Here is a 60,092-nt window from a genome sequence, read left to right as displayed (position 1 = left end):
AAGAGAACTAATGCTAGAATCTCCTTGTTTTGTAAAAATGAAAGTATTTGCTACTTAAGTTAAGTCTATTGTGGCACATTGAATCTCATTATAAAAGGCATAGCTAGTAATAAGGGCAAACTCAAAATCTTAACTACAGTACAATAAAAAATGCTTTAAAGTAATATAGTACTGTATTTGTCTTTTTTATTTTTATTTTTACTTTGAACACTGTTTAAAACATTGTTAATTCAAATTCAGATGTGTTCACACTTACAAGTAGTGCATGTACATTGCAGGATCAAACATAAGTGACAAGTCCTGTTAATAAAATATTGGAAAAACTATTATAGTTGATTAAACACTTAGAGAACAATAATCTACTAGCTGGTAAACAGTTTTGATCTAGGACTTGAGTCCTGGAGGTGTGAACTACAGTGCCTTCACTCTGAAGGAGGCATGGGAATATTTGCAATTTGGAGGGGCATCTCTGGCAAGACAGTGATAAGAGTGAATGATGGTGAAAGTGTTTCTTCTTTTGGGTCACTTTCCTCAATGGGAGATTACTGGTATGTTAAAAAATCAATTCTAAGTTATGACAGATTTAGGGAAATTATTCAAGAAAGAAAGAGGTGCACAGGTTCCCTAAAGGGAGAGTCTTTGATGCCAGTGAGGGGCTCTTGGTCCAAGGAATTTCACTTGCCCTATCTTTTCTTCAGTCAAACCTGAATACCTCTCATTACTCTAGGCACTATGTGATCCCTATGGCCTTAGCATTTCCCAACATGTAATAATAATAATAATAATAATAATAATAATAATAATGATACTCTGCTTTGCAAGCATGTGAGCATTTCACTGGACTAATGTGGAACAAGGCTGGTAAAGGGCTCTATAAAATCACTAAAATATATTAGGGTTATGAGCTTTCTTTAGTGCTTTAAATGCTAAGGGCTTGCCATGAAGATCACATCTAGTCTTAATATTTTTTCTTTTAGTAAAGAATGCTATTTAATAATGTATATACTATGTATGGAATGTATATGTGTAGATGTGTACATGATAAAGTATGGATGATATACAGTGGACCCCCGGTTAACGATATTTTTTCACTCCAGAAGTATGTTCAGGTGCCAGTACTGACCGAATTTGTTCCCATAAGGAATATTGTGAAGTAGATTAGTCCATTTCAGACCCCCAAACATACACGTACAAACGCACTTACATAATTACACTTACATAATTGGTCGCATTCGGAGGTAATCGTTATGCGGGGGTCCACTGTATTTAATTTTCTTAGTTTACTTTGATGCAAAATGTGTATTTGTAGATATGGAACTTGCAGCAGTATCTTTATAAAAATGCATTCATAAAAATTTGCCTATAAAAATGCGTTCATAAAAATTTGCCTGCTAATAATTATCAATTCACAAAAAAGCACACAACCAGTACAAAGTAAGTATTCACCACTGCTGCTCTGGTACTGAAATCTTAAATTTTCTTTAGTGTATAATGTAAGTACAGTGAGCCCCCCCCATTTAACAGACTAATATGGGGAAGGGGTATTCATTAATGCTCTCACTGTCCATCATGTAGATTTACATTAATAATGTCAGGACCTGTCGTGTAGATCTACTTGGTGAGTTCAGCTTACACAGATAAGCTGTGAGCTGTAAATTTTGGCCTAGATATGAGAGAATGGGTCTGTGGCTAGTTCACCATATAAATAAAAATTCTGCCCCACACAGTGCACGATGGGAAAAGCAGAACTCTGACCACGTGTTGAGTTTAAAACAGTGACGATGTTTTTAGAATGGTTTTAATGTTTTTTTGGAATCTTTTGATAGAAGACATACTGTTGAAATAAAGGTGATTTTGGTTGGTTCCAGGACTGAGCGTAGCTTGAAATTGGCCTCAAAATAGTAGAAATATTTGATTTTTGCTGATTTTCCTGAGGACTTGTAAGGCCCTCCCTACAGTCCTTGTTTATTTTATGGGATTTTACTTGGTCTGATTCAATTATTGGGATACCATAAACCATGACCAATCATTCCTGATTATATTTTGTTATTCAAGAAACAGGGTAAATCTTCACTTATTTGTGAATTCAAAATGGAAGGCAAGTGTAATATAGGAGAGGCCTGGGGACACGATTAATAACAGAAGAAATGTTGTTTAATGTCAGTTTTGTCTCAGAGCATTCTGGATCAATGGCAGTGTCATTGTCTCGGTTGAAGAATGAGCTTTTATTAATCAAACAATACCTGAGTTTTAGGTCAAATTCTTTTTCTCTCTGTCGTGTTTGGGAAATGGTTCTTCCTCAGCACACCTGCATATTGGCTTCTTTAAATCCCCTCAGGATTTGTTGATTCAATGTCTTTTGATCGTATCATTTATCAGCAAGCATGCTAAATTCATTTCCATTTTCACTGCCTGCTCTTTCAGAAAGCCCTACCTTCAACAGAGGTACAGACTATGACTTTTTTTTTTGACTGAAACTGATGCCAACCTTGAATTTCTTTGAATGCATGACTGAGTTATTTTGGTTTGTTGGTGCATTTTGTGAGCAGGTGAGCTAAACAGTCCATGATGGCAACAGGAAGAGCAGAAAGGGTATAGCTTTGTTTAATCAGGACTTGCTAAGAACATTGTTTCCCTTACTGAGCAGCCATAAATTAGCTCAAATGGGCTGGATCCTAATTGGCAACCTCTTACATAGTTGTGGACAATTTGAGGAAGCCCTTAAAGCTTACAATGTAGTGTTTTCCAAGACTCTTCCAAGCCACCATTTAAAGGTAGAGGAATTTACTTCATCCCATCATAGCATCTCCCACATTGTAGGGCTTCCACCGTGCAGATTTGTTAAGTTTTGTGAATCCCATAGTGAATCTATATCATGTACATAAGTACTGGAAGGACTGAGATCATCATATGTATAGGTGAATTCATGTATAGCAAGGGATTACCTTATCAGTAAAAATGCTTGGAAGGGACATTGGTGAATAATAGCCTTTATGGTGGTATAAACCTTGGTAATAAATACCGACAAGTTGGTTTAGAAAGACACGTAAGCAAACACTATAACATATTTATTAGAAAACGTTTCGGTCCTGGGACCTTGATCACTTCTAACATACAGAGGTAGAAAGACATTATATATATAGGCGGAGAGTGAGATGTGATGCACGTGACCTGAGGAATGTCATAAGAACATAAGAATGGAGGAACACTGCAGAAGGCCTACTGGCTCATGCGAGGCAGGTCCTTATCAAAACAACCTCTACCTATGATGAGGACGGGTAGACGATGAAATCATGTGACTCCTGTGTTGTTGGGTTAGTGTTGGTGGAAACTACAAAATTTCAAAAACATTGGCATACATGATACTTAAGCAACACCAACCCAACAACACAGGAGTCACATGATTTCATCGTCTACCCGTCCTCATCATAGGTAGAGGTTGTTTCGATAAGGACCTGCCTCGCATGAGCCAGTAGGCCTTCTGCAGTGTTCCTCCATTCTTATGTTCTTATGACATTCCTCAGGTCACGTGTGTCACATCTCACTCTCCACCTATATATATAATGTCTTTCTACCTCTGTATGTTAGAAGTGATCAAGGTCCCAGGACCGAAATGTTTTCTAATAAATATGTTATAGTGTTTGCTTACATGTCTTTCTAAACCAGCCTTTATGGTATCTTGAGCCATTAATGTTTAGTGTTTGGTCTGTCAAAATATTTAAGGGATTTGAATATGTTTCTAGTATGTTATAGAATGGCCCATTCTAAGACCTTTTTATTAATGTGACTTTTGCCATTTTTTTTTTTTTTTTTTTTTTTTTTTTTTTTTTTTTAAAAATTTTTGAAAGCAAGTCCGAACAGTCATTATATGTACGTATTTATTACTTTTCGCTGATGATACTGTGCTTATGGGAGATTCTAAAGAAAAATTGCATAGGTTAGTGGACGAATTTGGGAGTGTGTGTAAAGGTAGAAAGTTGAAAGTGAACATAGAAAAGATTTAGATAAAGAAAAATTGGATATCAAATTGGGGAGGAGTAGTATGGAAGAAGTGAATGTTTTCAGATATTTGGGAGTTGACGTGTCAGCAGATGGATTGATGAAGGATGAGGTTAATCATAGAATTGATGAAGGAAAAAAGGTGAGTGGTGCATTGAGGTATATGTGGAGGCAAAAAATATTATCTATGGAGGAAAAGAAGGTAATGTATTAAAGTATAGTAGTACCAACACTCTTATATGGGTGTGAAGCTTGGGTTGTAAATGATGCAGTGAGGAGGCGGTTGGAGGCAGTGGAGATGTCCTGTCTAAGGGCAATGTGTGGTGTAAATATTATGCAGAAAATTCGGAGTGTGGAAATTAGGAGAAGGTGTGGAGTTAATAAAAGTATTAATCAGAGGGCTGAAGAGGGTTTGTTGAGGTGGTTTGGTCATTTAGAGAGAATGGATCAAAGTAGAATGACATGGAGAGCGTATAAATCTATAGGGGAAGGATGGCGGGATAGGGGTCGTCCTCGAAAAGGTTGGAGGGAGGGGACCTGACGAGCTGTTGGAGTGTGAGCAGGGTAATATTTAATGAAGGGATTCAGGGAAACTGGTTATTTTATATAACTGGACTTGAGTCCTGTAAATGGGAAGTACAATGCCTGCACTCTAAAGGAGGGGTTTGAGATATTGGCGGTTTGGAGGGATATATTGTGTATTTTTATACATATATATGTACTTCTAAACTGTTGTATTCTGGGCACCTCTGCAAAAGCAGTGATTATGTGTGAGTGAGGTGAAAGTGTTGAATGATGATGAAAGTATTTTCTTTTTGGGGATTTTCTTTCTTTTTGGGTCACCCTGCCTCGGTGGGAGATAGCCGTCTTGTTGAAAGAAAAAAAAAATTATGGGCAATTGTGGATGATTGGAGCACGTACACTCCCAGGTCTAGAACATACACTCCTTCACATCTCAACTCCTCATTCCACTTGGGAAAGAGTCATGTACGTATATCTTATTTGTCATGTTTGACAAAGCTGCTCTGTTGGCTCATGGCAGTCTTAATTGGGGCTAAGGAACACTAAAGTTAATATTACAATTACTGTACAATCATTGGGGGAAGTGCCTTGGGAATGGGAGGTAATCAGGTTTGATCTAGGGAAGGGGAAGTCAAGTTCAATTCCTTGGATCAAGCATCCCTCATTAGTATCAAGGACCTTCCTTGGGGGACAGGGTATGATATCTAAGTAAATCCAATTCTGGAAACTTAAAATCTAGCACTTCAGTGCATATTCACACGTCTAGAATACTGTTTTATGTTAATGGAGCACACTAAATCCGTGAGGGTCATATAGTATTAGCTTTGAACCAAGGTAAGGTAGCACTAGTTTCTCAAGTCAAGAGCCCTTAACCAGAATCAAGGCATTCCTTATGAAGGGTGTGGAATATGTAAGTGAATTTGATGTTAATTTTATCAGTAGAACCCTTCTGTATCTGCAGTTCCCAGTACTAACATTTAAATTCTCTATATTTAAGATTGTTTAAACAGGAATGACCCCATGTAATAAATATCTCCCCAAAACAAATTTGAGATCTGTGTACATTGTAAATCTGAGATGTGTACATTTACTGGAATTTTTTCAGTCATACTGTTTTAGCACTGGCAGGTAGGGGCGTTAAAAAAATAGTTTTTCATAATGAATGTTTGATATAGTTGATGTAGTGCATGACACTTCACACAGTAAATTGAATTTTGCATTTTTTGTGCGTGTGCAATCATTACTATATTTATTATTGTTACCAATGTACCATTTTTATGATCAATAAATAATTCTCCTGATTTAGAATCTAATCAGTCTTACCTTGTATTTACAGTTGAAAACGAAAAAATATAGCACCAAATGATAGCGTTTTGCCTCCTCTGTAAAACATTTCAATAGAATCCAACAGGAGGTAGTGTCATAAATGCTCAAATTACCAGAAATTTGTAAAACTAAAATGTTGAAGATGGGACACAAACATAGCCCTGCTGCTGTGGTTACAAAAATCTACCTAGCACCATTTGGCTACATTTGCACTGCCTTTGCAATTTATGTTTTTTCACCCCCTTTTTCTTTTAATGATGTATTGTTTCATCCCTCCAGTGCTGCACGACCCTTAAGGATTTAGCACTTCGTTATGATAATACGTAATAATAGTTTTATCCCTTATACTACTTTGTTTATGAAACCATAAGCTGTCCAAGAGATATTAGGCTTCATTTATTCTATAGCTAAACAAAAATTTCTTTGGTACCGTATTACTTTTTATAAACACACTGGCCATCTCCCACAAAGGTAAGATAACAATGCACCGTCATTCATTCACTTGGTGTCCTGCCAGAAGCATACCGACATCACAATTACAAAAGCCCTCCAAACTGCATTACAGCCTCTCTCCACTTAGCGACGTACTCATTTACCGATGCCTTGGACTTACGATGGGCTCTCTTACCAGTATTTGTACCTGAATAATGTATATTAGAGCTGATTTCCTCTATTCTGTTTATTTCAATATACAGTACACTACTGTATAAACATTAAAAATATACCAGAAATGTTATAAATGGTGCAAAGGTGACATTAAAACAATATAAAAGATGGTTGACACAAATCCACTACCATTATAGTACACGTTCCTCACTTAGCGACGAATTCGTTTAACGACGTGGTCTTAGGAATGGAACTCCATTGTTAAGTGAGGAGAGCTGTACTAAAATAAAAAAAAAAATGCTACACCTATACAGGTCATACAATACTGTTGGCAAGTAATTTAAGTGTTCCATTGAATGCAAACATCAAATTTCCAAACACTACCAGAACCTTGTGGGTTTCTACCTGGAGGGTATTCCGGGGATCAACGCCCCCGCAGCCCGGTCTACGACCAAGCCTCCTGGTGGATCAGGGCATGATTACTCAGACTGTTACTACTGGCTTAGTTTTGACTGTAATAATAATTAACCACCACCTGTTTTTTGAAAACTTTTTCTGTTTCAGATAATTGTATTCAGCTGCATTGTCTCTGAAAGTAGTCATAATTGTTGAACTAGATCTTATACTGGATGAATAAAATAAAATTATTTTGAGTGAAATAAATTAATGTATTTTATTGAGGTATTCTTTACAAACAAAATATAAATACAGATCTTGAAGCTAAGTGGCAAATTTATTATTGAAAAAATCTAGCTCCTCAAATTAAAGTGTGAATAGTAAGTTTCATATAAAATTTCCATTAGCTTCCTTATCATTGGAGACTTTAAGGCCTTTCCATATCAAAATATATAAATTTAGCACATCATGCAGTCCATTCAAATATGCAATTGCCAATGAGTGCAACATTCCTATAATCTAAGTAATGTATACATTGCTAATGTTGTATTAATACAAATTCACAGTGGAAAGCCATAAAACAATTTTATTAGCAATTATGATATATGATGTTAAATCATTCATAATAATCCCACAACAGCACAAATAAAATGTTCTGGCAAAGTAATGCCAGGAAATTAACTCAAAACAATTTGGCTTTCATCATAGTAAATGAGTAGATACATTTTATACATGATACCAAACCATTTGATTCCATCCTTTCGTTACAAATTTACTTTTAGAGCATTTGCAACAACATGAAAGTAACAGCAAGTTGACTACATACAGTTATAACTGTTTATTTTGCTGATACAGTGGAGAATACTGGTTAGGTTTGGTGTACTATATTAAAGTTAACATATATTAAAAGCAGTATTAGTACTGCAAAAGATAAGCCTTATATTACATGACGCATTTCACCTTCATCACCGTCCCACACCAGTTTAGCTTTGACCGCCTTGCGAGTCACACCATAAAATTTCTGTGGCTTTAGTTTACGTTTGGTAGCAGTAAATTTCCAACCCATGTGGCGATGACAGCTTGAGCAATTAGCAATTGTCCAAGCATACCTGAAAGTAAATAAAAGTCCATTTATAGAGGGTAGACACTTTTGCAATTTGGCTACCTAACTTCTCCCCTTCTTTCACAGACCTACTAAGGGGTATATAAACTAAGAAGTACCTCTCAGTATATATAATGCACTGATAGTTTACTTCAATTCCTATTTTATGGATTAAAGTACATATTATTTATTTTAGTATCCAAGTGAATTCTACAGATTTAAACATAAGATTGCTAAGGCAAACTTAAAGAATCACACAAACTGAAAATTCTAATTTTGCTAACCCTGGAAACCATGAATGCTCAGTAGATGGCCGTCCATAGTATGTAAGGTTAGAAGCTTTACCAAGCGTCAACATCTCGTGCACATATCCACCAGGATTTACGAATGTTCCTTGAGGTCCTTCCACCGACATAGAAAAGATATCTGCAGTATCCCCAATCACTTCAGAGCACTGAGTACACGTTAGCATTTTACACTGAAAAACAAAAATTTATTAATTCTAACTGCCTTTTTCAGCAAAAATTAAAATAATTAAGATTTTTAAATAATTATTTTAAACAATGGAATATGCATGCAATAGATCTCAGTGCAAATAACACATTACAATCAATGGATGAGGAAGCATCCACCAAAAGATGGAAAAAGGAGTTAGTTGGAAAAAAAAAAACTACAAACTTGAAAAAGGTAATTAAAACTATTGTTATCACTGCTCTGAGATCCTCTTCAGTAGGTACACTAAATAGAACTAGAGTTAACTGAGAGGGAAGGTCTTTGTATACAAGAAGTTATACCATGTATGACATGTCTTCCTTGACATGTCAACCTTTTTTAGAAATGTATGTTTCACATTCTGCACTCTTGATGGTGTCAGCTGTCCAGTGTTTATTCATGATATTAAAATTTAGATTTTTTTTTCACTGTATGCAAATGATTATTTCAGCTAAGAACCAGTCAATACAGTGATGTGTGTATCTCACATATCTTTTGTGGTTATTCAGCCTAGTCTTTATATCAGTTTAACCTACATAGGCTAACCCACAATTTTTTCCACAGTACTTTACTTACAGTGCTCCTATATTTGGAGAACTTACCACACAAATTTGGACGTTAAACACCTCTACATTTAAAAGAAAGCATGGACACAAAAAGTGCTACACTAAGCTCTTATAAAGTTCCTCTGTATACAATGATTTTTGAGAAATGCAATTTAAAAAGTGCACAGAAAACAACAGAACATGCTATGAATGCTCTTCTATGCTTCATTCAATTTTGGAACTACTCTTTCAATAGTAGTTATGAAAACAGCACCACATAGAGGAGCTTATTAACAGCTTACTGTACCTTTAAAAGAATACATATGTAGGAAATTAAAAATGAACCAAGGAAATAGAAAAATGTACATACGAACAAAAAATAGGAATTGTTCGAAGTTTACAAACTTAAAACAAAGCAAAATTCTGCTGGGGAATACAGTTAAGCTTGAAGAAAGAAAGATATCTTACCTTAGAAAGGACAGAGAGAATGTACCTAAGGCGCTGAGTGGGAGTATTGAGACCCAGAAGGGCAAGGCGGTGACTATCATCCAGGGGAAGGTTGATAGCTGCCCAGTGTGACAAATCTTGAGGATCACATGGAAGCTGCAGTATACAAATCACAGAAGAACCTTTTAGAAGCATTGTTTAGCAGTGAAGGAAACTAGAGATAAAAACTATTGTCACAAATATGCTTAAATACTATATATATTGGCATTACACTTAAGGTAATGTAACTTAACAAATACATAAAGGGTTGATGGAAAGCAAATTCTTTGAGGGACATAATAAAAATAATCATGAAAGAAATCAGTTGCATAAATAGGAAAATTTAATAAGCAATACTGAGTCACAAAGCTTTAGTTCTGTTACTTACTTTGAGCATGTTAGGTTGAATCATGGTGCTTTTTTTTATTTCATTTATAACTCGCTGTGCCAAAAGCAGATCATCATACTGATTATACACCCATGATGGCCAGGGGGTTAGCCAAGCATTTCGTCCCCTTACCCGCCATGAATTCGGTGTTCGAACTGAAGCTGGTAGTGAAATAATAAACATGTTACAGTGGAAATAAAATGAGAAATAGTATTTCTCTCTTTATATGATCAAACAGTAAGATTTTTACTGATGCAAGCCTGAAGATGCTTCTACTTGTACCAACTTATCGTATTAGTGAGAAGTGGCAATAAAAGTTGGGCTATGACAATCATAAACAAATACTACTGATATATTGTCAGTAGACACTAAAGTGCAGTTAATGGAACTTTTATTGACATTTTGTGTGTGTTACAGACTGTGTTAAGGCTTTTTCAAGAGTGTCTTAAAAATCAGGTTCCTTTACTGCCATTTGGTGTCTTATCAACAAAACAAAAATAAGACTATAGCAACAGAAAAGTATGCATGTGTTTTCATTATGATCATCCCTACAGCAAGATTAACAAAATGTGTCTGAATGTGTCAGGCATTATTTTTTTTTTTTTTTTTTTTTTTTTTTTTCAACAAGTCGGCCATCTCCCAGGCATTATATTATACATAAATGTAAGTTTAAAGAAAAAATGAATTTCATCATGCCTTCCCTATACTGCATCTTCAAACCTTTTCATAATATACAAAAAGCATCATTGCTTTTATATAATTTCCATCATCCTTAAATGTGTGTACAGTAGGGCTCCCGCTTTACGGTGTTCCATTAATATGGACATTTCAAATTATGACCAAGACTCGTTATACGGCTCCCCCCACCTGACTTTCTAATATGGTCACCACAGGCCACCTGGTTTGTTTACATTCTCCATGAGCATGACTCCATTATGTCTGGAAACTTTTATATGTACTCTGATAATTATACTTAGGTGTACCTGTACCTAAATAAATTTACACACTGTGCTGGTGTGCAGGTACACATTAAAATAACTAAGAGTATTTCATTAGTTTTGAAGACACCATATTAATAATGATAATAACACAATAATCACTCTGAGGTGCATTAAATGTTGTATATTGTGTTAATATAGACATTTTCATTAATCCATCTATGATGTTTTTTCAAAATTATATCCCCTAAAGGAAGGTTCCTTGATGTTGGTGAGGGGCTCTTGATTTAGGGAATCGGATCTGTGCTCCAGTTCCCCGAATTAAGCCTGAATGCCTTCCACATCCCCCCCCCCAGGCGCTGTATAATCCTCCGGGTTTAGCGCTTCCCCCTTGATTATAATAATAATAATAATAATTCAAAATTATATAATAAACATGCTACATAACATATAAACATGATAAATATACCCCACAATAGAATAAATTAACATAATATGAGATGTTTTTCCAGTCGTCTTGTCAGTGTCGGAAAGAATAACGTTTTCTCTAGTTAAACACCAAACACTCGGAGCGTCATTCTTTCTAAAAATGGTGTTACACGAGAATGGGAGTGCTTCTCTTTATTTATTCTACTTTACTAATGTGGAGACAACTTGTACACAATGTAAGGTATTTGTACTCTGTAGCTCTGTTTTCTCCTAGGTAGTAGGTTGGCCTAGGTAGTAGGCTGGTAGACAGCAACTGCCCAGGGAGGTACTACCATCCTGCCAAGTGAGTGTAAAACGAAAGCCTGTAATTGTTTTACATGATGGTAGGATTGCTGGTGTCTTCTGTCTGTCTCATAAATATGCAAGATTTCAGGTATGCTTGCTACTTCTACTTGCACTTAGGTCACACTACACATATATGTACAAGCATATATATACACACACCCCTCTGGATTTCTTCTATTTTCTTTTTAGTTCTTGTTCTTGTTTATTTCCTCTTACGTCCATGGGGAAGTGGAACAGAATTCTTCCTCCGTAAGCTATGCGTGTTGTAAGAGGCGACTAAAATGCAGGGAGCAAGGGGCTAGTAACCCCTTCTCCTGTATATATTACTAAATGTAAAAAGAGAAACTTTTGTTTTTCCTTTTGGGCCACCCTGCCTCAGTGGAATATGGCGGGTATGTTGAAAGAAAGAAGCTCTGTTTTCTCTCATTTACTCGTTCTCTCTCTCTCTCTCTCTCTCTCTCTCGTTTATTCGTTTTTATCTCATTTACCTTTCACCCTACATTAAGACTACAAATATTTTAAGGTAAGTAATGAGTGTACTGTATATGCATTTTATCATTCTAGGGCGCTTTAAATGTTGCAGTATACTACGTGTGGGTGGGTTGGCCAGGAGGGCTACTGTACCTACCACACATGACTTTTTACAATAAATACTATTCACATCTCACCCTACATTAAGACTACAAATATTCTGGGGTAAGTAATTAGTGTACTGTGTGTGTATTTCACCTTTGTTTTTCAATTCCTAGTTCTACTGCTAACTTAATTTATGTTAGTGTAAACTTGTTATCTGGTATTTATATGCATTTTATAAGTGGAAAAAAATGGTGTTCTGCTTTCCGGCAATGTCTGCTTTCTGGTGGTAGCCTGGAACCTAACCTGCCGTATAAGTGGAGCCCTACTGTATATGACAGCTGTATTTAAAATTATATAAAAGAAAAAATACATTGATAATCAACTAGAGACTATGACAAAATACTCCTAGTGTAACTATGAAGATCCACACAATATAACACCTCTTATGTTCATTTTGCATTTCATCACTTTAGATTTCTGTAATCCCATATCTGAACACCTTCATATACAGTACTACAGCATACACTACCGTAATATGCATTTAGAAAGGTAATACTGAAGTTGTAAGTCTTAGATCAACAGTAAATAATACAAAGTTGACAAATAAGATGTGAGCACCACCTTGGAATCTTTATTGTGAGTCCTCTTGCTTACTGGGAGCTTTAGACTGATAAAGTTCCTGGTGGGTGAAAACTCTCCCATAGATACTCAGGTGTTGCACATGTATCTTATTCACAAATTATTAGCCTAACTCTAATAAGCATTCTTCTGTAATGAAAATACATTTTCATGGTGAGCTTTCTTGTCCAGCTACAGACTACTCAAACGAAGCTCAAGAAATCGTAATGACACGATTACAAATAAACCATACCCCCGGCCGGGATTGAACCCGCGGTCATAGAGTCTCAAAACTCCAGCCCGTCGCGTTAGCCACTAGACCAGCTAGCCACAATAAGATTCATCCAACTAGGTATATTTCTACACCATAGGAAAGTTAGCACAGGCACCTCTGTGACCACAAATGCAAGTTTTTACAGACGAATCTCCAGCTAGCGTGGCCGTGACGAACTCTAGCTCAAGTCCCTTCAACTTTCCTATGGTGTAGAAATATACCTAGTTGGATGAATCTTATTGTGGCTAGCTGGTCTAGTGGCTAACGCGACGGGCTGGAGTTTTGAGACTCTATGACCGCGGGTTCAATCCCGGCCGGGGGTATGGTTTACTCAAACGAAGCTTCCTCACAGATTTACCCCATGATGTTCATTCGTCAAATTTTCTTCTACATTTAGTCTCGCTCACTTTCTGGCATTGACTTCTGGCATAACAAATAAATTATTCCTCATTTCAACATTTGTTCTTATAATTTCACATCGCCCTTGTAAAATAACCACATAGTAACCTCCTGCCATTAGCAAGTTTTCCAAAGTTCAATTTTTAAATCATTTTGAGGTTTCCATTGATTCCAATGCAATGTGGTAAAAAATCTTTAAATGTTTTTTGTTGTGTACAGTACACAACAAAAAACATTTTCAAGTGGTTATAAAACATGCTGTATATATTTTCATCTAGTGCATCTGCATAAACTACACAAATCAGCAATGAAAATAGTAGGTGATCTTACACAATGACACAAACGAGAACCACAAACAGTTTTCCACCCAGCTGTACGAGATAGACTCTTAACAAGTAACTGTTATAAGGATGGTGTGATAAGCTATGTAGTGTATTTTTTCACTTCTCTCAAAATAAATCTTAAGTGTTCCTCTTACAGTATAAAAGACTAACATTCATTTTATATTTAGCCATACTTTTACAGTTTCTTATTAATGTGTAGTGGGACATTGCAGTACACGTTGGGCTACTGATGCCAGTAGAAACACAGGCCCAAAGTGCAGACACAAAAACATTTATATGTAACTGCTAACATGTCCTCTCTGCCCTCACTTTTCCTCCTCTATCCATTCTCTCACCCTTCTCTCTTTCACAGACTGGACCCTCAAATTCAGACACATACATGCAATGCTCCCCAAGGACACCAGCCTTGACCTTTGAATTTAAAATTTTAGATCCTGAAAAGCCCTCCAAGTAAGAACTTGTTGCAGACAGTAGTCCAAGTAGGAAGCATTCTGCAATTCCCAGTTTTTAACCTATTAAACACTGACATAACACACTGACAGGGTCACATGGCTCCAATAAAATGTAGCCCTTACATACAGCAAGAGCTTACTGTATATGACTTGAAATTTACTAATACAGTGGAACCTCAAAAATCGAACTGCTCCCAACACAACCAATTATGTAAGTGTATTTTTGTAAGTGCTTTTATAAGTGTATTTTTGAGGGTCTGAAATGGACTAATCTAATTTACATTATTCCTGATGGGAATAAATTCATTCGGTAAAGGCACTCGAACAGCCTTCTGGACCGAAAAAAGTTCGATATTTGAGGTTCCACTGTACTGTAATTTCGCTATTAGATTTAAAATTTATACTACTAGCAAAGTATAACTTATACTACTGTAGGTGTCAAAAGTCCATATTCTCTTCAATTTGAAAAAAAATAATTACCAGTCTTCCATTTCAGTATCTTTGCTAACTGTATTATCCACTAATGGCACTGTACTTTTTTCCACCTAGACCTTAAATTTTCAATAAAGCCACAGGTTACAATCCCCAATGACCTTTCAAGTATATGTGTAAACACATGCACATACAACTTGTACACATGAATGCCAGCACACACCAGCAATGTAATTCACAGCTTTTATTTCTTTCCCAATCATCAGTGCAGATCAAGCACTCTAATTTCTTACCTAAATCTCGGGTTTGTGCTACATGCACAGAAGCCTCCTGGGGGTGAGGTAATGTTAGTTTGTCTAAGGACTGCAGACGCATCATTTCAAATGGACTGCCCATGCGTATCTCAGGTAAAATCTGCACTCTTGCCACAATCAGTCTGGGTTTCAAAACAAATATATAGAAATAAGAAGTAGAGTTAATTTGACAGTTACATATGCATGAAAAACAAATACTGTACTCTTTTAATTCAAATGAAAACTGAGGGAAATACATATATAACAAATTTTCCTAATACACATAGGCTGCTCTACAGATCTTGCTTCTTGTGAATAGTACTAACCCAGTAGTCTCTCGGCGTGTTGACATAACCTTGAACCTTTGACGACCTTTGGCTTTGATTGACAATGTTCCTGTAAGTTCTTCCTCTGTGTATTCATAGATTTCTGCTGTTGTTCCATACCTGGCCATCTCTGAAGTTCCATCCTGGGAAATTCTGGAACAGACAATCACATACAAATTACACAACATATCAAGATTGTATGTTATGCTAAACACCTCACAGGCACTCAGACTAAAATCTTTAATTTCCAGTTTTATTATATGTTACTATTTTATAAAACCAAACATAGATTTTAACAGTGTAACTCTTTTCTTTAATCAGCCACTAATGTTCCTGATTTTATAGCTTTTTAGGATATTAACATGATAAAAATTTGAAGTTTTACACGTTAATTTTTTATGTGGCCAATGTTTATTTAAACTGTGAAAACCTAAACTATAAAAAAATAGCAACCAGCACCTGCCACTTAACTCTTAAACTGTCCAAACATAGACCTACGTTCACGTACATAGTGCTCTGAACGTAGATCTCCATTTTTTACATGCTTTCAAATGGAGAAAATTAAGGTCGGAGTGCAACGCATATGAACGTTGATCTACCTCTGTACAGTTTAAGGGTTAACATTAACCAATTAATCTTCAATTCAACATATGGCTTTTGCAATAGCCTTTGTCATCAGTCATGTTAATATAAGTATCTCATGCAATCTTTTTTTTAAATGTTTGTACATCTTTTTGGTGTTTTAGAGTTCAAATTTCATATCAATTATTACTGATGAATGATTTTTACAGGTGTAAACCAAGTCCCTATACAGTAATTACCTATTTGTAGCTACAGAAGCAGAGCTAAGCTTATGGCATCCCATCTAGGGGTGTGACAAATGGTGTCCCTTCTAGGAGTGTGACAAAGTATCTGTATCGGTGGTACTGACTAATTTTAATGGTGTCGATACCAGCTTAAAACTGAGTATCAGTATTGGTCAATTTTGATGATATCAGTGGGTATCTGCTAATTTTGATAATTTTAGGCCAATACCAATACTGAGTATTGGTATTGATAAAAAATTTGGCATCGTCTTATCCCTAGTCCCATATTCATTGATGTGTTCATCACATTTTTTTTAAATTTCCAATAACTGTAACATTTACAGCACTAAATATACTGTACCATGAATTTTCTCCTAGACAAAACAGTATTAATAAACTTACTTCGAATGAACAATGCCAAAAGTACGATCCTTAGCAATAACATTGCGAAGCATGGAAACATGTAGAGGATGGAAGATACTGAGAGGAAGTGTCTGAGTGGGCACTAACACCAGGTTCATCAAGGAACTGTGCAGCAATAATGGAATTGTCACGTAGTCATTCTCTTCCTGTACAGTGCGTCCTCTTAACTCTTCTGTCTCGCCGAGGTACTAAAATACAGTACAGTATATAAAAATTTACACAATACAAAAAATGTACTTCCTGAAAGATACTGTATATGAGAGAACAACATTATATCAAATTAGAGAACAGGCATATTTATTGCTAGTGCAAAATTTAAAATATATAAACTTGATATGCAACTGTACAAGTATTTTCTACAAACAATCAAGCAGCAGCATCAGATTAAGGTCTTGAAAAGTTCCTGTGCACACACTCGCAAAAGCACTTTTGCAAGCCATTGTGCATGCACTCTCTCTCAGTACAAAATGTCAAACATGTTCCGAGGGGTACTTTTGTTGGAAACCTAGGTTTTTTTTTTTTTTTCAACAAGTCGGCCGTCTCCCACCGAAGCAGGGTGACCCAAAGAGAAAGAAAATCCCCAAAAAGAAAATACTTTCATCATCATTCAGCACTTTCACCTCTCACACATAAATCACTGTTTTTGCAGAGGTGCCCAGAATACAACAGTTTAGAAGTACTATATACGTATAAAAATACACAATGTATCTCTCCAAACTGCCAATATCCCAAACCCCTCCTTTAGAGTGCAGGCATTGTACTTCCCATTTCCAGGACTCAAGTCCGGTTGTATAAAATAACCGGTTTCCCTAAATCCCTTCACTAAATATTACCCTGCTCACACTCCTAGGTATTACTACTAATAGGTGTTGTAAATGCAAGATTCAAGAAAAAATTTGAAGACAAAAACTTGTGTTAAAAGACAAAAGGAAAAGTCATTGATATTAATGAAATAAAACTGAAATTTGCTGCAAATCACTGTTTATGGGCAAGAAGGATATAAAATCTTTTATTTGTCAGGGACCTCTAGCAAAGCATTTGGTGAGCCCCAAGATGAGGTCCACAACAGTTTACAACATCTAGGTATCAAATATTTATGATAGGTGAGCAGCAGCAGTGGGTGTGTAAAGATAATCCAAAACACTTTGTTTACAAGATAACTGAAATGACATCTAAAGACCAAAAGCAAAAATTGTGGGGGTTATGGCTTTTTATTTAGATGTTTCATCCACCAGGGATATAAATTCATACAGACAAGAAACATGCAAAAACCAGACTGACATGTATATACAAATATGTGTGAACCTTATGTACATATGCATGTAGTAGCTGAAGAGGTGTAAAGTGGGTTGGAGAGGTTACCTGAAGCTATGTGACAGCAGTGTCAATTTTAGTGTGAATTAGTCTAGCCAATATTGCACTACCTTGCTGCACCTCGTCACTGACTGTGAAGAGCTGAGAAGATATTGCTTAAGCCCACACAAGATGCCACTCCCTGCATATACAGTAGGGCCCCGCTTTATGGCGTTCCACTAATACGGACATTTCAAATTGCGACCAAAACTCGCTATATGCCCCCCCCGCCTTTCTAATACAGCCACTACGCCCCACAAAGTTTGTTTACACGAGCACATCTCTCTATTACGTCTGGAAACTTTCCAAAATTTCAAGTGTTTTAAGGTTATTGCATATTTTATATGTACTCTGATAATTATACGTATGTATACCTGTACCTAAATATGCTTACACACTGTGCTGGCGTGGAGGTACACATTAAAATCACTAAGCCTCTCTACTTTTGAAGATGCTATAATAATAATTAATAATTAATAATTAATAATAATAATAATAATAATAATAGTCACTGACTTTTTTGGGTTATTCAAGTACAGGTAGTCACTTCTGACTACCTGTACCTGAATAAACCTACTTACCCTCAGATGCCATCATAAACAAGAGACATCAATAATGTAAACAAACAGACAAACACACCAGCTAACCCCTTTACAGTGAACTTTTGTACTCCTTCCATTCTTTTCTCTTCTTCCTCTTCCAAGTGCTGCTGTGCTTCCAACTATTTTGTACTATTGGGTGCACAATAAAGTACAAATTTATAGATGTAGTCTTAGAGATTGCTCAACACTGAGACACCGTGCTGCTGTTTCTATGACCATAGTTCTCATGCAGCATACAATACTGACTGGTGAGAGAGACCTGGTCATAAGTCCAAGCAGTTGTTAAACAGGTAGATTGTTAAGTGAGGAGTGCCTGTATACAAAACTCTGGGATCATACTCAATTACAGAAGTATTGGCTAAACTAATTCTCACTAAACCTGACACCCCTGTCTACAAATGACCTCACCTGTAGCCCCCTCACTTCACCTCATAGATGTCTCCTCAACCACTATATGTTCCCTCATATATACTGTCTTCTCGATAAAATGCCATAACTCACATACTTTGTCTTTCTTACATACTTATTTTTATACTGCTACCTTTTAACAATGGGGGTCATCTGCTAAAAATGACAAAGCATCAAACTCACTTCATGTCTAGAAGGTAATGTCCTGTCATACTGCTCACCACAGCCTTCATCCCCACTTCCGTTACTATCACCACCATCTGATTCCTCACGACTATCATATTCAGCCCAACTATCAGCATCTGAAAATTTAAATTACTTTTATGATATACATAGCAATCAAATCTCATAATTTGAACTTATTGTAATCAAAAATATTTCACAATATTACAAATACACTTTCCCACAAAGATAACCATAAAAAATAAAGTTAAAGTAAATAATTCAATAAAGGACAGTATTATCATAAAAATGCCTTAAGGGAAAAATTGTAGTCACCAGACAAGAAAAAAGATACACTTTATTCACATTCACTACATATGCTTTAACAGACTATTACACATATTAAACATTCATACAATGCTTGCAATGAACACAATTATGATAAGCGCACACTGGTACAAATAGTATGTAGATTTAATCTAGGATAACTAAAAGAAGTGAAACTTTGCTCAGTGACATTAGCTATACAACACAAGAACAGAACACCTAACTTGCCTACCAAAACCTGTAATCATGTACAGTGGACCCCCCGGCATACAATATTAATCCATTCCTGAGAGCTCATCGTATGCCAAAATTATCGTAAGGCGAATTAATTTTCCCCATAAGAAATAATGGAAATCAAATTAATCCGTGCAAGACACCACAAAGTATGAAAAAAAAAAAAATTTACCACATGAAATATTAATTTTAATACACACAAACTGACACTTACCTTTATTGAAGATCTGGTGATGATTGATGGGATGGGAGGAGGGGAGAGTGTGGAAGTTGTTAATGTTTAAAAGGGGAATCCCCTTCCATTAGGACTTTAGGAAGCACGTCCTTTTCCGGCATTACCTCCCTTCTTTTAATGCCACTAGGACCAGCTGACCGTGGTGCAGCAACAGCTGACTTTGGTGCAGCAGCACCTGACTGTGGTGCAGCAACAGATGACGGTGGTGTAGCAGCAGCTGACTGTGGTGCAGCAGCAGCCGACCGTGGTGCAACAGCAGCTCACCGTGCTTCGGCAACAGCTGACTAGTGCAGCAACAGCTGACCGTGGTGCAGCAACAGATGACGGTGGTGTAGCAGCAGTTGACTGTGGTGCAGCAGCAGCTGACCTTGGTGCAACAGCAGCTCACCGTGGTGCAACAGCAGCTCACCGTGGTTCAGCAACAGTTGACTGGTGCAGCAACAGTTGACTTTGGTTCAGCAGCAGCTGACCATGGTTCAGCAACAGCTGACCGTGGTTCAGCAACAGCTGACCGTGGTGCAGCAACAGCTGACCGTGGTGCAGCAACAGCTGACCGTGGTGCAGCAACAGCTGACCGTGGTGCAGCAACAGCTGATGGTGGTGCAGCAGCAGCTGATGGTGGTGCAGCAGCAGCTGACTGTGGTGCAGCAGCAGCTGACTGTGGTGCAGCAGCAGCTGACTGTGGTGCAGCAGCAGCTGACTGTGGTGCAGCAGCAGCTGACTGTGGTGCAGCAACAGCTGACTGTGGTGCAGCAACAGCTGACTGTGGTGCAGCAACAGCTGACTGTGGTGCAGCAACAGCTGACTGTGGTGCAGCAACAGCTGACTGTGGTGCAGCAACAGCTGACTGTGGTGCAGCAACAGCTGACTGTGGTGCAGCAACAGCTGACTGTGGTGCAGCAACAGCTGACTGTGGTACGATAGTACGTATTTCCCACCCTTTTTCCATGTGATCGCTTAAGAGATGGTATCTCCTGCTATCTGTTTTTCGTTTATCCACACCAATAACAGTCTCTCAACATCGAGTACTTGCGATCTCTGTTTCGAAAACAAACTTGCACCTTTTGCAAGAACAGCTTCCTTGATTGCTGTTTTGTTGGCCACAATAGTAGCGATGGTTGATTGGGGTTTGGTATACAACCTGGCCAGCTTCAAGATACGCACTCCAATTTCGTACTTAGCAATTATCTCTCTTCATTTCCACAGTAATTTTCACCTTTTTTACCGCACGGCTGGCACTAGAAGCTTTCTTGGGGCCCATGGTGACTTATTTTTCAGGTACAATCACTAAAAACGCTGTGATAATATGAAATGTACCGATTGTATGTGTGGATGCGACCGCACTGGCTGGCTTGTAAACACTGGCATGCACGGGGCAGCTGAGGACACACGTGGGACGCGTCCCGGACGAATCGCGTGGTGGGTTTTTTAACGTGTGGCGAGGCAAATTTTTTGCATTAAAATGTATCATATGCCGGATTTAACGTATGCCGATGCCATCGTATGCCAGGGGTCCACTGTACTATTTAATTCTTTGTTTACACACCGTTGCAACTACACCACCACAACTGACACATCCATCTTTTTTCTCCAAATATCTGTACACTGATATCACATTATCAATAATGTAACATCAGTGGGGTCAGTAAATTATTAATATAGTTTACTGACCCCATGCAACATAATATGTATTCATAAAAGTTTTTATTAATTTACTCATTTGTATCCATAATAAAATTAACCCTGATCTTAATCTGTATTGACATGTACAACAGCTAATACAAGTCTATAAATACAAATCTTTATTTCAAAATTACTGTACAATGCATACAATAATCTTAAGGCCCATAGGATGCATAGCATTCTGGGCAAAACTCAGGCTATACTATATTAAAAATTTAGTTCTATTTTTTTATTTTTTTTTTAAGGCACAGGTCGGCCATCACTAATCCGGCAATTAGTTATCCGGTTCCAACAGTAATCTGGCACTAATTTTGGCTAGCATAATTTCAAATTTCATGATTATACTGACTCAAATCATTATAGACTCAAATTTCATCATTATACTAAGAAATTGTGCAGATGGTTGTAAATTCACAGCAGCAAGGATATACCAACTATCTTACATATTCATCATACAAATCGTGAGAGACTAGAAATCCTGCCAGAGTGCAAAACATTTAACAGACTTCCTATTCACACACATCACAAGACGATACTTTCTCGTATGGTTGCTGTCTATTAAATACCAACCGCTCATTCATAACCCTAACAGAACTTGCTACAGTCATAATAATCACCTTCATCCACGAGCACTTCCTCCATTAGCACCAGCTCCTGTGGCTCTTCCTCCACCTGGTACACATCCACTACTTGGCCTTCTTCCTCCACTACTGCAGCCATGTCACCCACTCCCTCTGCTTCCATATCCTCCTCCGCATCATCTTCCACTTGCCTCTCCTCTCTGTCAGCCATAAACGTCTTCAGATACTGCTTATGACATAAATTCACGTCACTGGTCAACTCCTCCAAAACAAGAGTTAGATATTATTTGGTCGGTTACATCTTATTTCTAATTCCTTAGTTCTCTGTTAACTCAGCTTTCGATGAAGACAATTTATCATTTCTAATATACACAAAGTTAATTATTATAATGCTGGATAAGCTTGACTAGTAATCTTTTTTTTATATTAAGTTGGTTGTCAGTTTTGTAGTTAATGTGTAAAACGAACCAAAGAAAAGTAAACAATCAAAACTTTTAATGGAAGTGGATGAAAAAGTTTGGTGGGTTCGCAGCCTTGAGTAGCTCGAGCATAATCAAGCTATTGAAGATTTTCATCATAATAACGCTAGTCATATATGATATATTAATATGAGAATAAAATGACTTTGATTAAAATATTCACTCTGTTCCTGGGAGCCAGTAATCATATATATAACCACTGCGTAAGCCAGGAGAAGGGCATGACGTCATAAGGTTCACTGCTTCATCAATATTTCTGAAGCAATGATATGTCAACGTCCTGTCATTCATTGTTCACTGACTCAATATATTTTTATTGACAAATGAAGCATGAATGAAGTTAGTCAACAGGAGAAATATATAATGGAAATTGCATCTTAGAAACAAGGAAGCAGATTCGGTTTTCTTTTTTTTATAAAACATTAAATTGCCTACAGGCTCTAGAGTATGATGTGCTTTTTTATTTTTAAAAATAAGTATACCGTACGCTGATCAAAACTTAAACCTAACTATGCTTTAAGTATTACATATAACAAGACAGACTGCAGCATATGTTAGTGTACTTGTGACTGTAATGGATTACTGAAGCTATTATGATATCAATGATATTAATTATATGATAGGTCTAGATTTAATCAGCGTGTAAGCCTTATGATGACTAGTTTGCCCGAAATGGATTGCATAATTATTAGCTTCTGAGTCTGCAACCGAATCATTATATCATTATTATAAAAAGTTCACTATCTAAAACTAACTGTAACTTCTTTGAATGGCTCACAAGAGATAATATTTTTTATATTCTGGGTGAGCGTTAAACCCGTAGAAATATAGACTTCCTAGTGAAATGGGAGGTCACCAGGTTCGATCCGAGGAAGGGGAAATCAAGAGCAATTCCTAGATAATTATTGATATCCTGGGGAGCGCTAAACCCGTATGGATTATATATTATTATTATAATCTAGAAGCGCTAAGCCGCAAGGGTCAGGGATTGTACAGCGCCTGCTGGAGAGGGGGAGAGATTCAAGTCCCTAGGTTAAGAGCCCCTCACCAGCATCAAGGAATCTCCCTTGCCTCTCTGCTTGCCGCTACTAGTTTTACAAAGAAAAAGGCACAATACCGTGACTGAAATAATACAAAAATAACCCGTACATAGGAGAGAGGAAGCTCACGACGACGTTTCGGTCAGACTTGGACCATTTACAAAGTCACACTAACAGAAAATTGTATTGTAATAGTTTCGCCGGTACTGTCCCGGCCCGGGTCTTTTTCAGATGGTGACTCGGAGACTAACAGACAAAAGAGAAGCCAGTATATACAGGCCAGCTGGCAGGGACGAGACAAGGGAGGTGAGAGTAGTGGTAGAGGTAAGGCATTAAAGCTGCGTGAGCCCTATCATACTTAAAGTTATTTATGGATTCTGCCTCAACACTTCATTGTCTAGGTCGTTCCACTTAATATATAATATAATAATATATAATATCTTTATTTACTACAAGTATTTGTACATGGTATACAGGCCTATCAGACATCAATGACATACTTATATATAGAAAGCCCCTTGTTATGCCGAGCATTTCGGGCAAATTAGGTCAGTGTCCCAGGATGCGACCCACACCAGTCGACTAACACCCAGGTACCCATTTTACTGATGGGTGTAAAGAAACAGGCCCAATGTTTCTACCCAGGCTGACAACCCTGAGGCTAAGAAGCCTTTCCTAATATCACTGTTACTCATCTGTTTTTAACTTCCAGCCGTGACCTCATTATTATTATAATCATGGGGGAGCGCTGAACCCCTAGGATTAAACATCATTATTATTATAATCAAGGGGGAAGCACTAAACCCATAGGATTATACAGTGCTTGGGGGAGGGATGGAAGGTATTCAGGTTTAACTCAGGGAACTGGAGCACAGATCCAGTTCCCTAGATCAAGAGCCCCTCACCAGCATCGAGGAACCTTCCTTGAGGGGCTAGGATTAAACAACGCCTTTGGGGAAAGTGGGGGTGAAGGCATTCAGGCTTAGTTCAGGGAACTGGAGCATGGAGCCTTAACCTCATGTATCCGAGACCAACTTTCAGACACTTCCTGCCCACAGTCAATTCCTCATAAGTATTTTGTCCTTTGTAATCACGTCAGCTCAGGTGTGCACAGGTAGGGGATTCGTGCAAGAGTAAAATATAAATCAAAGTCGGTGCAATACCATAGGTTAGTTAAAGTCAAGTCTGTGTCAAAGGTGGGACCTTCAGTGAGGAGGGCCTTGAGCTGGAAAGTTCTATTATGGCTAATTACTATATTCACAAAAACACTCGATCCATAATGGTCATACAACACTTGAAGATTATTATCGTAATCAAAATCAAGTGTTAAACCCACAAGGGTCATACATCGCTGTACAGTATTGGAAGAACAGAAGGCAATCAGGTGTGATCAGACTAGAGGAGGGTAGCTCCAGTTCCTTGGATCAAGGGCCTTCTACCAATATTAAGACACTTCTTTGATCCTTGAGTCTGTAAGCATTGTTTACGCCAACAACGCATACCTTGATTATAAAAAATGAAGCGCTAAACCTACAAGGGTCATACAGCGCAATGCGTACCATGAGAATCTCTTTTCATAAGTGGATATATTTAGGGGGAAGCACTAAACCTGTAGGAGTCACAGAGTGCCTGGAGGAATAGGAAACAATCTGGTTCAAACCAAGGAGAGAGAGGACAAGTAAAATTCCCATAAAAATCTGCTCACTTGAGGGGTTTCATACATGGAACAAATTTAATCCCAACTGAAGCTATGTTATAATAATCATTATTATTATTATAATCAAAAAGAAGCGCTAAGCCATATAATATCATAAACCCTTAATTAAGGGTCATGCAGTGCTGTGGTGTAGCTCCAATTCCTTGACAGCTGTGTATAAAAGTTATACAGTATTATAATTAGGGAAAGCACCAAGAGTAAGGGTCATACAGCACAAGGAATGGAAGGTAATCTTTCGATGCACAGGTTAGGACAAATCAAATTCCTTGGACCAAGAGCCCCTCACAAACATGAATGGTATCTCACAGAAATATTCATGGAAAAGTATTAAATCCACACAGGGTCCATACATTTCAATTGGGGGGAAACACTAAACCTTAAGGGTCATACGATGCCTGGAGAATGAAAGGCATTCAGGTTCAAGAAAGGGGAGGGCAAGTTAGTTCCTTGGATCAATGCATCTTTCCTAAGGGAAGGGGTCAGTACAATGATTGATGAATGGGAGGTAATAAAGTTTGATCCCTTGAAGGATAACTTCAGTTCCTTAGATCAAGAGCCCTTCACAAGCAGTTGACTCTTTGGAGGATCAACTGCCAAGTCTCACAGAAATAGCTTTACTTAACAGCATTTTGCAGAATCATCATACTTTCACGAGGAAGTACTAAACCCCTAAGGGCTATACATTATTATAATCATGGGGAAGTGCTAAACCCATAGGATTATACAGCACCTGTGGGAGGGGTGGAAGGTATTCAGGCTTAATTCAGGGAACTGGAGCACAGATCCAATTCCCTAGATCAAGAGCCCCTCACAAGCATCAAGGAACCTCCCTTGAGGTGTAGGGGCTATACAGCAATTGAAGGATGGAAGGTAATCAGGTTTGATGCAGGGAAGAGGAGAATCACTTAATTTTTTGAAAATGATTAGACATTTATATTCGTGGGAGAAGCACTGGTTAGTGGTAGAAGTAATGCACATTTTGGAAAAAATAGTGCCTTTGGGAAAGCAAGTGTAAAATTAAAAAAAAAAAAGTACACTAATCTATGGTTTTCAAGCTGGAGAGACGGAGTTTCAAAAGAAGCAAAGTTCCTCGATTAAAAACACACTATAGTGTCCTCTTTAAAGGTCTCAAAGATCATTGTATTTGTGAGGAAGTGCTAAACCTGTAAGGGCTATACAAGAAGTGGAGATAATCAGATTTTATGAGGGAGGGGTAGCTACAGAAGAATTCTTGGGAACAAGACGTTCACTAGCATCAAGGTAGATTTAGGGGAAAGAACTAAACCCAAAGGGTTCATACAGCACCTTGGGAATGGGAAGCAATCAGGTTCCAACCATGGGGAGGACAAGTCCAACCCCTTGGATCAAGAGCCCCTCAACAGCATCAAGAAACCACCCTTGAGGGGCATTCCCATGAAAGCCCAAAAAGTCCCCTCTGTCAAAGGCAGCAGTTATGGGGGCATTAATTGAAAAGATGGCCATTTAAACCCAAAATGGATGTACCCTCACTTAAAAATTTTCCTACATACACAGGAATTAGTCAAACTACAAGTGATTTGTATACTGGAAGTTTAATTTTTAAGTATGTGAATTTTCTGACAGTATAAAGGTGACTGGGTGGTATAAAAGCCATCAATGTTGAAGACACTTTGATTTTGAATGTTTCTATACTTGAAAAGAACCTTTTTTTCTTTTACATTAAGGCAAATAGATGGTCTACTAAATTATTTCATAAATATCTGTGGCTGTACTAGGTAACTCTCCCCAACATACATTTGCAAGTATTGTATAATCAAAGGGTGAACAACTAAATTAACAATCCACATTCCATTCACAAATGCACATTAAGATCACCTCACAAATGGATACACTCATATTACAAAATGTATGAAACCAACTTTAATATTACATTACATACAGGTACTCATTTTAACAACTACATCTCGTATAATTATACTGCATACTACAGGTATATAATTTTTTTTCAGAATCAGCTTCTTAATAATCATTAAGCTATTACTACAAACATTTAAAAAAATCTTTGTTTACAATAAATGATTTCTTCACCTCTAAAACTCAATCCTTTTTTGGTTATTTATCATAAGTAAACAGATCCCAAATTAAAATGTCACCCAGTATAAACAAGACCATCTACTTACCCCACCCATCTTTAAATTTGATTTGTAAATTCTTATCACCAAAACACTTGAATTATAGATTCTAACAAAAATCCTTACAAATTGGAATTTGGCATTTTCTTCCTATGTCAGTAAAACAAAATTTGGAATATATTTTTCTATAAAAGCTGTAAAGGATGTTTGGTATGAGCTTGGTTCTTATCTGTTACTTATGCATAATAAAGGGATTTGGTATTTTTTCTCCTTGTATTGTAAAGGTATAAAGCCACTAGTCCATCTGCACTGCAACCTTTCACATGGGGGCAGACAGTCAAGAGTCTTTCGAGTGCACAAGCCCCACAAGATAGTCATCTTTGTTTTGTTTCAACTCAGATGAATACCATTTATCAACATTGTCCCTTGGGAGTTAACTATGGAATTTGCACACTGACTTAGTAAGCTACAACACAGTTTACTGTGGGACGTAGCTTTCTTGCCCCCATGATCTGATGTGGTCCACGAAGGCCTCTGCAATTAAAAAAAAAATTATTTTCACTGAAAATTGTTGACAACTGCAGCAATGATGAAGATATATTTTTCAGCAAGGATTTACTATAATAAACCAGCCTAAATATGCAATGTATAACTTGGTCATAAAAAATTTGAATTGCCCATTTCTTTTATACTAAAGGAAACATTTTGCAACCAGTAGCAAAAAATTTCTTTTTGTAAATGTCCTGAACTGTACTATACAAGTTTACAAGTGCTGTTTGTGGACCACTGGCCTTCATATACATCACAACCTGGTTGTTCTGGCACTTGGCAGAGGTAGTGATTGTTTACTCTTAAAAACTATTACACCCTTTACAATACTTCTAAAATTTGCTGGCAGCAATGTTCTCTTATTTTGGCTGGGAAATAGGATTTCAAGCATCTTTCACATACATATCTCTCTCTCTTGTTCCAGAGAGCACATTCCCAGAACTTTGAGGCATTCCTAGTAGTTTAAATGCTTTAGTGGCTCTGATAACTCTTCCTGCCCTGAAACTTGCTCTCAGGGTCGGAGAATAAAAAAAATTTATGAAATGGTAATCTTTTTCAGAACATAATAAAACCAAAAGTATGAAAATTTACGGAATTACGCTATCCCAAAGTTAGCAGTCTCGGAGATATTTATGCATTGGCGATTTCTCCCACTTCGAGCCCTATTTTTGGCCAATTTCATTCTTCCAGTCAATCAAACTCTTAGCTATTTCACTAAAATTCCTTATCTTCTATTGACTGAGTACAAGAAACTGCCCATTCACCTATTTCAACTACTCAAAGTGATCAAAATTCGGTAATTTGGCCAATTTCATGAAAAATAAAAGAAATTCCCAGAAAAAAATGTACACATTCTTGGCCACTAAAACAACATTTCCTCTGTTCATTAGTCACATCCTCAGGCCTGCTCCAGGGGGCAGAGAGAGAGAGAGAGAGAGAGAGAGAGAGAGAGAGAGAGAGAGAGAGAGAGAGAGAGAGAGAGAGAGTGAGAGAGTGAGAGTGAGAGAGAGAGAGAGAGAGAGAGAGAGTGAGAGAGTGAGAGAGAGAGAGTGAGAGAGAGAGAGTGAGAGAGAGAGAGTGAGAGAGAGTGAGAGAGTGAGTGAGTGTGTGAGTGTGTGTGTGTGTGTGTGTGAGTGTGGAGTGAGTGTGTGAGTGAGTGTGTGAGTGTGAGAGTGTGTGAGTGTGTGAGTGAGTGTGTGAGTGTGAGAGTGTGAGAGTGTGAGAGTGAGTGTGAGTGTGTGTGAGTGTGTGAGTGAGTGTGAGTGTGAGTGTGTGAGTGAGTGTGAGTGTGTGAGTGTGTGTGAGTGTGTGAGTGTGAGTGAGAGTGAGTGAGTGAGTGAGTGAGTGAGTGAGTGAGTGAGTGAGTGTGTGTGTGTGTGTGTGTGTGTGTGTGTGTGTGTGTGTGTGTGTGTGTGTGTGTGTACTCACCTATTTGTGGTTGCAGGGGTCGAGTCCTAGCTCCTGGCCCTGCCTCTTCACCGGTTGCTACTAGACCCTCTCTCTCCCCGCTCCATGAGCTTTATCAAACCTCGTCTTAAAACTGTGTATGGTTCCTGCCTCCACTACGTCATTTTCTAGGCTATTCCACTGCCTTACAACTCTATGACTGAAGAAATACTTCCTACTATCTCTCTGACTCATTTGTGTCTTCAACTTCCAATTGTGGCCTCTTGTTTCTCTGTCCCCTCCCTGGAACATCCTGTCCTTGTCCACCTTGTCTATTCCACGCAGTATTTTATATGTCGTTATCATGTCTCCCCTGACCCTCCTGTCCTCCAGTGTCGTCAGGCCGATTTCCCTTAATCTTTCTTCATAGGACATTCCCCTTAGCTCTGGAACTAACCTTGTTGCAAACCTGTGTGTGTGTGTGTGTGTGTGTGTGTGTGTGTGTGTGTGTGTGTGTGTGTGTGTGTGTGTGTGTCTGTGTGTCTGTGTGTGTGTGTGTGTGTCTGTGTGTCTGTGTGTGTCTGTGTGTGTGTGTGTGTGTGTGTGTGTGTGTGTGTGTGTGTGTGTGTGTGTGTGTGTGTGTGTCTGTGTGTGTGTCTGTGTGTGTGTCTGTGTCTGTGTGTGTCTGTGTGTGTCTGTGTGTGTCTGTGTGTGTGTGTGTCTGTGTGTGTGTGTCTGTGTGTGTGTGTGTGTCTGTGTGTGTGTGTCTGTGTGTGTGTGTCTGTGTGTGTGTCTGTGTGTGTGTCTGTGTGTGTGTCTGTGTCTGTCTGTGTCTGTGTGTGTCTGTGTGTGTCTGTGTGTGTCTGTGTGTGTGTGTCTGTGTGTGTCTGTGTGTGTGTGTGTCTGTGTGTGTCTGTGTGTGTGTGTCTGTGTGTGTGTCTGTGTGTGTGTGTGTGTGTGTGTGTGTGTGTGTGTGTGTGTGTGTGTGTGTGTGTGTGTGTGTGTGTCTGTGTGTGTGTGTCTGTGTGTGTGTGTCTGTGTGTGTGTGTGTGTGTGTGTGTGTGTGTGTGTGTGTGTGTGTGTGTGTGTGTGTGTGTGTGTCTGTGTGTGTGTGTGTGTGTGTGTGTGTGTGTGTGTGTGTGTGTGTGTGTCTGTGTGTCTGTCTGTGTCTGTCTGTCTCAACAATCAATATTTGCACCAATAACTCACTACAGTTGTGACCGGGTGTGGAAGTGTGAATTGCTCATTACACTATAATTTGTTCATGATTGTAGCCATGTATAAACGTAAGTAACCATTCTTACAGGATTCATTACCTTTGTAACTTGTGAGTTCATTACCTTGTACCTAGTTCAGCCATCACAACTTTGGGAGCCCAGTCCCTGGACCCATTACGTACCTCTGTAATCTGTAAATACCTTTGTAACTTGTCATGATTGTGACTAGACCTACCTGGAGTTCATTACCTTTGTAAATTGTGAATTCATTACCTCTGTAACTTGCTCAGCTATCAAAATTTTGGAGTCCAGTCCCTGGACCAATTATGTACCTCTGTAACCTTTTGACTACCGCCCACAGGATGGGTATGGGGTGCATAATAAACATATTAAACTAACTGTTATGCAGACTAATGCATTATTGCAATAACTGTATAAACAATGGCAGCGCATTTGTGAACACACATTAGACAGACCAGCTGGATGGGTATTGGATGAGTGACGTAATTTGTGTACTCTAGAATACTGGCAAAAATCAAACATTTCTGCTACTTAGAGCTCAATTTCAAGCTACTTTCAGTCCTGAAACCAATCAAAATCATCTCTATTTCTGTAACGTTTTCAATTCTATGCAACGAGACCAAGAAACCGAGAATACAACCATAAAAGCCATACAAAAATACACTGCAGTCAGTTTTAAACCAAAAATACTGTAGGTTTTCTTTTTCCCATTATGCACTGTGTGCTGCGAGATTTTTTTTTATATGGTACACACTCACTGCATACACCCATTCTCTCATATCTAGGCCTAAACTTTCCACTCACAGCTTATCTGAGAGAGCTAGCTTATGTCACAGAACTACGGGACCGACCCGGGCTTGAAAACCGTAGAACAGGACTGACCTTGAAAGGGTTAAGCAAGTGAGAGAGAGCACAAGTGATCTGAATAGTCACCACTGGCATTATTTTTCTTGTTTAAACATTCTCATTATCAACCCTGTCATTTTTCTGGCTTTGTGGTATTTGCCTTTTTCCTTTCTGTAAATGATAGGTCAGATGACATCATTATATCCAAACTATTTACATGTTCCTCTCTATGAGCTGGTCCCTTTGGTCCTCAAAATTATTCTACATTAATAAAACTTCAAAAAAAGTTTATGGACTCATTACTAACCTAAGCCTGGAGATACAATTACTCCAAGTCTGGGAGATCTTCATCATCTGAATCCTCATCTTCAAGGTCATCCAAAGATGGTCGGCTATCTCCACCCAAACCACCCATTTGACGCATTACCTAGAATGCAATATTTTGCATGCATTAACAGGTTTGAAAGAAAAATCTTGTATAAAAAAGGTGTTTTTATAAAAATTATATCCACAATTCACTTTCTTAGAATATATGCCTACCTCTTCAAGATCCTGATTCTGATCTTCACCTTCATCATCACTGTCATCCTCATCCTTCCACCTGCTGAAGTCTACTTTAAGCCAGTGCTGCTTGACTTTCTGTTTGAGAAGATGTGGCCAGAAAGGTCCATCCTCCTTCTTTACCAATATAAGTTCTATGTTACGATCACGGACAAAGCTGCGGCTTTTCTGTTAAGATTAGTCAATGTGGTATTAAGTGTATAACAATAAAAACTTTAAATAAAAAATTATACCCAATATTTTATAAAGCTATGGTACACTTTTCCTTCTTTTACAGATAAAACCTTTGTACTGGACACTAATAGGTAAATCTCAGGATATAATGAGCCTACTGCAAGTTGTGTCCAAAATGGGATGGCAGCACACTTTTGGCAAAAGAAAAGAAAGAAAGAAAGAAAAGAAAAAAAAGAAGAAGAAAAAAAAATGAATGAATGATGGTGAATGCATTACTCTTTGGGTCACCCTGCTTTGGCAGATGATTTTTGAATGAAAAAAAACTGCCTTGGCGGAAGATGGCCACTGAGGTAAACAAAATTACAGCTATGTCACAAATTAAGACAAAATAAAATAAAAGGGGGTAAAGCAGCTGGGATTAATGGGATTGGCAGAGTATATACATAGTTCCTCTGTAAAAAGGAAAAGGGGACAAAAGAGGGTGTAAAAATTACTGGGATATCAGCCTGTTGAATTTGGTAAACAGCAACCTCCCAGGGAGGTACTACCGTTCTGCCAAGTGGGCATACAACAAAAGCCTGTACAGTGGAACCTCAAAAATCAAACTTAATCCGTTCCAGGAGCTAGTTCTACATTCGAAAAGCCTGAAATTCGAAGCAATATTTCCCATAAGAAATAATGGAAATACAATTAATCCGTTCCAGAAACCCAAAAATATACACAAAAATAATACATTTTATCGAGATTAATTACAGTTTTACATACACAACAAATGCTATAGTCTTTAATTATGTATAGTAATATAAAACAACATTTTTACTTACCTTTATTGAAGATTGGTGATGGCATCTGGAAGATAGGGAGAAGGAGAGGAGGAGTTGGGGTTATTGTTTGGAAGGAGAATCCCCCTCCATGAGGACTTCCGGTATCAAAGCCCTCTCTGAGGTTGCTTCCCTTCTCTGTATTTTAATGCCACTAGGACCAGCTTGAGAGTCATTGGACCCCAGTCTCACAAAATAACTGTCTACAGTCCTCTGTTTCTGTCTCACAAAATAACTATCCACAGTCGTGTTTCTGTCTCACAAAATAACTGTCCACAATCGTCTGTCTCACAAAATAACTCCACAATCGTCTGTTTCTGTCTCGCAAAATAACTCCACAGTCGTCTGTTTCTGTCTCACAAAATAACTCCACAGTCGTCTGTTTCTGTCTCGCAAAATAACTGTCCACAATCGTCTGTTTGTCTCACAAAATAACTCCACAGTCATCTGTTTCTGTCTCACAAAATACTGTCTACAGTCGTCTGTTTCTGTCTCACAAAACTCCACAGTCGTCTGTTTCTGTCTCACAAAATAACTGTCCACAATCGTCTGTCTCACAAAATAACTCCACAGTCGTCTGTTTCTGTCTCACAAAATAACTCAACAGTCTGTTTCTGTCTCACAAAATACTAACTGTCTACAGTCGTCTGTTTCTGTCTCACAAAATAACTCCACAGTCGTCTGTTTCTGTCTCACAAAGTAACTGTCCACAGTCCTCTGTACAGCCTGGCAAGTTCAACAAGTCTCACTCCAATCTCATACTTCTGTATTATTTCCTTCTTCACATCTATGGTGTTTCTCACTTTCTTTACCACAGGGGTACCGCTAGCAAGTTTCTTTGGGCCCATGGCAGCTTATTTCACAGCCCCACAAGCACTAAACACAATTAAATAATCGTAAAATGTGTGAATGAGATCGCAGGTTAGTGTTCACTCAAGCATAAACAAAGCTACACTGCTCACGGCGCCTGCGCGGGGACGCGGACAGAGCAGGCCAGCAGATAGGTCCCGTACCTGGCGGTCTGAAATTGGGGGCGCGTTCGATAATTGGGACACAGTCTGTCCGAAAAAAAATGGTCTTATTTTCGAAATGTTCGATATTTAATACGTTCGATTTTTGAAGTTCCACTGTAATTATTTTACACGATGGTGGTAGTGTTGGTGTCTCTTTTCTGTCTCATATACTTGCAAGATTTCAGGTACATCTTGCTACTTCTACTTACACTTAGGTCATACTACACATGTATGTATGTACAAGCATACATATATATATATACACACCTCTCTGGGTTTTCTACTTTTTTCTTACTAGTTCTTGTTTATTTCCTCTTATCTCCATGGGGAAGTGGAACAGAATTCTTCCTCCATAAGCTGTGTGTGTCATAAGAGGTGACAAATGCCAGGAGCAAGGGGCTAGTAACCCTTTCTCCTGTATACATTACTAATGTTAGAGATTTTTTTCTTTTTGGGCCACCCTGCCTCGGAGGGACATGGCTGGTTTGTTGAAAGAAGAAAGAAATCTGTGGAGTATACCAGGTAAAGTGTATGGTAGGGTTTTTAGTGAAAAATAAAGGGTAAGCAGAGAGCAGGATTGCAGATGAACAAGAAGGCTTCAGGTAGGGTAGGGGACATGAAGAACAAGTTTTTACACTGAAACACTTAGGTGAACAATATTTATAAAGATTATGGAAGTTTTTGTTGCATTTATGGATTTAGAAAAAACACATGATGGAGTGGATAAGATAGCAATGAGGCTGATGTTGCAAGTGTATGGAACAGATGGTAGGTTACAGAAAACAGTTAAGTTTTTATGAGGATACTGAGGCTCAGGTTAGGGTATGTAGGAGAGAGGAAGATTATTTTTCAGTACATGTAGGCCTTACAAAGGGATGCATCATGTCACCATGGTTGTTTAACATATTAACCCTTTGACTGTTTCAGGCCCCTCTCTGAAACTGTCATTCTATGTCGCTCAATTTTTGAAAAAAAAAAAAATTATTTTTTCTTATGAAATGATAGAGAATCTTTTCCCGATGGTAATGACACCAAAAGTTCGAAATTTGGTCGAAAACTCGTGGAATTATGCTCCCGCGAAGTTAGCGGTCTCGGCGACATATGCGTATCGGCGATTTCGCCGACTTTGAGCCCAATTTTCAGCCAATTCCATTGTTCCAGTTGACCAAACTCATAGCTATTTCTTTAGAACTCCATTTTATCTATCAGCTGAGTACAAGAAACCTCCCATTTACTAATTTGGACTACCCAATATGGTCAGAAATTGGCAATTTGGCCAATTTCACGCAAAATAAAAAAGATGCCAATTTCAAAATAGGGTCCAGAATAAACAAGGTAGACATTTGTGGCACTAAAATAACATATGCTCTGTTCATTAGTCACATCTCTAGGCCCCTCTTATATTATTATTGCTTTCTATTTTGATTTTTTATTCATACAAAAAAATACAAAATTTACTGTTATGCAGACGACTGCATTATTGTAAAAATGGTATAAATAATATCAGTGCACTAGTGAAAGAATATTAGACTCCCCAGTTGACGTGTATTGGACGTGTGGTGTGATTTATGTACTCTTGAACATTGGTAAAAATCGAACATTTCTGCTACTTTGAGCTCAGTTTCAAGGTCGTTTTCATCGTAAAAGTAATGAAAATCATCTCTATTTCTGTAATATGTTTTCCATTTTATCACCTAAGACCATGAAAACGCGAATACAACGATAAATACTATACGAAAATACACCTCAAAGTCGGCGTTTTATTCCAAAAAAACGATCAGTTTTTTTTTTCTCATTACGCAATGTGTGCTGCAGGATTTTTTTTATGTGGTGCACACTGACCACACAGACCCATTCTCTCGCATGTGGGCCTACCAGCTTTCTCCCACTTGATTTGAAGCCGCTAGAATTATTGAGTATATATACGTCAGAAACATTGGCTCGTAAGACGTATTTATACGTCGAAAACAGTCAAAGGGTTAATAGATGGGGTTGTAAAATAAGTGAATGCTAGGGTGTTGGGGAGAGATGCAAGATTAAAATATGCAGAAACAAATACAAAATGGGAGTTGTCACAGTTCCATTTTGCCAACGACACTGCTTCTGGGAGATTTTGAAGAAAAGTAGCAAAAATTGGTGGATGAATTTGGGAGGGTATGTAAAAGGAAGAAATTAAAAGTGAACATTGGAAAGAGCAAGGTGATGAGGGTAACAAATGATTGTACTAATGTAAATTATACTAATTATAAAATATTTTGCTGCCTGTCTACTATAAATTTTATTAATTATAAATTTTGCTACCTATCATTGCTGTAGTAATACATAATTAAAATTCACCACTCTGTAACCTATGTCTAGTTTTAAGTAGCCTGTAAACATTAGAATTAGTCTGCACAAAATTTTCATGCATTCTAGCAGCTTTCTTTGTGCTTGACAACATTTTATTACACGTAAACTACACAATGTACTGTACAAAGAAATAAATGATTTTATTTGAGGTAATGAAAGACTGGATATCAGATTGGAAAGAGAGAGAGAGTATAAAGGAAGTGAATGCATTCAGAAATTTGGGAGTGGACTTGTCTGTGGATGGATCTATGAAAGATGAAGTGAACCACAGAATTGATGAAGAGAAAAAGGTGGAATTATTTAATAAATGTATGGAAGAATTTAGAAAAGGCATATGATAGAGTGGATAGAGGAGCAATGTGGCAGATGTTGCAAGTATATGGAATAGGTGGTAAGTTATTAAATGCTGTAAAGAGTTTTTATGAGGATAGTGAGGCTCAGGTTAGGGTGTGTAGAAGAGAGGGAGACTACTTCCCGGTAAAAGTAGGTCTTAGACAGGGATGTGTAATGTCACCATGGTTGTTTAATATATTTATAGATGGGGTTGTAAAGGAAGTAAATGCTAGGGTGTTTGGGAGAGGGGTGGGATTAAATTATGGGGAATCAAATTCAAAATGGGAATTGACACAGTTACTTTTTGCTGATGATACTGTGCTTATGGGAGATTCTAAAGAAAAATTGCAAAGGTTAGTGGATGAGTTTGGGAATGTGTGTAAAGGTAGAAAGTTGAAAGTGAACATAGAAAAGAGTAAGGTGATGAGGGTGTCAAATGATTTAGATAAAGAAAAATTGGATATCAAATTGGGGAGGAGGAGTATGGAAGAAGTGAATGTTTTCAGATACTTGGGAGTTGACGTGTCGGCGGATGGATTTATGAAGGATGAGGTTAATCATAGAATTGATGAGGGAAAAAAGGTGAGTGGTGCGTTGAGGTATATGTGGAGTCAAAAAACGTTATCTATGGAGGCAAAGAAGGGAATGTATGAAAGTATAGTAGTACCAACACTCTTATATGGGTGTGAAGCTTGGGTGGTAAATGCAGCAGCGAGGAGACGGTTGGAGGCAGCGGAGATGTCCTGTTTAAGGGCAATGTGTGGTGTAAATATTATGCAGAAAATTCGGAGTGTGGAAATTAGGAGAAGGTGTGGAGTTAATAAAAGTATTAGTCAGAGGGCAGAAGAGGGGTTGTTGAGGTGGTTTGGTCATTTAGAGAGAATGGATCACAGTAGAATGACATGGAAAGCATATAAATCTATAGGGAAAGGCAGGCGGGGTAGGGGTCGTCCTCGAAAGGGTTGGAGAGAGGGGGTAAAGGAGGTTTTGTGGGTAAGGGGCTTGGACTTCCAGCAAGCGTGCGTGAGCGTGTTAGATAGGAGTGAATGGAGACGAATGGTACTTGGGACCTGACGATCTGTTGGAGTGTGAGCAGGGTAATATTTAGTGAAGGGATTCAGGGAAACCGGTTATTTTCATATAGTCGGACTTGAGTCCTGGAAATGGGAAGTACAATGCCTGCACTTTAAAGGAGGGGTTTGGGATATTGGCAGTTTGGAGGGATATGTTGTGTATCTTTATATGTTTATGCTTCTAGACTGTTGTATTCTGAGCACCTCTGCAAAAACAGTGATAATGTGCGAGTGTGGTGAAAGTGTTGAATGATGATGAAAGTATTTTCTTTTTGGGGATTTTCTTTCTTTTTTGGGTCACCCTGCCTCGGTGGGAGATGGCCGACTTGTTGAAAAAAAAAAAAAAAAAAAAAAATGGAAGAGGGTAAGGTACCTAGGGATTGGCAGAGAGCATGCATAGTTCCTTTGTGTAAAGGCAAAGGGGACAAAAGAGAGTGCAAAAATTATAGGGGGATAAGTTTGAGTGTACCTGGTAAAGTGTATGGTAGAGTTATTATTGAAAGAATTAAGAGTAAGACAGAATAGGATAGCAGATGAACAAGGAAGCTTTAGGAAAGGTAGGGGGTGTGTGGACCAGGTGTTTACAGTGAAACACATAAGTGAACAGTATTTAGATAAGGCTAAAGAGGTCTTTGTGGCATTTATGGATTTGGAAAAGGCATATGACAGGGTGGATAGGGGGGCAATGTGGCAGATGTTGCAGGTGTATGGTGTAGGAGGAAGGTTACTGAAAGCAGTGAAGAGTTTTTATGAGGATAGTGAGGCTCAAGTTAGAGTATGTAGGAAAGAGAAATTATTTCCAAGTAAAAGTAGGCCTTAGACAAGGATATGTGATGTCACTGTGGTTGTTTAATATTTATAGATGGGGTTGTAAGAGAAGTAAATGCGAGGGTCTTGGCAAGAGGCGTGGAGTTAAAAGATGAAGAATCACACAAAGTGGGAGTTGTCACAGTTGCTCTTTCCTGATGACACTGTGCTCTTTGGAGATTCTGAAGAGAAATTGCAGAGATTGGTGGATGAATTTGGTAGGGTATGCAAAATAAGAAAATTAAAAGTGAATACAGGAAAGAGTAAGGTTATGAGGATAACAAAAAGATTAGGTGATGAAAGATTGGATATCAGATTGGAGGGAGAGGGTATGGAGGAGGTGAATGTATTCAGATATTTGGGAGTGGACGTGTCAGCGGATGGGTCTGTGAAAGATGAGGTGAATCATAGAATTGATGAAGGGAAAAGGGTGAGTGGTGCACTTAGGAGTCTGTGGAGACAAAGAACTTTGTCCTTGGAGGCAAAGAGGGGAATGTATGAGAGTATAGTTTTACCAACGCAGTGGAGATGTCATGTCTGAGGGCAATGTGTGGTGTGAATATAATGCAGAGAATTCGTAGTTTGGAAGTTAGGAGGAGGTGCGGGATTACCAAAACTGTTGTCCAGAGGGCTGAGGAAGGGTTGTTGAGGTGGTTCGGACATGTAGAGAGAATGGAGTGAAACAGAATGACTTCAAGAGTGTATCAGTCTGTAGTGGAAGGAAGGCGGGGTAGGGGTCGGCCTAGGAAAGGTTGGAGGGAGGGGGTAAAGGAGGTTTTGTGTGTGAGGGGCTTGGACTTCCAGCAGGCATGCGTGAGCGTGTTTGATAGGAGTGAATGGAGACAAATGGTTTTTAATACTTGACGTGCTGTTGGAGTGTGAGCAAGGTAACATTTATGAAGGGGTTCAGGGATACTGGCAGGCCGGACTTGAGTCCTGGAGATGGGAAGTACAGTGCCTGCACTCTGAAGGAGGGGTGTTAATGTTGCAGTTTAAAAACTGTAGTGTAAAGCACCTTTCTGGCAAGACAGTGATGGAGTGAATGATGGTGAAAGTTTTTCTTTTTTGGGCCACCCTGCCTTGGTGGGAATCGGTCAGTGTGATAATAAAAAAAAAAAAAAAAAAAGGTGGGTGGTGCATCGAGGTATCTGTGGAGACAAAACATTATCCATGAAGCCAAAAAGGGGAATGTATGAGAATGTAGTGGTACCAACACTTATATGAGCATGAATCATGGGTTGTGAATGTTGCAGCAAGGAGGAAGCTGGAGGCAGCAGTTATGTCTGAGGGCAATGTGCAATGTAAATATTATGCAATTTCAAGCATGGAGATTAGGTGGTGTGGAGTTACTAAAAGTATTATCCAGAGGGCTGAGGAGGAGTTGTTGAGGTGGTTTGAACACTTAGAGAGGATGGAGCAAAATAGGATGACTTTGAGAGTTTATAAGTCAAGTGGAGGAAAGATGGGGTAGAGGCCACCCAAGGAAAGGTTTGAGGGGTTAAAAACAAAAAAAAAAAAAGTTTCATTTGCAAGGGGCTTGGACATCCAGCAGGCTTGTGCAAGTGTATTAGATAGGAATTGAGGCAAATGCTTTTTGGGGCCTAATGTGAGCAAGGTGTCCTGAAGGGATTCATGGAAACCAGTCAGCCAGACTTAACTAATGAAGGTGGGAAGTATAGTGCCTGCACTCTGACGGAGGGGTGGAGATATTTGTAGTTTGGAGGGAGTATCTAAACTGTAGTATTAGGACACTTCTGGCAAGATAGTGATGGAGTGAATGATGGTGAAAGGATTTGGTTTTTGGGTCACCCTACCTGGGTGGGTATATACTGTACCTAAATGTAAGTACAGTTTGAGATTGGTAAGAATTGTGGGTTACTTTTAGGGTCAAAAAAAAAAAAAAAAAAAAAAAAAAAAAAAAAAAAAAAAAAAAAAAAAAAAAACAAGTTTTTTAATATGCAGACTAGGGTTACAACTTTTTTACAATGTAATATTCCTGTACCTTCATCAGATGAACTTTTGCCTAAATGCAAAGATATGCCCTTTCATTTCAATATCTTTTTAGAAAAAGTCACCCCTAAATGAAAAAAAAAAAAACAAGTATGTAACTTGAAATTATATTGCATGTAATATCAATAACAAATAAAACAGCTTACAGCATAATTGTTATCATGTTTGTAATTTATTACTATTTATTGCTTAGAATAAACCAGTTATATTATGAACATCAAAATGGTATACAATACCAACAGGTTGTTAGGTAAGACACATATGCAACAGTTAGACAACTTTATTCCGAAACGTTTCGCCTACACAGTAGGCTTCTTCAGTCGAATACAGAAAGTAGGCAGGAACAGTAGAGATGTGAAGACGATGTAATCAGTCCATCACCCTTAAAGTCGTAGAATTTGAGGTTGTCAGTCCCTCGGCCTGGAGAAGTTCAGTTCCATAGTCAGGAACTATCTGAAGATCAAGCGACAGTGCGGAGACTTAAATACTGTCGGAAGGAGAGGTGCAGGGTAGTAGTAGTAGTAGTGAGAGGCAACTGAGAGGTCATGTCCCTCTCAGATCCAACCCTTCTCACTTGAAAAGCTTGTTCAAATTCTACGACTTTAAGGGTGATGGACTGATTACATCGTCTTCACATCTCTACTGTTCCTGCCTACTTTCTGTATTCGACTGAAGAAGCCTACTGTGTAGGCGAAACGTTTCGGAATAAAGTTGTCTAACTGTTGCATATGTGTCTTACCTAACAACCTGTTGGTATTGTATACCATTTTGATGTTCATCTTGTCAGACACTGCAACATGTGGCATCTTGGTACAGAAAACACCTTGAACAAGCTTTTCAAGTGAGAAGGGTTGGATCTGAGAGGGACATGACCTCTCAGTTGCCTCTCACTACTACTACTACTACTACTACTACTACCCTGCACCTCTCCTTCCGACAGTATTTAAGTCTCCGCACTGTCGCTTGATCTTCAGATAGTTCCTGACTATGGAACTGAACTTCTCCAGGCCGAGGGACTGACAACCTCAAATTCTACGACTTTAAGGGTGATGGACTGATTACATCGTCTTCACATCTCTACTGTTCCTGCCTACTTTCTGTATTCGACTGAAGAAGCCTACTGTGTAGGCGAAACGTTTCGGAATAAAGTTGTCTAACTGTTGCATATGTGTCTTACCTAACAACCTGTTGGTATTGTATACCATTTTGATGTTCATCTTGTCAGACACTGCAACATGTGGCATCTTGGTACAGAAAACACCTTGAACAAGCTTTTCAAGTGAGAAGGGTTGGATCTGAGAGGGACATGACCTCTCAGTTGCCTCTCACTACTACTACTACTACTACTACTACCCTGCACCTCTCCTTCCGACAGTATTTAAGTCTCCGCACTGTCGCTTGATCTTCAGATAGTTCCTGACTATGGAACTGAACTTCTCCAGGCCGAGGGACTGACAACCTCAAATTCTACGACTTTAAGGGTGATGGACTGATTACATCGTCTTCACATCTCTACTGTTCCTGCCTACTTTCTGTATTCGACTGAAGAAGCCTACTGTGTAGGCGAAACGTTTCGGAATAAAGTTGTCTAACTGTTGCATATGTGTCTTACCTAACAGTTATATTATGCAGAAAATTAGGAGTGTGGAAATTAGGTGGTGTGGAGTTAATAAAAGTATTAGTCGGAGGGCTGAAGAGGGGTTGTTGAGGTGGTTTGGTCATTTAGAGAGAATGGATCAAAGCAGAATGACATGGAGAGCATTTATCGGTAGGGGAAGGAAGGCGGGGTAGGGGTCGTCCTCGAAAAGGTTGGAAAAAAGGGGTAAGGGGGGTTTTGTGGGCAAGGGGCTTGGAATTCTAGCAGGCGTGCGTGAGCGTGTTCGATAGGAGTGAAAGGAGACAAATGGTATTTGGGACCTGACAATCTGTTGGAGTGTGAGCAGGGTAATATTTAGTGAAGGGATTCAGGGAAACCGGTTATTTTTTATATAGCCGGACTCGAGTCCTGGAAATGGGAAGTACAATGCCTGCACCTTAAAGGAGGGGTTCGGGATATTGGCAGTTTGGAGGGATATGTTGTGTATCTCTATACGTATATGCTTCTAAGCTGTTGTGTTCTGAGCACCTCTGCAAAAAGTGATTATGTGTGAGTGAGGTGAAAGAGTTGAATGATGAAAGTATTTTCCTTTTGGGGATTTTCTTTCTTTTTGAGTCACCCTGCCTCGGTGGGAGATGACCGACTTGTTAAAAAAAAAAAAAAGTTGGCGTTTTTGTTTCTGCAGGCAGTATACAGTTCCTGCATAACTCTGCACATTCAGCACACTTATTACTACTCGGTATATTAGGCATATTGAGCGAGGATGGCTCCTGCTTCCAGTGACTTTTCAATGAGTTCACTGCTTTTTTGCGAGGCTTCAGCATTTCTGACAAATTTTTGAAGTCATTTTCATCGTACTCTGATCAGTAAACCAGTAATCTACCCAGGTGTATGAAATGAATCTGCATATCTTCTCCAAAGTCTTCCATCTTGTATTTATAAGAATGAATGCAAGAATAGCTAGAATGGCTCTTGAATTCCACCTCGCATTGCTGATGTTTGGAATTTTCTGAAAGTTAATTAAAGAAAAGTGCCCTTTTTCTTCAAAGAATCTAAACACTTGTGTTAGATGGTACAAAAACTTATATCATCTCTCCATCCTGATTTATGGAAGATCTTTTCTGTTCCATAACAAACTGTGCCTCTAGTTCCTCATAATTCTTCACCAGCTAGGTTACAAGTGGATACTAGATGTTTGGAGAACTGGTTTTAGCACCAAGATTTTCGCCCATTACCAAAAGGAGAATCCTGTCCAGAACTTGATGCTGGCAACTGATAAATTGTGGTTTGCTAATCCCCTTGTCTGAGAACATTCGTTGCAGTTTGGCAACAGCTCCACTCTTTTTCCCTTGTTAAAGTTTGTTGTATCAGCAATGATCATCTTTATTGCATTCCGTAAGTTGTACTCATTGATACTTATGATTAGTAACGTAAATATATGGCGATCAATATTCTTCATTAATTTGAGTTGCCAATTAGTACTTTCCTGAGTTGCTACTTATGAGTAGTAATGCAGATATATGGTGATTCAGTTTTTATTTAGGGGTGGCTTTTTTGAAAACTGGGAGGAATTAGGGGCTTTTTCATTGTTTATAAACAAAAGTTCATTAATTTATGACACATGTTTTATTTGGGGAAAAAAAAAGTAAAAAAGTTATAACCCTAATGCAGACATACATTTTACTTCTGTAGACTACATATGGAAAAAAAAAGAAAAACCTACTTCAGGATCAATTTCTTTATAGAGATCATATGTATATTCATAGTCTTTCTTTTCTGTACCACCAGTTCCCTTGAAATATATTTTGTTTTCTTCCATGTTAATTGTAGGGCTGTGGCAGTCCTCCAAACAAATAGTTAGAAACACCAGGTGCTTCCTCTGTGCCCATGCAACTGGAGGTGGGAGAGTCCTGCAAGTAGAAAATATAAAATTAATAAATTTGAGAAAACTTTCAAAAAATCTATCAGTTTTTCTGCACTAGCTTCAACACATGAGATGGCACTGAATGTGGTACTTAGAAACTTATCACTGCAACTTCTACAGTATTTCCTTATCAAACAGTCATATACAGTATACAGCCTCTACTCGCTTAACGACGGAGTTCCATTCCTAAGACCACATTGGTAAATGAATTCGTCGCTAAGCAAGGAGCATACTATAATGGTAGTGGGTTTGTGTCAACCACTTTCGATATTGTTTTAATGTCACCTTTGCACGTGCACATTTATAACATTTTTAGTATATTTTTAAATGTTTATACTCCAATGTTTTAACTCCAATATACACTATTTATGTATGCATACTGGTCAGAGAGCCTGTGGTAAGTCTGGGTCATCGGTAAATGAGTATGTCACCAAGTGAGGAGAGGCTGTATATGGTATTTATAATGCAGAGTAATTTATAATGCAAAGTAAACCTTTTCATAACACAGGGATACATTCCTGAAAATTAGCATTTTGGTAAAACAGACTGATGTGAAGAGAATTATTATTACAATCAAAACTAAGTGCTAAACCCACAAAGGTCATACAGTGATGCAAAGTAAAGAACATGAGAAAAATAGGGCTACATTCCAGAAACCTTCAAATTTGCCAAGCAACAGCTTAAAAAATATTCTTCTAAATACAAATTACAGTGGACCCCCCGCATAACGATTACCTCCGAATGTGACCAATTATGTAAGTGTATTTATGTAAGTGCGTTTGTACGTGTATGTTTGGGGGTCTGAAATGAACTAATCTACTTCACAATATTTCTTATGGGAACAAATTCGGTCAGTACTGGCACCTGAACATACTTCTGGAGTGAAAAAATATCGTTAACCGGGGGTCCACTGTACTAGTTCCTTTATACAATCTAGTTGTCATGGAAGTGTGTGAATGATTGATATAGTTTACTGGGCTTAAGTGGATGGCTGTGATTCATTTATTGCAATGGATGTAGTAGTAGTAGTTGATGACTGTAGTGGAGCGCTCAGGTATTCCGTAATGCATCTTGGGTCTGTTTTACCCTGCAATACTGACCTCTCTGACATTCTTTTCACCAGGTCGCAACCTGTACTAATCACTGCACAAGTTATTTTCTCACTGCATAACTATGGAGGGTGGAGTTTCTCAAACCAAAAGTGTAAGCAGCCTGCATTATACTTATTTAAAATTAACACTTTCTTCAATACCACCGAGATTTACACTTATCCTTCTTCTAGGCACCCTGGCATCATTAGTATTCCTTTTGGAAACCACGGTTAACATCCAGAAACAAGATGGGGGGGTGATGGAATGATCCCAAACACAATGAGTAAGCCATGCAAGACTCCCAAAAAGCAGACTACCAAGATTTTACATTTAGCTTGATGCTTCCACACTTATGGAGCACACCATCACCGTTTTTTCCAAACGTTATAAAAAAAAAAAGATACACCTTTTTAATAATATTTAAGCAAAACCCATGGTGTTTTTTTACTGGAGAGTTTATGACACTGATACTTTCCTTTTTAGTTCAGGAATGACTTAAGGATTTTGCCTTAAACATACAATAGGAAATGAATACATGCAACAAATAATGCATGTAATTCCAAACAAATAACAGAGATAAATTTTACGGTACTTTTAGGAAGACAAATGAAACTAAGAGTAAAAAAAAAAAAAAAAAAATCATGCTGACAACAAAAATTTCAGCCATAACAGGACTCTTTCAGACCATCACAAATCAAGTGAGAAAATTTATTAGCTACACTAAAGCCACGTCAAAAAAAACAAAAATTAAATTGGTTTTATAGCCATATAAAGAGGATAATGACTTGGCTATAAAGAATAATAAGATAAAGAACTCTCAGAGTAGACAACAACAGAAGGCAAGGAACTAAACAGAAAATTAAAGAAGGTAATAAGTGTTAGAGAAGGGATGCACAACTAGTAGACCACAGGCCACATGTGGGCCTTGAGCAGCCTTTGATGGCATGTGACCAAAAACATCAAAAGCATAATGGGAATTGCAAATATGCAAGACTAGAATGCTTCATGAGGTTTTTAATAAGATTTTTGGAGACTTAAAGGAAAACCATAAAGATATTGCAACTGTTCAACAAACTACTCTCCGGATCACCAGATGACACTTAATTACAGTATAAGCCCTATTACAACTAACCGATCTTCAGAGCTGTAACATGTTTTGCTGAAAGTTTATAGAAGGGCACTTACTTATTTTCTACAAGTGCTTGCCTCAAAATCGGTATTCATATTTACATATTCTTCTATTTATTCATCCTTATAAGAACATAAGAAAGGAGGAACACTAGCAGAATATTTGCCCAACCCACTTTCAGTGCTACCCTAACAATACGCTCTGATAAATCTATTTACTCATGTACAAGTCCCACTCAAATCCAACTCCTCTCATGTATTTATCGAATCACTTACATTTGCAAGCTATCATTTAGCCTCTTGAATCTCAGCAAGTCAAAAGATTCACAACTGCTTTACTGGTGACAACCTACAATCTAATCTGCAACTAACCACTACAAAATTTAATTAACATAAAAAGAAACTCAATTCAGAGTGTCAGAAATCACAGTGAGTACGTACTATGTCAATTGTAACATATATTACATATATATTACATATCACTAACAAATTACAATACCTGTACAGTGTATATTATTTAACTTTCTAAAATATTGATAAATGCATAAATGTGTCTTCCCTCACTCTTGATTCAATTGTTCAATGCTGACCCCTCCCCCAACTCTAGTTTAAAGTTGGTGCCTCTGAAATTCCAATCCCCACTGCACACTAATACTGCTCCAGAGGGGTTCAAGGTCAGAGTTACTCCTATTTTCAAGAAAAAATAGTGGATCTCATGTCAGCAACTATAGGCCTGTTAGTATACTCAGTGTGATATCCAAAATTTTAGAGAAGACAGTGTACTGTCAATTAGTTAACTATCTTAATTACAAAAATATTCTCCATAGTTACCAATCAGGTTTCAGGAGATTTTACTTGTCCAACGCCTCCCTAATTAATCTCATAGACTACCTGAGAACTGAAATATCATTAGGGAATCTCATAAGTATGGTGACCTTAGATTTGCGAAAGTCCTTTGATGCAGTCAACCGTAATATATTATGCAAGAAACTTCAAGCTATCGGCATAGGTTCCGTAGATCAGTTTAAGTCCTACCTGACTAACAGAAAACAAATTGTCAAGACCAACAACACAGAATCAGAACTCCTGCTGATAGCATGTAGTTACCAAGGTAGTATTTTGGGTTCCTTATTGTTCCTATGTGAATGGCATGCCCATCAGTGTCAACTGTATGCTTCTCTTGTATGCAGATGACAGTACTCTATCAGGTAAAGACCCACAATATACTATCACTAGAACTAGAGTCCTGCAGCAAACTGTTATTAGACAACAAATTACTGTTACACCTCGGGAAAGTGAAAGTCATACTCTTTGGCATGAAAAATAAAGTGAAAAGGGTAAATACTTTTAATGTCCAGTATAATGGGGAACCCATCACTTCAGTTTCCTCAGTGAAATACAGTGGACCCTCGACCAACGATATTAATCCGTTCCTGAGAGCTCATCGTTAATCGAAATTATCGTTAGTCGAGTTAATTTTCCCCATAAGAAATAATGGAAATCAAATTAATCCGTTCCTGACACCCCAAAGTATTGAAAAAAAAAAAAATTTACCACATGAAATATTAATTTTAATACACACAAACTGAAGAAGACATGCACAGTTACATGACACTTACCTTTATTGAAGATCTGGTGATGATTGATGAGATGGGAGGAGGGGAGAGTGTTGATGATGTTAGTGTTTAGAAGGGGAATCCCCTTCCATTAGGACTTAGGTGGCAAGTCCTTTTCCGGGGTTACTTCCCTTCTTTTAATGCCACTAGGACCAGCTTGAGTCACTGGACCTCTGTCACACAACATATCTGTCCATAGAGGCCTGTATCTCCCGTTTCTTTATGACATTCCTAAAGTGTTTCACAACATTGTCAGTGTCACAATTAAACACTTGTTCAGGTTTCAATTCTTCACTGTCTATGTGCTCCTTGAATTCCTGCACATATTTTTCAGCTGCTTTTTGGTCCAAACTGGCAGCCTCACCATGCCTTATCACACTATGTATGCCACTACGATTCTTAAATCTCTCAAGCCAACCTTTGCTGGCCTTAAATTCACTCACATCACCACTAGTTGCTGGCATTTTTTTAATTAAATCGTCATGCAACTTCCTAGCTTTTTCACATATGATCGCTTGAGAGATGCTATCTCCTGCTATCTGTTTTTCATTTATCCAAACCAATAACAGTCTCTCAACATCTTCTATCACTTGCGATCTCAGTTTCGAAAACATAGTTGCACCTTTGGCAAGAACAGCTTCCTTGATTGCCGTTTTCTTGCCCACAATAGTAGCGATGGTTGATTGGGGTTTTGTGTACAACCTGGCCAACTCGGAGACACGCACTCCACTTTCATACTTAGCAATGATCTTTTTCTTCATATCCATAGTAATTCTCACCCTTTTTGCTGTATGGTTGGCACTAGAAGCTTTCTTGGGGCCCATGGTGACTTATTTTGCAGGTGCAATCACTACAAACGCTGTGATATGAAATGTTCTGATTGCACGTTTGGATGGGACCGCGGTGGCTAGCTGGCTTGTAAACACTGGCACCCACGGGACAAGTGAGGCACACTCAGGCCACAAGTGGACGCGTCTTGAACGGAACGAATAGCGTTGGTCGGGTTTTTTAGCGCTAGTCGAGGCAAAATTTTTGCGTTAAAATGTATCACTAGTCGGATTTAACATTAGACGATGCCAATGTTGGTCGAGGGTCCACTGTATCTGGGAATCTCCTATGACCCCAAGCATGTCAGGAGAATTGACAGGGAACAGTGTAGTAAAGAAAGCAAATGCCACTAAAGTTCCTCTACAGACAGGCACAGTGTCTACCTACTGAGGCTCACAGGACCCTATGCCTAGTTCTTATACAATGCCATATAGATTATAAATGGTTATAACTATGACCATAATTTTTGAAGGGATGGATCAGTAAGCCAGCAGAAGGCCTCAGTCAGATGACCAAAAGCTCCAATGGCAGATCATCATCTGACTAAGACCCACGTCAAGAAACACTTGTCTGGTTTCCTGACAAACCTTACCTAACCAAACCTACTCTTGCCCTTCAGGGTACTCTGTCTTAAAAAAAAAAAAAAAAAAAAAAAAAAAAAAAAAAAACTGATAGAATAAAAATCACCCTGAAAATGGTGAGATTCATCCTGGACCTGGGTCCAAGAAAGCATGTAGGCCAAGATGAATTGCAACAACTGGATATATTGAATGTTGAAGACAGTAAAACAACTTAAATCACGTTTATAAAATTGCTCACAAGTAGTGTCTTGAATATCTTGCTGTGAAGTTTGTCAAGGCTGAGAACCGAAGGAATTATAGTACTAGGGAAGGGGAACACAACTTTGTTGTACCCACAATAAGTGGTCAGATTTCAAACACCTTCTACTGTACAACAATAAATGAGTGGAATGGACTGCCTGTACAGGTCAAAGCCTGTCATAGCATTAGCCAGTTCAGGAAAAGAGCCAAAAGGTACCTAATGAATGTAGCGACAGAATGGGAGGAGAGTGATTTCTTGTATAGCTAACATACATGTACGTACCTATTAATGTAATCTGATCCTTTCTTTAATATCAATGTAAATAACTCGGTTTACCTTACTCCTAGTATATCTTCTTTTATTGTAACTGTTCACACAGCTGAGTTACTGTTTTAACTTTTAAAGTTTAAATAAGATATTACATAGACCCCAATGGAAATAAGTAACTCTGAGTTTTTTGGGGGGTTATCCTAGGTAATCTACACATATGCTGCTATGTACGACAGTTTAACTGCATTTGTGTGCACCTAGATCCGAATAAACTTACTTCACTAAATATATATTTTAACACAAAAGATACTTTATGTTTTAATGGAAATGTATGAATGCAAATTGACAAAACATGACTAATTATAAATTCTCTGAATTCAAAACACTTTCAACTCATAATTTATCAATTCCTAAAATTTTATAAGATAATGTTCCAGTTTACTTTACTGTATTCATCCAAAAATCAGTGATTTTGGCAAGCCACCATCATGGTCATCATGGACAGGCTACACACATTCAGTATTCATCTCCATTCATGAAATTTAAGTTCTTGTTTCTTTACCTACTTCCTTCCTTTGCCCAACATAGGCTTTTGTAATATAATCTACCACATAACACTCATCCTGGAGGTAGGAAACCTGCATTCTGAAGGAGGGGTGGAGATGTTGAAGTTTGGAGCGTCAAGAATCAAGGATCCCAATGGAAATAAGTCACCGACTTTTTTTGGGTTATCCTAGGTAATCTACACTTATGCTGCTTTGTATAATAATTTATGTAATGGTATTTATATGTACCTGTACCTGAATAAACTTTAATCTGAATTATAAAATGTTTGCACCCTTCTGGCAAGAAAGTGAGTGAAAAGTGACAGAAAGGGTTTTTGTCTTTGTTACGTCACACTACCTTGGTGAATGATGGCCCTATCGTTAAAAAAAAAAATAATTCAGGTACAAGCTGCTTGTATGCTACTGAATCAAGCTTCAAACTCATTTCTCTGGTTCACTATCACTGATATCGCCTCCAGAAAGCATAAAAATAGTATGCAAAGTACGAATGAGATGGTTCACCCATAAAAAAGTGTGGGGGGGGGGGGTAATGAGTTTTCAGCTAAGCCCTAGTCCTTAAGCAATGATGACTGAATTCTTAAAACTATACCCTTATAAGATACTACACACAAAAAGCAGCCATTTAATTTCAAAAATACCTATTACAGATCAAAATAAGCATCAGTATCTTAGCTTAGGCCAGTAGGTGATTTGGACTTGCCTAGCATGGGCCAGTAGGCCTGCTGCTGTGCTCCTTCCTTCTTACTTATGTAGATGTACAACTTTTATATATATATAAAAATTCAGGTATTAATGCTCCTTTTATAAAAATAGATTACACAAATTTATGGTGGGGAATTCCTGGGGATGAGCTGAACTTGCATTACATGGGTGAAGAGTCCAACCACAATGGTAGAAGTGCTTAAAGTGGTATGAATCATACCCACAGTAGGTAGCCAGGCCTCAAACACCTATTACACAGTGATAAAAGCATAGAATGGGTTACCTGTACAAAAGTTTAACATAGCCAAAGAATATGTAATGAATGAAGCTGCAACAAAGGAAACAGTGATTTTTTGTTTTGTTAAATTATTCTTAATGCATTTTAGATACATCAATTATGATAATTTACAGTATTTTTATTAATAACACTAAAAGTAGAGGATTATTTATGTAAAAAAATTACTACTAACACAAGGACCCCAATGGAAATAAGTTACATTGTCTGACTTCATTGGGTTATCCTTTGCTTTTAGTTCTACATGATTTGCTATATAAAAACCCACTGTAAAGGAAAAATAATATAAGGCATACGCAAACAGTACTTTCGTCAACTAGTACTTCCTTCATTTGCAAGTTATTCAGTGCATTGTACATGTTTTGAGAAACTTTCCATGGAATAAACCTCATGGAAGTTGTGAAGAAACTAAAATATAATGAATACTATTGTTAAAACGTTTGTTTGGTGATAACCATAACGAGAATACGTTGTCATCCATGGAAATTTAATCAATTTCAATAATTAAACTTCCTCACGTCTTGCTACAATACTTTCGCATATTGGCTATTGTTTGAGACCGTGTTATCAGTACCAATTAGTTTATTTGTTTGATGAATGAGCTAGCGTGTATCCCCACGCTGCCGGTGCTTTACAACCTCATTATTGCCCTCTCCGCAAGTGAATCTTCCTCAGCTGCCATTATTCAGGCACTACTCATCCGTCTCTCCACAACAGCTTTCATACCATCCTGCTAAGTACCTGATAATTCCCCCTAAAATTCATGAAAATACTCACTGTGCGGTTGACATGATGTTTGGCGTTTGGTCTTGGGAACGTAAATAAGTGGAGCAAGGATGAAGAGGATTAGCCGCCATGGGCAGAGTGGTGTTGGAACTACTGTGAGGAGCTTGATGCTCCTTAACTAGATGCTCACTTGTCTCTTCAACGGTCACTGCTTTCTATATTTATACTCCCACTAACACCATCCCAATACTTGTACGATGATAACTCATTACACATGCTTGATTATTCTCTGCTGTAACTAACGCACAAATGCTAATGTGGGGGTGGTTTTTACACCTCATTTCGCCGCTGATGATGAGGGAAAAAATGTGTGGAAGCGAAGCCTGGGAGAAATTCCCTGCATGCTCATTGTACCGCGTTCAGAAGCTTCCAGAATGAGCTGGCACAAAATCATTAGAATCGATAGAAATTTTGGGAATATGCATCTTTTTCAAAATAACGTAGCGGGGTTTCACAGCACAAAGGCAGAGATAAGGTCTGCATTATTAATTAAAGCGAAAAATAATACTATCTAATGATCGATTTTCCGCTTTTCACATGGCAACTGAACCTTGCCAAAGCTATCACAGTTCACTTCGTTGTAGAAGATATTATTACTTATTGCAGGCCTTGGAAATCTGTAATAACATGAATAATCATTGAATAATGCAAATTTAAAATATTTTTTAAGCGAAGATGTATTTAGCTGGACCTTGAAATTTGCCGAGTAGGACCCTAAGCAGAATACGTACTGGACATGAACTGAACCTTATCTGCACTTCAACTAGATGCTAGTACTTGTTTAATTTATACATTTATTATATTTTCACAGGAGCGCTAAACCTGTAGGGGTCATACAGCGCCTCGGGGGACTAAGGCAAATTCTAAGGAAAAGGGGGAACCTCCATTAATTTTTTTTCAGTAGCTAACCTCCATATCAACTGACCAGTGTACAATGGAAACACCTGGAGTCTACCGGAAGGGTATTCCGGGGATCAACGCCCCCGCGGCCCGGTCCATGACCAGGCCTCCCGGTGAAGAGAAAACGACAAAACTCCAAGGAATCTGTCAGGTTGTAGCGGCCGTTTTTTTCCTCATTGCTTCTAAAAATGGCTGAAACATCACCTCTACGATCAGGACCAGTCAACAACAGGACGCAGCCCCGCTAAATGGGATTGAGGAGGCTGTGGACGGATGACGCCATTGATCAAAACTTTATTTTTTTCCTGCCAGGATGGAAATGTGTGATAGGTGAAGCCGGAGCGTGTAGGGGGTTTGTGAAGGGGATAAGTGAGGAATGAAGGGGGTTTGTGAAGAGGATACGTGAGGAATGAAGGGGGTTTGTGAAATAAGGGGAGTAGTGGGTTTGCAAAGATAACAGGAAATCTACTAGTAATTAGTGGTGATTGCTAGAGAAGCTACTAGGCTATTGTTAGGTGACTGATAGTGATCAGTGGTTTCTTTTTTTTAAATAAATTTTTTTTTGCGAAGTGATATTGTGAAAGAGTGAACATGGCTGGAGTTATAGGGGTACAGGCTGCCATAATTATATTATCTTTCTCCTGCAATTCGTTGAAAAAAGAAATCCGTCATGGGGTCTGGAAAAGGCGACTGGGGTAATAACACCCTAGACAGTGAAAGCTCAACAGTTGCCATCCTACCAGAAACGTAAATGTCACCATCGCAGCAAGGTATGGCACTACTGAGTAATGGCAAGGCACTGTTGCTCAAAAATCTAAGAGTACAAGAATAACCTCAGAAAGCTCTGGCAACAACTGGTGGGTTCGATTCCCGGCGGGTGGAAACATTCCGACACGTTTCCTTACACCTGTTGTCCTGTTCACCTAGCAGCAAATAGGTACCTGGGTGTTAGTCGACTGGTGTGGGTCGCATCCTGGGGGACAAGATAAAGGACCCCAATGGAAATAAGTTAGACAGTCCTCGATGACGCACTGACTTTCTTGGGTTATCCTGGGTGGCTAACCCTCCGGGGTTAAAAATCCGAACGAAATCTTATCTTATCTTATCATAAACCCGTAGAAAGATCTAACATAGTACTACTAAATATCAATAACGAGGTATGCCAGGAAACAACTAATGTGGCAAATTGTTTTAATTCATACTACACATCTGTCACATCAACATTAGTAAGTGTGGAAAATTGCATTTATCTGTATGTATCATTATGTACATAACAATAAATGAACATAGATAATTATTATTTATCAGTTAGACAAGTAGGAATTTGGGACACATAGGTCGCAAAAATGTCCCCCTTCGATACCTACAACTGTCATATCCACAAGTTGCTCTGGACCTATTAATTAAATGAAATATACATACACCAGGAATACTGGTAAATGTATAAATTTGTGGACTGTATATTAAAAATAATAAATGGTTATATATATACACAATTACATAACAGAAGGAAAATATATCTTAATATCACTCACCAATTTGACTGGAGATTAATGTGTATCATACTCAGAAAACCTCACTCTAACTAAATCTATAAAAATAATGCTGGCCAGAATTACACACAAATCTAGAGAGCTTATCTGAGGTTCCTGGAGCTGTCTTGTCCAGTCGTCTGATATCCCAAGTTATGTAGGAATGCACATCCACCAATTTCGCCTCCTATTTGAGAGGTGTCAACACAATTTTAACCTCTAGAGCACGAAAAATTCTTCCCATTACACCAACGTTTGTACAGAATTCAAAACCAAGATGGCGAGTCTCCTGTCTGCACAGGCGCAGGTCCAGTTTTTCCCATTTTCTATAATATAATTCTTTTAAATACAGCATGGCCATCTATTTACATATAACTACTGTATTTCTGGAAAATATATACAGTATTTTCCACAGTAAGTAAACTACCCGCAGCATCAAATACCTTTAAGGCTTCAACACAGACTCTGATAAGTTTAAAACATACTATACCAACAAAGGGGTACCCCTCAAACAGTTGTCACCTAGTAAGTGTATCATGACTTCGTGCAAAATGAACTAAGCTGGTTAAACCCAACTAAGATCACCGGCCCAGATAATATCCCGTCATAGTTTCTAAAAGATGATGCCACTGAATTGCCAATCCCCATTGCTCACATAAATTTGTCCATCACCACTAATACCGTACCAAAGGGGTTCAAGGAGGCCAGTTACTCCTGTCTTCAAGAAAAATAGTAGGTCTGATGTCAGCAACTATAGGCCTGTTAGTATGTTCAGTGTGATATCCAAAATTCTAGATTATTATTATTATTAAAATCAGGGGGAAGCGCTAAACCCGGAGGATTATACAGCGCCTGGATGGGGGGGGGGGTGGAAGGCATTCAGGCTTAATTCGGGGAACTGGAGCACAGATCCAATTCTCTAAATCAAGAGCCCCTCACCAACATCAAGGAACCTTCCTTGAGGGGTCAAAATTCTAGAGAGGGCGGTGTACTGTCAAGTATCTTAATGACAACAACATTCTCCATAGTTCCTAGTCAGGCTTGCTCTTTATGGTACTCGGCCTTGACAAAAAAAAAAAACTGATAGACTACAAATCACCCGGAACAAAATTGTAATATTCATACTGGGCCTGGGTACAAGAGAACATGTAGGCCAGGATGAATTACTACAATTGGATATGGTGAATGTTGAAGACAGAGTAAAACAATTGAAGCTCAGTCAAGTTTATGAAATTGCTTATAAACTGTCCAGTTCAAGAAGAGAGCTAAAATGCACCTGATGAATGTAGCGACAGAGGGAGGAGAATGATTTTTTTATTAACTAACACATGTAAATATAAATAACTCATTTTACCTTATTCCTAGTATATCTCTTTTATAGTATACTAATAAGATTATTATTTATTATAATCAAGGGGAAGCGCTAAACCCGTAATATTATACAGCGCCTGTGGGGGGAGCGGGATGGAAGGTATTTAGGCTTAATTCAGGAAACGGAGCACAGATCCAGTTCCCTAGATCAAGAGCCCTTCACCAGCATCAAGGAACCTTCCTTGAGAGAATAATAAGTTATCTCCTTTATAATATAATAAGGTATTAAAAGGACCCCAGTGGAAATAAGTCACTGACTTTTTTTGGGGTTATCCTAGGTTCTCTACACATGTTGCTATGTATGATAATCTATGTACCAGTATTTGTGTATATCTGAATAAACTTACTATTATTCTTATTATTATTATATTCGAAAACAAGCGCCAAACCCGTGGGTCGTAGAGAAGTGTAGATCCAATTCGTTGGATCGAGAACCCCTGAAGAATGTTGGTTCATTAGTACTATACCCGTAGGAGTCATACATAGCCTGGGAAAGGGATGGTAATCAGGTTTGATCCGAGTAAGAGAAGGGTTGCTTCAATTCCTTGGATCCGGAGTTCTTCATTAGAATCAAGGGGCACCACCCTGGGGGATATATCAAGTTCAAGAATGAGACATTTGTCCAACATTTGGAAATCTTTACTGATGAAATGTTTCGCCAGCCAGTGGCTTCTTCAGTCCAATACAGAGAACAATGGAAAATGAAGAGGAGTTTGAAGTAATCAGTCTGTCAGCCAGGAGTGAATGTGTTCATCACGATATATTAAGTGATGAACTCATCAGTGTGTTTACATATAATAATGCTCACAGTAATAACATACATGTAATGTTTATATAAATTTAATTATATATATATATATATATATATATATATATATATATATATATATATATATATATATATATATATTATATATTTATTTATTTATGGGAACGCTACACCCGTAGGGGGTCATGCAGCTCGTGGAGGAATGGGAGGCATCCAGGTTAGATCTCGGGGTAAGGCAGGTCCCATTCCTTGGATTAAGATCACCTCACCTACATCAAGGAATCCCCGTGAGAGAAAGTGTGTTAACTAAATACTATATAAACACTAAGAGACCACATTTTTTATGGGAAGGCTATAAACCCGCAGGGGTTCGAGAAACGTCTAGATCGTCGTTAGCATTATTTTAAGGACTTGGCGGCGATACAAAAAACTCACATGATTGTGCCTCACGAGTGTAAAATATGTAATTAATCTTATGTTTTATTTTTGCAATGCTATTTGTCTGTATGCACATTGTACAATTAACAAGTGAATACATGTACATGTGTACCTATAGATCTATTTAACATCTAGGACTGACACGGTACCCATCTGTTTCCCTACTCTGTTGCCCCGCAATATATATATATATATATATATATATATATATATATATATATATATATATATATATATATATATATATATATAATGTATATATATATATATATATATATATATATATGGAAATGGGAAGTACAATGCCTGCACTTTAAAGGAGGGGTTTGGGATATATTGGCAGTTTGGAGGGATATGTTGTTTATCTTTATATGTGTATGCTTCTAGACTGTTGTATTCTGAGCACCTCTGCAAAAACAGTGATAATGTGCGAGTGTGGTGAAAGTGTTGAATGATGATGAAAGTATTTTCTTTTTGGGGATTTTCTTTCTTTTTTGGGTCACCCTGCCTCGGTGGGAGACGGCCGACTTGTTGAATATATATATATTATTTTTTTTTTTTTTTTATTATCACACCGGCCGATTCCCACCAAGGCAGGGTGGCCCGAAAAAGAAAAACTTTCACCATCATTCACTCCATCACTGTCTTGCCAGAAGGGTGCTTTACACTACAGTTTTTAAACTGCAACATTAACACCCCTCCTTCAGAGTGCAGGCACTGTACTTCCCATCTCCAGGACTCAAGTCCGGCCTGCCGGTTTCCCTGAATCCCTTCATAAATGTTACTTTGCTCACACTCCAACAGCACGTCAAGTATTAAAAACCATTTGTCTCCATTCACTCCTATCAAACACGCTCACGCATGCCTGCTGGAAGTCCAAGCCCCTCGCACACAAAACCTCCTTTACCCCCTCCCTCCAACCCTTCCTAGGCCGACCCCTACCCCGCCTTCCTTCCACTACAGACTGATATACTCTTGAAGTCATTCTGTTTCGCTCCATTCTCTCTACATGTCCGAACCACCTCAACAACCCTTCCTCAGCCCTCTGGACAACAGTTTTGGTAATCCCGCACCTCCTCCTAACTTCCAAACTACGAATTCTCTGCATTATATTCACACCACACATTGCTCTCAGACATGACATCTCCACTGCCTCCAGCCTTCTCCTCGCTGCAACATTCATCACCCACGCTTCACACCCATATAAGAGCGTTGGTAAAACTATACTCTCATACATTCCCCTCTTTGCCTCCAAGGACAAAGTTCTTTGTCTCCACAGACTCCTAAGTGCACCACTCACTCTTTTTCCCTCATCAATTCTATGATTCACCTCATCTTTCATAGACCCATCCGCTGACACGTCCACTCCCAAATATCTGAATACGTTCACCTCCTCCATACTCTCTCCCTCCAATCTGATATTCAATCTTTCATCACCTAATCTTTTTGTTATCCTCATAACCTTACTCTTTCCTGTATTCACCTTTAATTTTCTTCTTTTGCACACCCTACCAAATTCATCCACCAATCTCTGCAACTTCTCTTCAGAATCTCCCAAGAGCACAGTGTCATCAGCAAAGAGCAGCTGTGACAACTCCCACTTTGTGTGTGATTCTTTATCTTTTAACTCCACGCCTCTTGCCAAGACCCTCGCATTTACTTCTCTTACAACCCCATCTATAAATATATTAAACAACCACGGTGACATCACACATCCTTGTCTAAGGCCTACTTTTACTGGGAAAAAATTTCCCTCTTTCCTACATACTCTAACTTGAGCCTCACTATCCTCGTAAAAACTCTTCACTGCTTTCAGTAACCTACCTCCTACACCATACACTTGCAACATCTGCCACATTGCCCCCCTATCCACCCTGTCATACGCCTTTTCCAAATCCATAAATGCCACAAAGACCTCTTTAGCCTTATCTAAATACTGTTCACTTATATGTTTCACTGTAAACACCTGGTCCACACACCCCCTACCTTTCCTAAAGCCTCCTTGTTCATCTGCTATCCTATTCTCCGTCTTACTCTTAATTCTTTCAATTATAACTCTACCATACACTTTACCAGGTACACTCAACAGACTTATCCCCCTATAATTTTTGCACTCTCTTTTATCCCCTTTGCCTTTATACAAAGGAACTATGCATGCTCTCTGCCAATCCCTAGGTACCTTACCCTCTTCCATACATTTATTAAATAATTGCACCAACCACTCCAAAACTATATCCCCACCTGCTTTTAACATTTCTATCTTTATCCCATCAATCCCGGCTGCCTTACCCCCTTTCATTTTACCTACTGCCTCACGAACTTCCCCCACACTCACAACTGGCTCTTCCTCACTCCTACAAGATGTTATTCCTCCTTGCCCTATACACGAAATCACAGCTTCCCTATCTTCATCAACATTTAACAATTCCTCAAAATATTCCTTCCATCTTCCCAATACCTCTAACTCTCCATTTAATAACTCTCCTCTCCTATTTTTAACTGACAAATCCATTTGTTCTCTAGGCTTTCTTAACTTGTTAATCTCACTCCAAAACTTTTTCTTATTTTCAACAAAATTTGTTGATAACATCTCACCCACTCTCTCATTTGCTCTCTTTTTACATTGCTTCACCACTCTCTTAACTTCTCTCTTTTTCTCCATATACTCTTCCCTCCTTGCATCACTTCTACTTTGTAAAAACTTCTCATATGCTAACTTTTTCTCCCTTACTACTCTCTTTACATCATCATTCCACCAATCGCTCCTCTTCCCTCCTGCACCCACTTTCCTGTAACCACAAACTTCTGCTGAACACTCTAACACTACATTTTTAAACCTACCCCATAC

At 38.4% G+C, this 60,092-nt stretch overlaps 2 protein-coding genes across 2 annotated transcripts; both read right to left on the bottom strand.

Annotated features, from left to right (window-relative positions):
- Positions 1–7,097: 7,097 nt before the first annotated feature.
- On the bottom strand, positions 7,098–22,402 carry LOC128696054 (E3 ubiquitin ligase component cereblon). Its single transcript, XM_053787060.2, has 9 exons — positions 22,139–22,402; positions 19,064–19,182; positions 16,497–16,705; positions 15,289–15,441; positions 14,963–15,105; positions 9,863–10,023; positions 9,457–9,591; positions 8,236–8,429; positions 7,098–7,958 (listed from the first exon to the last, which is right to left on the bottom strand). The coding sequence occupies exons 1-9, from the start codon at positions 22,311–22,313 to the stop codon at positions 7,787–7,789; spliced, it is 1,461 nt and encodes a 486-aa protein (XP_053643035.1). The 5' UTR covers positions 22,314–22,402; the 3' UTR covers positions 7,098–7,786.
- Positions 22,403–26,890: 4,488 nt separating this feature from the next.
- p23 lies at positions 26,891–52,382 on the bottom strand. Its single transcript, XM_053787061.2, has 5 exons — positions 52,226–52,382; positions 43,930–44,116; positions 32,009–32,197; positions 31,776–31,895; positions 26,891–27,983 (listed from the first exon to the last, which is right to left on the bottom strand). The coding sequence occupies exons 1-4, from the start codon at positions 52,303–52,305 to the stop codon at positions 31,794–31,796; spliced, it is 558 nt and encodes a 185-aa protein (XP_053643036.1). The 5' UTR covers positions 52,306–52,382; the 3' UTR covers positions 26,891–27,983; positions 31,776–31,793.
- Positions 52,383–60,092: the final 7,710 nt, after the last annotated feature.

This window comes from Cherax quadricarinatus, chromosome 48 (assembly GCF_038502225.1).
Source record: "Cherax quadricarinatus isolate ZL_2023a chromosome 48, ASM3850222v1, whole genome shotgun sequence".
In the NCBI taxonomy this organism is placed as follows: Eukaryota; Metazoa; Arthropoda; class Malacostraca; order Decapoda; family Parastacidae; genus Cherax; species Cherax quadricarinatus.
Note: the sequence above shows the minus strand (reverse complement) of the source record. Positions and strands in the feature narration are given on the sequence as shown.

What these genes read in the sequence shown, in the direction of transcription:
- p23 (XM_053787061.2), bottom strand. Translation starts at nt 52,305, where the DNA reads ATGGCGGCTAATCCTCTTCATCCTTGCTCCACTTATTTACGTTCCCAA. An exon ending in AACATCATGTCAACCGCACA is followed by an intron (nt 44,117 to 52,225) that starts GTGAGTATTTTC and finishes TTCTACTTGCAG; the next exon opens with GACTCTCCCACCTCCAGTTG. An exon ending in ATAAAGAAATTGATCCTGAA is followed by an intron (nt 32,198 to 43,929) that starts GTAGGTTTTTCT and finishes TAATCTTAACAG; the next exon opens with AAAAGCCGCAGCTTTGTCCG.
- LOC128696054 (XM_053787060.2), bottom strand. Translation starts at nt 22,313, where the DNA reads ATGGCTGACAGAGAGGAGAGGCAAGTGGAAGATGATGCGGAGGAGGAT. An exon ending in TTTGGCATTGTTCATTCGAA is followed by an intron (nt 15,442 to 16,496) that starts GTAAGTTTATTA and finishes TGTCTGTTCCAG; the next exon opens with AATTTCCCAGGATGGAACTT. An exon ending in ACACGCCGAGAGACTACTGG is followed by an intron (nt 15,106 to 15,288) that starts GTTAGTACTATT and finishes TTTGAAACCCAG; the next exon opens with ACTGATTGTGGCAAGAGTGC.